General features: G+C 37.7%; 3 protein-coding genes and 1 non-coding gene across 4 annotated transcripts; 2 read left to right on the top strand and 2 right to left on the bottom strand.

Annotated features, from left to right (window-relative positions):
- Window positions 1-11,789: 11,789 nt before the first annotated feature.
- On the top strand, window positions 11,790-11,896 carry LOC141615584 (small nucleolar RNA R71). The gene has a single exon (XR_012529999.1). It is a non-coding gene; the product is annotated as a small nucleolar RNA R71 (small nucleolar RNA).
- A 15,151-nt stretch (window positions 11,897-27,047) lies between these two features.
- Window positions 27,048-30,348, top strand: LOC141611962 (putative adenylate kinase 6, chloroplastic). The gene is made up of 4 exons (XM_074430627.1): window positions 27,048-27,450; window positions 27,718-27,858; window positions 29,111-29,383; window positions 30,080-30,348. The coding sequence occupies exons 1-4, from the start codon at window positions 27,142-27,144 to the stop codon at window positions 30,221-30,223; spliced, it is 867 nt and encodes a 288-aa protein (XP_074286728.1). The 5' UTR covers window positions 27,048-27,141; the 3' UTR covers window positions 30,224-30,348.
- A 783-nt stretch (window positions 30,349-31,131) lies between these two features.
- Window positions 31,132-32,622, bottom strand: LOC141614140 (UDP-glycosyltransferase 708C2-like). Its single transcript, XM_074432897.1, has one exon. The coding sequence runs from the start codon at window positions 32,620-32,622 to the stop codon at window positions 31,132-31,134; it is 1,491 nt and encodes a 496-aa protein (XP_074288998.1).
- A 2,938-nt stretch (window positions 32,623-35,560) lies between these two features.
- LOC141611961 (uncharacterized) lies at window positions 35,561-51,095 on the bottom strand. Its single transcript, XM_074430626.1, has 18 exons — window positions 50,799-51,095; window positions 48,431-48,500; window positions 47,024-47,584; window positions 46,772-46,945; window positions 46,573-46,686; window positions 45,219-45,277; window positions 45,025-45,091; window positions 44,865-44,916; window positions 44,685-44,777; window positions 44,417-44,500; window positions 43,656-44,071; window positions 42,056-42,117; window positions 40,230-40,299; window positions 39,444-39,524; window positions 39,241-39,342; window positions 37,133-37,257; window positions 36,882-37,002; window positions 35,561-35,907 (listed from the first exon to the last, which is right to left on the bottom strand). The coding sequence occupies exons 1-18, from the start codon at window positions 50,858-50,860 to the stop codon at window positions 35,794-35,796; spliced, it is 2,427 nt and encodes an 808-aa protein (XP_074286727.1). The 5' UTR covers window positions 50,861-51,095; the 3' UTR covers window positions 35,561-35,793.
- Window positions 51,096-72,089: the final 20,994 nt, after the last annotated feature.

Below are 72,089 nucleotides of genomic sequence, written 5' to 3'. Positions count from 1 at the left end.
GGGATTTAAGTCGGATTTATGATGAATAAAACGTGTTAAAGAGGATAATTAATATACACGTGAATTATTATGCTATTATGACGAAGAATTAACAAGAAACAAATGAAACAAAACAAACAAGAATTTGACGAATTACAGAGGATGAAGGAAGAAGAAAGGAAGCAGGAACTGCGGCAGCCTCACGAAGAGGCGCAGACGGTGCTGCGCTCCTTCGAAGAGGCGCAGCAGTTGCTGCGTCCTTTCTCGACGGTTTGTCTTCTGAAAATCCGTAAAAGGGTTTTAAACAAGACTTTAGAAATCGGTTTTAATTGGTATTTTCGACGTAAACCTTACATTAGTGATACAAAAAGTAAATACAATAATAAAAGAGAGATTTACACCCTCAGACTTACATGTTTGACGGAACGAGAAGGACTAAGATATCGATTAGTGATGCTCGACGCGAATGTAACAAAAGTGCCCTCGTAAGAGGAAAACGATTAGATTAATTAAGTTGATTGATGTGGAGTTGGTCAAATTGGTCGGTCATGCAAAACGAGGCTGGTACTTAGAAGGATCCGAGCTTACGTGGTCGAAAGTTCAAGCACGTAGACGCCAAAAAGTAAGAACAAAGTTCTAGAATGCAAAGGGAGAAGAGAAGGGCGGACACTCGCATGAGAAATATGAGGAGCGAAGGCTCCTATTTATACTAATCACGTGGAGAAATTAGTGTTTCGGAGACTCTTTGGAAGTGAATCTCGGAAAGATATGAAAAAGATACGAGAAATACGCAGAAAAGGACCTGGGAAGAGGCGCAGCAGCCACTGCGTCTCTTGGAAGAGGCGCAGCACCTGCTGCGTCTGTTCCCAAGTGATTTCCTCCTGCGGAAGAAAGATTTCCGTGTTCAAGTTATGATAGGACGGAATAACTTGATTTTCCTTAATATTTTATGTGAATATTACGGGAAATTGTTTGCCAAAGATAAAGATTATGAAATATTTGTAAAATATGGAATAGAAACATCCGGAATATTCCAGAACATTCTGACTCGGGTTTTAACGGTTATCAGAAAATGAAGACGGTTTTAGGCCCGGACTCCAAATGTACTCTAATTACTGTCAAAACGACCGTATCGGCACGTAGATGACAACTAAGAGGTAGACATTAGTGTTTGAGCAATCACTTGACGATAAACTTACGAATTGTCACAAATCGTTCCGCGTAGCAAACATGCGGCCCAATCATCACCGGGTGGTTTGCGGGAGGTGCAGAAATGAGGTATCTACAGATACTAGTGAAGTCAGGCTCGGGAATGATCATCTTGGAATGCGTGAAGACAAAAGGAATCATTTTTAAGTGATGATTGACGCTGCTGTTCACCTAGAAAAGTCGATCGACTGGAAAAAGTGGTCGATCGACTGGAAATAGTGGTCGATCGACTGAAATTCTGGTTGATCGACTATTTTTCTTACCAGGCCGTGTTTGCTTAGTTTGTATTTCGGCCCATTAGTCGTTTAATTAATAATTAGCAGCTAATTCTATATAAACAAAGGCTGAGAACTTTATTAGGTTATCTTTACACTGCTAAAAACTAGTACTACGTTTCTTTGCTCTCTCAATTTCAGATCTAAACTTGTAATTCCTTTCCTTTCACTTTGGGTAATCTTATTGTTCTTTGTTCATCTGCTTTATTTTTATTATTGTTCTTTTACTATTCTTGTAAGTTCTGTTTTATGCCAATTGAATATTTATTTAATTCCTTCATGCAATCTTTAGTTTTCTTTTCTATTTTGATTGTTGTTCTTCATTTAATTATGAGTAGCTAATTCTCTTGTGCTAGGATTTAGGGGATCCGCTGTTCTATGACATAATATCTTAGGGTTTTAGGTCTAGCTATTTACTCTGTCTGAATTGTTAATCGTAGCATTTGATAGCGGTTTGATTAATTAAATGCACGTAATTAACTGACCATCTTGTTAAACCTTGACCTAGATCAAGATATTGGAAAAGGCGAAGACTTGCTATGAACAATAGGATACTCTAACTAGGGCGAGAGCTACATTAGAATTCTAGGGTGAACAGTGGACCGAGAGGACCTGTTCAGTACCCTTCGGACCGTTTATTGCTGACCGTCGACCTTACCTTAGATCGTTATAGACCGCTGTGAACCGACCATCCTAGCTGTTTCTCTCTTATTTGAAATCGTTTTATCATTTTATTTTCTTTTGTTTGCTACCTTAGTTATTAGACAAACCCAATTCAAACCCCTAATGTTGTGACTCAGACAGACTTGAATTGACATTTAGATTTGCAAACAGCCTCCCTGTGGATACGATCCCGACTTCCTTGCTACATTAGTTAGGGCCAGTTGGTTTATCTTTGATAGGTGTGCGATTTAGCCTGTCACAAACCATGCTCGTAGTTCAAATGTGTGCCTAAGCTATGTTGTTAGGACCTTAAAGTGCAGGGGTCACAAGGGTAATATTCCTTTGGTGACTCGAAGAATTGATTTGAGATAATTCCCTCTGATTATAGACCAAAGAGGTGTAATTAAGTTTGTAAAACTTTCCTTGTCCTGTGAGCACACTAGAAGTGGACCCTAAGGATGAATTGGGTATGTCCCGTTCTGGGTAGCAAAGTACTTGAAGACTCCGTGTCTGGGTCAAGGTGAAACTAGATTGGATATTTAGAATGTGGAGCTCGGACATAAGAGGCTTTGATGAACAAATCTCTGGAGCTTGATTTTGTGGAGTTAAGGCTTGATGGGATTATGGCTTGTAATATGGCTTGGAAATGAAGTCTCTTGGCTTGATATAGCCTGAGCACATAAAGGTAGGTTAAACTGACGTGGGATCAAGTTTCCATGTCTTGGCCCTAAAGGATGGGTATATTTGACAAGCTTTAGAGGATTCTCAAAATTTCTAACTATCTCTCTGTAACGGTCTCGGGAAGGACTTAGGGTGTGTGATGTGTGAAAGGCTAAGAGAGGGTGCTAGCTGACCATCTTTATCGACGTCTTCGATATTATATAGACTTCAACAGTATTCTATATTTGATTTCATACTCGTTCTTGATCTAGACTCAGATTCTTGGTCTAGAATATATCTCGACTTCTTGCTCAGATTCTTGATTCAGGTTTTGAAGACAACTTTGACTTTTGATATTGACATTGGCTTACTTGATTGAGCCTTGTTCTTTTGACTTTTTTGTCTTGGATATAGATTTTGTTCATTTCTCTTAATTGAGCCTTTGTCTTTGATCATGGCTCGTATCATCTTGGACTTACTTGTTACCATGGATTTGGGTCAGACTAGCACCTTTGGGTGTGAAATGGGTTGATCTTTAGTAACACGGGTTGTTTATTGTGGGGAATGGGCTTGCCTTCCGTCATCTGTCGTTAACAAGGGAGATGGTCTGGATTCGTCCTAGAATCTCTTGAGATAGGCTCGTCCTAAACTGAGGTTATAACAAGGTTTTTATTACCAAACATGGAATAGGTAAGAAAGAACACGGAGTTTCAGGTCCTTTACAACTTGGAATGGAACATCATTTAAGTGCACTCACATCGACTTGGAATGTGTGGTTGTTGTTCGTTTTAAAAAATGCCTTAAATCAATTCTTGTTGTCACAGGAAATGGTAAAGGAGATAATATGATAGAATACGTGGATTGAAAAGTGTGCTTTTATTGAAATGGATAATGAATGTACTCAACATAGACTCGAGAAGACATGTGACTCGTGGGACAGCCCCCAGGTTGTCACTAGGAATGGAAATGGACACAAAGAAAGATACTAGAAAAATTATGGGATAGAAAGCCTAAGACTCGGACTCGGACTCGGACTTTGATGCGATCTTAGATCCAGACTCGTAATCATCGGCCCAGGCTTGAATATTTACTATTCCAGCAACTGGCTTTGGCATCTGACTTTGAGCATTCATCCATTTGAGCACCTCATCCTCATCATTGGGAACACTGGAAGGATAACAATCAAGAAGAGTTTCTTGATAAGTGGTATATCCATGAGGATTGCTTAAGTTGCCTTGTGGAATAAAAGTTGAGAGGGACAACTTCCCGCTTTCGATCATATCCTGAATGACATGCTTGAGCTTATAGCACATATCAGTATTGTGTCCCCTTCTCCTGTGATATTGGCAATAAGCATTCTCATCCCAGAACCTAGACTTATTTTCTGGATATGGTGTAGGACCGGTAGGCTTCAATATTCGTCGCTCCATAAGTCTATGAAGGGCATCCGTGTACGTAATACCAATGTTGATAAATTTCCTAGGGGGTGTATCCTTCTTCTCGGAAGCCTTTGTGAGTGATCTTGGAGAGTTGTTAGGTTTCTTTGACGAAGGCTCCATGAGGTTGCCTTTGTTTATTTTGATTCTTGAATGAGAATAACTAGGAATGGATTGCCCACTCGTTGCGTTAGGACTACTAGGTTGAGGGTTTGTCTTGAAACTTTTCATCTTGAGAGGTTGGGCATCAAGCTTCTTACCTGTAGACACCTCGTTTCTGCACCCCTCGCAAACCACCCGGTGATGATTGGGCCGCATGTTTGATTCGCGGAACGATTAGTGACAGTTCGTAAGATTATCGTCAGGTGATTGCTCAAAAATTAATGTCAACCTCTTAGTTGTCATCTACGTGCCGATACGGTCGTTTTGGCAGTAATTAGAGTACATTCGGAGTCCGGGTCAAAAAACCGTCTCCATTTTTCGATAATCGTTAAATCCCGAGTCGAATGTTCTCGGAATGTTCCGGATATTTCTATTCCATATTTCTCAAATTTTATCTTTTGGCAAATAATATCCCGTAATATTCAAAAGATAATCGAATTAAATCCGTCCTACCATAACTTAAACACGGAAATCTTTCTTAAACAGGAGGAAACCTCCTGGGAATAGACGCAGCAGGTGCTGCGCCTCTTCCAAGAGACGCAGTGGCTCGCGCGCCTCTTCCCGTGCCCTTCTTTGCATGATTTACGTATCTTTTTTATATCTTTCCGAGATTCACTTCCAAAGAGTCTCCGAAACCCTATTCCTCCGCGTGATTAGTATAAATAGGAGCTTTCGTTCCTCATATTTCTCACGCGAGTGTCCGCCCTTCTCTTCTCCCTTTGCATTCTAGACTTCGTTCTTACTAATTGGCGCCTACGTGCTTGAACCTTCGACCACGTAAGCTCGGATCTTTCCGGGTACCAGCCTCTCCGTTGCATGACCGACCAATTTGACCACTACACTCAATCAATCTAATTAATCAATTTGTTAAATCGTTTTCCTCTTTCGAGGGCATTCTTTCCTTGCGTTCGCGTCGAGCAATCACTAATCGATTTTCTTAGTTCATCTCGTTCCGTCAACATGTAAGTCTGAGGGTGTAATAATCCTTATTTTATTTATTGTACTTTTATTTTATTGTAATCATCATTGTAAGATTCACGTCGAAAGCACCTCCTTAAAACCGATTTCTAAAACCGTCTTTTAAACCTTTTTTGCGGATTTCCAGTAGACAGACGAAGAGAAAAGACGCAGCAACTGCTGCGCCTCTTCGAAGGAGCGCGGCACCTGCTGCGCCTCTTCGTGAGGCTGCCGCAGTTCCTGCTTCTTTTCTTCTTCCTCCGTCCTCTGTAATTCGTATCAAAATTGTTTCTTTTGTTTTGTTCGTCTGTTAATTCGTTCGTATAATTATTCATCATTAATAATTCATATGTATATTATTCATTCATCATTCACATGTTTAGTTCATTATCATTCCGACTTAAATCCCTTATAATCAATATTTATGGGTTTTCGTCATTAATATTCAATTCGAGTTTTAGGGATTCAATTCGTTCATATTGAGTTTCTGGAATTTACCTTTGATATATTTTCATATTTTTGTCATATATTCGCCATATTCATCATGTTTAGTTAATTTGTTTAGTTAGTTTTATTAATCATTCATTAACATCGACCCTTCACATAATTAATCCGTCTTTAATCCGTCTTATCCATGTTTTACTGCTTTTATGACTCCTTCATATGTAAATAATTCATTAAATCACTTTCATCCGAGTAATTATTATCAATCAATCCTTAAAATTACCAATTAACATTAACGGTTTGCGATTCGGCCATTACGGCAGAACTCACCCTTGGGAAGACGCAAAGAATCGCCGCGCCTCTTCCAAAGGGCGCGAGTTCTTCGCGCGCTGTTCGGGTGATTTGTCTCGAACTCCTCTTCTGCTTTGACCTTAGTTATTTAGTTTACGTATTAATCAACTAATAATTGTATTATCACCTTCTGATCTGTCGTGTTTTTATTCTTTTATTCCTTTTTATCAAATTATCCGTTTTAAAGGTATTTTCGACATAAATCGCCTTATCCTTTGTAATTATTTTCTATTATTGCAATTCATCGTTATTATATTTCTTTTATTATGCTTTCACATGTAAATCAATATTAAATCCAACTTCGACCCAATTGTGTGCTAACTAATTGTCAACCGACTTAGTCTAATTCTCACATGTTAGGATTAATCTAATGGATGTTGCATTGCATGCATATAACCGACGATATATCAAGTACGAATAAACTCCCTAATCATTAGTAGAGGCCGCTATCGAGGCGGGCGGGATTAGGTGTTCGATCAAAAGAGCTTCCTAATACGTACCCTCACCCCTTACTCCAGATCTCCGTGAGCACCCGTGTTCATTGGCATCCACGAGAGTCATTCTAGACATAGAATGCTAAGGGTAACGATTGCTTAGTGTTCATGTCACTACTTTGTGTCTTGACATGACACGAGGTATTCGAACGGTTCCAATTTCCCATAAAAATTGGTGGCGACTCCTTACAAAATGCAAACGCTTGTTGTTTTCGAGCCCCTTCGCCAAGCTCCCCTAACCCTTAGACTAGGAAATTTAGCTACTCATGTTAAGGTATAAATTGCAAACTAAATTATAAGAAATGTTAAACATGGTTATATGATTTATATAAATTAGATGATATAACATGTGGAAAGAACAATGCTAATGTAAAATAAAATGCTTGATTATAATAACTATGTGGTAACTAAAATAATAATGTAAATTGCAAACTTGAAATTAGAAATACCTTATAAAGGAGAACTTGTATGGAAGAACAAATAACAAATAACCAAAAGCTTGAATATCAAATGCTTGAGAATATCTTGAAGTACAAAATGTTGAAAGATTAACTATGGAATGCTTAACTAATTGTAAACTAAAATGAGAAAACTAATGAGAGAAATTATAATGCTTGAGGCTATTGTAAGTATACTTGGACGTAAAAATTGGATGCCTAAAACCTTGTAATACCTCTCCTATTTATAGGAGAGGAGAAAGAAACGTAAACTTGCAAGATGCATGTGGCCCCGATCGGGGTCGTGTGTTTCCGGATATTTTCTCTTAATTCCTCACTTAATTGCTTGAGGAATCCTAAGAGCGTGATTAATGACCCTTAATGCACCCGGGTAAATGCTCCATCTATCATATTTAGAGCTCCCAAAAAGCATCCTAAGCATATTGGAATCTTATGCTTTCTACCTTGACTTGGACTTGAACATTGGGCTTTGACTTTGATTGTTGGCAACATTTGCATTACACATATTAATCCATCAATTTCTCCATGCAAAACCCAATCCAATGCTCCATGCTTAGTCCAACACTTGGTCTTGATTAGCTTAGTGAACTTGGTGTATAAATGATAGGAAAAAGCCTCTAAATGCTTAGATTCCTATAAAACCGTAACAAACACAACAATACACCTAGAACACAAGATTAGCTCACAATATACTAATTTAAAGTATGATAGACAATAGAAACCGAGCTAAAATGAGGGATAGAAGTATATATAAAATGAACATATCAAACTCCCCCAAGCTAAACCCTTGCTTGTCCCCAAGCAAGAAATCAAATCCCATCAATTGCTATATCCCAAACAAGCTAAGCATAATGATTTAAAAACCCGAAACACATGGGCAAGGAATAAAGCAAAACATGGATGAGATTTACACGACGGCGTAGCATGGAAAACTTTGAATGAACCTTTAAGCTCTTGCATAATCTTTCGACTTATGGACTTTCACGGTGCACTCAAACTCTTTTTTTTATGTGAAAGGACAATTATGTGAATGATCAATCAACTATCCTCGACTTATAACAATGTGCCCGCAATCTAATATGGTAAACATGTCAAAACTAGCAAGCAAAAACAATCAAATGTAAGCATGATAATGAAGCCAAATGGGTAGGAAGAAGGCAAATAAACATCGGTAAGAAAGGGAACAAATGAGTTATGGTAATGTGGAGCTAAGTCAAGCTAGCAACTACCAAAATGCAAGGATGCTCAATCCCAATTTTAACCCAATTTTGCAATTCAAACCATAAGAAGATTCTCCAAAATAATATAAATAATGCTTGAGAATTTCTAATATCTTTTCTTCTTCTTCTCTTTATTTTCTTTCTCAATTCATACTTCTTTTTTTCATGTTTTTTCTCATTCATTCATTTTTTCTTTTCTTCATTTTTTTCATTTTTTTTTCATTCTCATTTTTCAACTTTTTTTTTCATTTTCTCAACTTTTTTTTCTTGAGCATTAAGACCAAGCTCACATGACTTCAAATAATGAAACATATCCCAATGAGCACCCAAACACTATCCAACTAAGCTACTAGCTCAACAAGGGTAGGCAATTTCAATGATGTAGCTAGGGATAAAGTTTTGTGAAGGGGTCAAAAAGGCTAAAAAAGAGGCTCTACCTTACCAATTTTGTAGCTTGCCAAAAGTCAAGATCAAGACTATTCGGTTCATTCTCCATCTCCCACCTACTATGTCAAGACATCCCCATGTAGCTAATATCCCATCATTAAAAAATAAATCATTAGCAACAAGCTATTATTAGGATAAGCAAAGAGGAAAGTAGGCTACAAGCAAGCACAAAGCAAAAATTCCTCTCAAAATTTTTCAAATTTTCTGCACTACATGCAAACTACACTATATGCAAATGCAATATCTCCCCCCAAGCTAAACATCACATTGTCCTCAATGTGCCAACAATTCATAATACCCAATCAAACCATAAAAATGGCTCAAAGCACAAAACAAGAAGCACTAGAGGTTATGTTTAATGAGATGCAAGATCTAAACTAAATGCAAAGCAATTAAAAACTTACTCGACTTGTTAACCTCCCCCAAGCTAGCATGAATTCGGGGGAACTAGATGTTTCCTTGTGATCTTTAGTGAAGAAATGTGAAGAAACGAGAGAGAAAGGAGGAAATGAGTACCGTCGGGTATGCTTAAATGATAGAAAGAAATCTCTCTCTTTTTTTTTTTTACCCGTATAAAGCAAAGGCCAGGAAGTCACAGAACCACGGCCCCAATCGGGGCTGGCAACCCCGATCGGGGTTGACCTCCTCTTCGGGTTTTGACTCTTTTCCGCATTTGATTTTCATTCCTTCTCGTTTCTCGAAAACCACGTCCCCGAACGGGGTTCTTGTATGGGGAAGCGTGCCAAATTTACTTCTAATTCTTCTCCCTTTATTTTCACCTAAAAATCACAAAAAGAAACATCGTCAAGTCGAGCATTTTATTTCTAATCTACAAAAAAAAACAATAAATTGCAGAAAATAAATAAAAACAAATAAAAAGCTTGGGTTGCCTCCCAAGAAGCGTTGGTTTAACGTCCCGCACGATGTAAGAAGCTATTTGATTCAAGTTTTGTTCTTGAGCTTGCCACCAACCAAGCTCCATGTCATAGTTCCTTTAGCATTCCGCAACCATTTGAAATTTTTCAAATAAAATTTCCCTTTCTTCTTTTTGGCACTCTTAGCAATAGTGCCCTTAGCATCGTCACCTACAAAGCAAACAACACCCATATCGCCCTCCAACAGATCCATTAGTAAGGATTCAAGCGTAGTAGAGACATAAGAAGAGTCCACAGTGCTAAATAAATAACAAGACTCTTGTAACATTGGGCTTCTAATGGTGTTGTTTTTGCTAAAGGAAACCCGGTCATCACCCACTTCCAATGTCAACCTCCCATTTTTCACATTAATTAGCGCACCCGCGGTGCGTAAAAATGGCCTACCCAATATAATTGGGGTTTGCGAGTCCTCGGCCATATCAAGTATGAGGAAATCAACGGGTATGAAAAACTTGCCAACTTTGACGGGTACATCTTCTAAGACACCTAAAGGTCGCTTTAAAGAACGGTCCGCCATTTGCAATGTTGTACTTGTGCATTTTAAAGCACCCATGTTAAGTTTTTCATAAAGGGAATAGGGCATGACACTTACACTAGCACCTAGGTCGCAAAGGGCCTTATCAATAGTACATATGCCTATAGTGCAAGGAATAGAATAGCTACCGGGGTCCTTAAGTTTCGGGGGAGACTTATTTTGTAAGAGTGCACTACACTCTTCGGTGAAAGAAATGGTCTCAACCTCATTGAAGGATCGCTTCTTTGAGAGGATCTCCTTCATAAACTTTGCATAAGAAGGGACTTGGGTAAGCAAGTCCATAAATGGGACGGTGACTTGTAAATTTTTACACATTTCCATGAACTTACCGAACTTACCTTCTTCCTTGTGTCGTGCTAGACGATGGGGAAATGGTATTTGAACAACTTCTTTTGGAGGAGCATCCTCCACATCTTCTGTCTTCTCTTCCTCATTGGGAACACTCACCTTTGTTGGAATAGCATCACTCTCCTTGGCATTAGGAGAGACTTCTTCAACAACCACCTCATCACTTGCTTTGGGCATAGGAGACCCAACATCTTTGGCATCAAGCTTGCTCTTCCTCTTAAGCATCAATAATCGATGAGGAAATGGCACACGATCCTTAACAAGAGGCTCTTCACTAGCCTTCTTTTTATCATTTCCCCCAAGCTTGGCCTTTTTAACAACCACCTCATCATCTAAAGTCATGGATGGCCCATCATAGCTTGAACCACTTCTCAAGGAGATAGAATTGACGGTCTCGTGCGATTGCTCACCTTGGGGAGGAAGTTGACCGTTCTTCCTTTGAGAGTTAGAAGTGGCCAATTGAGCCACTTGTTGTTCCAACATCTTGACCGCGGCACTATGAGCTTGATCATTCTTTTGAATTTGAGCCAATAATTCCCTTTACATTTGGACTATCATGCCCTCGAGCTTACCAACTCCTTGATTGTTTTGTTAGCCATTTTGTGGTGGATTTTGTTGGTAATTGTTTTGTGGGGGCCTTTGTTGATTTTGATAACCCGGTGGAGGGATATACTTTTGTTGTTGAGGGACATAGGCATTTTGTTGTGGTGGGGGTTGAGGGTTAAGCACATTGTTGCTGGTGTAAGACAAGTTCGGATGGAATTTTGTATTCGGGTTATAAGTGTTGGAAAATGTACCCGGTGTATATGAACTTTGTCTTAGAGCTTGAAAAGCATTTACCTCTTCAATGGGGGCTCGGCAATGAGCGGCATAATGACCCGCACCTCCACAACCGTCACAAACGATGATTTGACTTGTTAAAGACACGACATTGAGTTGTTGAAGGGAATCTTTAGCATCTCTTTCCGCCAATTGTTGTTGGAGCAAGGCAATTTGAGCTAGCAAAAGGGATTTGTTGGAGGATTCTTCTTTACCTTTGGATGGCACAACTCGGGAATTGACATATTGGGCATCATGGACCGCCATAGATTCGATCGTGGCATGAGCAAGGTCGGTGTCAATTTGATTAAAACACCCATTGTTGGCGGAATCAAGAATCCTTCGGGACTCGGCACAACATCCATTGTAGAATGTTATTGCTAGAAACCAATCATCTAGCCCATGATGTGGGCATTGTCTTTGAAGCTCTTTGTACCTCTCCCAAGCCTCATATAAGCTCTCAAGAGCTTGTTGACGGAATCCGGTAATTTGGCTCCTCAAAGTTTGAGTTTTCTCCGGTGGAAAAAACTTTTGATAGAAAGCAAGAGCCAAAGTCTCCCAATTGGTGATTCCCATGGCGGTGCGGTCAAGGCTATTGATCCAAATCTTGGCCTTGTCCTTCAAAGAAAAAGGGAAAAGTATTTCCCTTATTTGGGCTTGGGTAACACCCGTTTGACGGATCATGGAGCAATAGTCACAAAAGTTTTGCACATGCAAATTGGGATCCTCCAAGGGACTTCCCCCAAATTGCTTCCTCTCCACAAGGCTAATGAAAGCCGGCTTGATCTCGAATTCCGGTGCGGTGATTTGAGTGGTTGTGATTCCGGCCGGAAGCATGGCCGCGGTGGGCTTTGAGTGATCGGAAAGTATCACCATCTTTTTGGTAGTAGATGGTGATGGTGGTGGGGATGATAAACTTAAAACCTCCTCCTCTTCAAGGGCCTCTAGATCGTCCAAGTAAGACTTTCTAGCACATTCGGCTTGTACGGGAGAAGAGGCTTATTTCACTTCCTTCCAAAACTGTCGTCTTCTCCTAAATGTTTTCTCGGGATCGGAATCCGGTGAAAGCAATTCTCCACTACGAGAGGACCTGGGCATAAGACAACAATTTCTAGAGAAGTGATAAGTAACGGTCTCAAGGAACAAGTGTTCCCCAAGACAAAGGAAAACAAGATAAAAATCGACAATTCAAAAAGGAATAAAACTGTTTCCCCGGCAACGGCGCCAAAATTTGATAGGCTTATCGCGTACCTATGCAAAAATAAATTCCCTAAACACAAGTAAATGTAGTAATAGGGGTCGAACCACAAGGAAACGGGAATTGCGTCGTGAATTGCTATGGGTAGATTTTTATCAAGGTCGACTTCGATTTGGGTTTTGTTTGTTGGTTGATGATTAATAAAAACTATGATGTAAGCTATATAATTAAAAGGAGAGTCTAAGGGGTTCGGGTCACACATGCAAGGGTAAAAATACGATCATGATAAATTCGGAAATAACATTGTCAATTGCTTAGGCTTAGAGACACCCATCTTACGATATTAGTGTCAACCATAGACCGGGTCCTAGAGAAACTCTCGTCCATGACTAGGTCGTCCTACTATACATGCTTAGTCTAATTCAATTATGTGCCTCTCGACTTATAGAACGAATGAACAAACTTAATCAATTGAATAAGGCCTTAAACAAAGATTAAACGTTATGGCACAAGCATGTGATAGAAGTAATTTGAACAATATTATTATTAACCTATTTTATCATGTTATGTACTTGATTTTGCATGGCTCCCCTAACCCTTAGACTAGGAAATTTAGCTACTCATGTTAAGGTATAAATTGCAAACTAAATTATAAGAAATGTTAAACATGGTTATATGATTTATATAAATTAGATGATATAACATGTGGAAAGAACAATGCTAATGTAAAATAAAATGCTTGATTATAATAACTATGTGGTAACTAAAATAATAATGTAAATTGCAAACTTGAAATTAGAAATACCTTATAAAGGAGAACTTGTATGGAAGAACAAATAACAAATAACCAAAAGCTTGAATATCAAATGCTTGAGAATATCTTGAAGTACAAAATGTTGAAAGATTAACTATGGAATGCTTAACTAATTGTAAACTAAAAGGAGAAAACTAATGAGAGAAATTATAATGCTTGAGGCTATTGTAAGTATACTTGGACGTAAAAATTGGATGCCTAAAACCTTGTAATACCTCTCCTATTTATAGGAGAGGAGAAAGAAACGTAAACTTGCAAGATGCATGTGGCCCCGATCGGGTCGTGTGTTTCCGGGTATTTTCTCTTAATTCCTCACTTAATTGCTTGAGGAATCCTAAGAGCGTGATTAATGACCCTTAATGCACCCGGGTAAATGCTCCATCTATCATCTTTAGAGCTCCCAAAAAGCATCCTAAGCATGTTGGAATCTTATGCTTTTCACCTTGACTTGGACTTGAACATTGGGCTTTGACTTTGATTGTTGGCAACATTTGCATTATACATATTAATCCATCAATTTCTCCATGCAAAACCCAATCCAATGCTCCATGCTTAGTCCAACACTTGGTCTTGATTAGCTTAGTGAACTTGGTGTATAAAATGATAGGAAAAAGCCTCTAAATGCTTAGATTCCTACAAAACCGTAACAAACACAACAATACACCTAGAACACATGATTAGCTCACAATATACTAATTTAAAGTATGATAGACAATAGAAACCGAGCTAAAATGAGGGATAGAAGTATATATAAAATGAACATATCACCTTGGTGATATAAGCAGTATTTGTTGCCCTTCCAGAGGTTCACCTGTTTCTCTAATGGTGGATCCGGAGTCGGCTCTATTGGATGTAGCTTGCCTTGGGCAGAAAGTCTCTTCAAAGCATCGGCATAAGACATGCCTAAATCGGTAAGCACCCTTTGATGCCTCCCAGGTTTCCTTTCAACTGTTTTTGGCTTTCTAGGATGATGGTTATTGCAAGAGGTAAGCTTTGGACGACCTAGACTAGAGGTTTCTCCAGGTGGTGTGTTCTTTTCCACCATCCCATTTTCAAGGGTGAGGACGTGAATGCTCAAATTTTCCACTGTAACTTGAACTCGTAGGACCATGACATAAACATCTTGGAGAGACACAGTGATTGTGGCTTGAACTGCTTCGTGACTTTGTTGACTGACGGAACTTCCTGGATTCCTACTCGATAGAAATGACGCGCATTACAACTCGATTCGACATGGGATCACGCATACTAAGGCAACAAATAAAGGAAGGGACAAGTAATAACGTGGATCAGACGACAGATCTAGGCCTGACTTGTGAATTCGTGAAATGTCGTGAATGACTTCTCGTGTTTTGAATTCACGGTGCTTGACTTTAAATTTAGACTCGAGTGTTGACTTTAACAGAGTGACATTTATGTGGTTGACTGGATTGATGGGATTAACGACACATGTTGGTTCTAGACTCGAGATTTGCTTATAGGTGTTAAGAAGACTGCTGTAGTTTAGACTCAAATATGAGGCCCATTGAGACTCGTGTGTTGAGCCTCGGAACGTGTGACTCGAGGTGTCGGAAATGTTTGGATCCTAACTGAATTGGGGTAGGGGTCCATAATGACGGCGTGACGCCTTAGGACTTGACTTGAATTTGAAAAGACCCAAAATGTAAAGGAAGACGGGTTCATGACTCGACGGAGTTCCGACTAGGACATAGTCGGTTTGAATTTTGACTCTAACTTAGCCCAATTAAATTTACATATTTACATTTACATGGTTTGAAAATATTTTGGTTTAATTTTTTTTCTTTTTTTTCGGACTTTTTATTTTTCGGTTTTTTATTGGACTTTTTTTTACGTTTTTTTTGTGTTTTTTTTGGATTTTTTTTTACTTTGTTTGTTTTTTGTATTGGTTTTGAAATGGGTTTGAGGCCCGAAGTTTGACTCGACATTTGGACAGAGTTTTGGTTTTGTTTTGTGCTGTTTTGAAAGTGTTTACATTTTGAGAAGGATTTTATTTTACAAAAGTTTGTCATGGCTTCGTTTACAAAATGGTGATCACATATGATATAAGCATTTATACAGGCATTATAACGGTATGCTGAGTGCATTTAAAAGGGTTTTGGTTTAAAGGGTGGGTTGCCATACCGAACAATCAAACCCGGGGTCTGTGGAGAGGCTCGTACCAAACAGGAGTAAGGCCGATTCCTAGTCCATTCCCTCGAGTAGTGAAAGCCCTTGATACAAACAGGAGTAAGCATCATGTTATGGTTGATGTCAATCGTTATCCATCCTTAGGCCCAAATAAGAATTTGGACCGTGTAGATGGGACGATTGGTCGAATGGGTTGGGTTGGGCCTAGGAAGGCCGAATAAAACGGTCTTGGAAGACCGAGTTATGAAAATCGACAACTGTCTTGTACAAACTATTCCCTAACCTTTTTCAAGTTTCACCCTTGGCAACACGTAAGTGTATTAATCCCAGCAGAGTCGTCAAACTGTGGAAGCGGGCCCACGGGGGCGAAAAGCGAAGCAAGCTTTTCTTTTGTTGCATTTGTGGACTCGCCACCAATTTATTGTGGAAAATTGGAAATCGTTCGAATACTTCGCGTCATGTCAAGACACAAAGTAGTGACATAGACACCAAGAACTCGTTACCCTTAGCATTCTATGTCTAGAATGACTCTCGTCGATGCCAATGAACACGGATGTTCACAGAGATCTGGAGTAAGGGGTGAAGGTACGTATTAAGAAGCTCTTTTGATCGAACACCTAATCCCGCCCGCCTCGATAGCGGCCTCTACTAATGATTAGGGAAATTGTCTATACTCGATATGTTATCGATTACATGCATGCAATGCAACATCCAATAAATTAATCCTAGCATGTGAGAATTAACTAAGTCGGTGAACACGTAATTTAACATGCAATTGAGTCGAAGTAGGGATTTAATGTTGATTACATGTGAGAGCATACAAACAATAATAAAGAGATACAATAATAATACAATAAAGGAAAATTACAATAATTACATTGGATTAATTGATTTATGTCGAAAATACATTTAAAACGGATGGTTTGAGAAAAGAAAAGGAAAATAAATTAGGTTAGAAAATAAACAGATTAGTAGGTGATAATACGATTAATAGTAAATTAATACGTATGCTAATAAACTAGGTCAAGGCAGAAACGGGAGTTCAGAGACAGAAATAAACTCGGAACAGGCGCAGCAGAGCTGCGTCCCTTGGAAGAGGCGCAGCAGTCGCTGCGTCTATTCCTGACCTGAATTCTGGCTGTGAAGCCGAAATTGCAAATCGTTAATGTTCATTGGTGATTTTAATGCTTGATTATATTATTTGACTCGGATGGAAGTGATTTAATATATTAATCTAAATTATTGATCAATGGAAGAACAATATCACCATTTTTGTTCAATAAGATACCAAAGTGGATGATTGACTCATTCGTCTTTGACGGATAGGCCTATATTGAAATTGAAGGGTACTCATTTAAACTAGAAGTCAAATTAACCGAAGACTTACATATGAATTGGTCATGAAAACAGTAAAACATGGATGGAATTAATTAGGATGAATTATTTACAAGATTAATAAGTTAATGACGGATTAAACAAATTAAGACTAATTAACTAGGTTATTAATGACGAACTAATGATGGCAATGACGATGAACAACAGATGAAAATATATCAATGATGAATTCCAGAGACTCAATATTAACGAATCGAATCCCTAAAAACCGAATTGATTTTAATGACGAAAACCCGCAAATATGAATTATAAGGGATTTAAGTCAGGAATTTAAAAGATGAATTAGATACTAATAATGAATTACATGTTAGAATTATCATATTAGAATTATCGTGTTAAAAAGAACAATGAACAATTGAAGACGAAACAAAACAAATAGACATACAAAAGACGAAGGAAGAAGAAAGGAAGCAGGAACTGCGGCAGCCTCAGGAAGAGGCGCAACAGGTGTTGCGTCCCTTCGAAGAGGCGCAGCAGTTGCTGCGTCCTTTCTAGACGTTTGTCTCCTGTAAATCCGTAAAATGGGTTTAAAACAATGTTTTACAAATCGGTTTTTTTAAACGTATTTTCGACGTAAATCTTACATTAATGATTACAAAAATAAATAACAATAATAAAATAAGGATTATACACTCTCAGACTTACATGTTTGACGAAACGATATGAACTAAGTTAACGTTTAGTGATGCTCGACTCTAATGTACGACGAAAGTGCCCTCTAGGAGGAAAACGAATAAGATTGATTAAAGTTGATTGATTGTGGAGTTGGTCAAATTGGTCGGTCATGCAAAACGAGGCTGGTACTCAGAAAGATCCGAGCTTACGTGGTCGAAAGTTCAAGCACGTAGACGCCAAAAAGTAAGAACGTGGGCTTAGAATGCAAAGGGAGAAGAGAAGGGCGGACACTCGCGTGAGAAATATGTGAGACCGAAGGTCTCTATTTATACTAATCACGGAATTAGGGTTTAGGAAAGGAGAGAAAGATCCGGAAATAACCGACTTAGGTTAAACATGGAAACTTGGATAAAAAGAAAACCTAGAGGAAAAGGCGCAGCAGGTGCTGCGTCCCTTGGAAGAGGCGCAGCACTTGCTGCGTCCTTTCCTTAGCGGGTTCCTCCTGCGCAAGAAAGCGCGTTTGACAGCCTGTCGTATTTTAGGCATAACTTTCTCTAAAAGACTCGGAATAAGGTGATTTCGGTGGCGTTGGAAAGACAAAAGAAAGATCCAGAACTTTCTATGAAATAAGACTGATCCAAAAAAGTCGTTATCACCTCGTAAAACGGGCCTAAAGTTCGGATTGTCATTTTAGCTAAATGAATTACACATTTTGTAATGTAAACTTTAAGTTTAGACCAAAGAAGTGACATGTGACTCAAAATGAGATATACCCGTAACATTTTATGACATCCTAACCATAGGTAGACAAGCACATTGCTTTGACTCGGGATTTGACGGTTTTAGGAAATGAAGACGGTTTTTGACCCGGACTCCAAATGTACTCTAATTACCGCCAAAACGACCGTAATGACACCTAGATGACGACCATGAGGTAGACACAAGTATTTGAGCTATCACTTGGCGATAAACTTACAAACTGTCATAAATCGTTCCGTGTACCAAACATGCGGCCCAATCATCACCGGGTAGCTTGCGGGAAGTGCAGAAATGAGGTATCTACTGTTTGATAGCCGATGGCTTCAACTTACCTCCTTCATTCGAAAGGATGAGATAGGTTGGTCCTACACTAGAGGATCAACCTAGTTTTCTTACCTAATCAAAAAAAAAAAAAAAAAAAAAACTAATTTGACAAAAATTGTATTTGTATACACGTGTCTAATAAAAGCAAATTGTGTCAAGGGTGATGTAAGTACAACAATTTCAACCATTCACTGCATGTCAGAAGGGCATTGAGGTAAGCGTCAAAGACTTAGTGCTATAATCAATAGACAATGCAAAACGAACTTTCCGCGGCATCTATCATTGTTAGTGTCATCCAACAAACCCTAATTTATTTAATTAAATTTAATTAATTCAATAAAACTCAACAAAAAATATTACTATTTGATAAACAAATAAATTACTTCATTAATTGAAAAATTAGGATCCATTGTTCACTTCCTTAGAGCGATTAGATTAGGTTTTAGGAAAAACTAGGTTGAAAGCCCGTGCGTTGCAACGGGTTAATTAACTTGGTTATAATGAAAAAAATGTTCTAAAACTTTAATGTTTACATGATAATCATTTGTTTACATATTATTAAAATATCTCTTTCAAAGAAAATAAATTATAAATACATACATGTCTACCGTTTATTGATTATGCGAGAAAAATTAATAATAAATAAATTTTTTTATTAAAGAGATAATAATAGAAACTCTAATAAGAGATCTCTAATAAGACAATACTTAAGAGACTCAAAAAAATTTTGGTTGATATTTAAGTGCCAAAGATGACTCCTATTTATAATCATAGGTTCACCCTACCTTATAGTAATTTTCCGATGTGGGACAATTCGACTATTTATACATTATATATTAACACCACCTATATTGTTTTTCAATATGGAACAAATAACATTGTCAGAAATACACTATGTTTTTCGCATCCAGTTCGACATCCAACCCGATTAATAATGAGAAAATAATATGCTATGTTCGTATGATTTTTCTATACTTATATATATGATATGATGTTTTTTCTAAGTATATTATTTGCCCCACATTGAAAAATAATGTAGGTGTGGTGAATATTACATATAAATAGTTGAATTGTCCCACCTGAGACGATTATCAAGGTGGAGTTTCCTAAAAATTAATGTAGAATCTTTTAATTATTATAATTTAATATTTATTATATTATATTATATTTAAGTGATATTTCTAATTTTTATATAAAAAATTATACATTTCATTTGATATGTGGTAACAAATGCTATCATTAGAGTATCGATTTCATATAATTTGTTAATATAAAAAATTGTGTACTTTTTAATGTTCCACATTAAAAATGAGATATACCCGTAACATTTTATGACATCCTAACCATAGGTAGACAAGCACATTGCTTTGACTCGGGATTTGACGGTTTTAGGAAATGAAGACGGTTTTTGACCCGGACTCCAAATGTACTCTAATTACCGCCAAAACGACCGTAATGACACCTAGATGACGACCATGAGGTAGACACAAGTATTTGAGCTATCACTTGGCGATAAACTTACAAACTGTCATAAATCGTTCCGTGTACCAAACATGCAGCCCAATCATCACCGGGTAGCTTGCGGGAAGTGCAGAAATGAGGTATCTATAGTTTGATAGCCGATGGCTTCAACTTACCTCCTTCATTCGAAAGGATGAGATAGATTGGTCCTACCCTAGAGGATCAACCTAGTTTTCTTACCTAATCAAAAAAAAAAAAAAAAAAAAAAAACAAACAAACTAATTTGACAAAAATTGTATTTGTATACACGAGTCTAATAAAAGCAAATTGTGTCAAGGGTGATGTAAGTACAACAATTTCAACCATTCACTGCATGTCAGAAGGGCATTGAGGTAAGCGTCAAAGACTTAGTGCTATAATCAATAGACAATGCAAAACGAACTTTCCGCGGCATCCATCATTGTTAGTGTCATCCAACAAACCCTAATTTATTTAATTAAATTTAATTAATTCAATAAAATTCAACAAAAAATATTACTATTTGATAAACAAATAAATTACTTCATTAATTGAAAAATTAGGATCCATTGTTCACTTCCTTAGAGCGATTAGATTAGGTTTTAGGAAAAACTAGGATGAAAGCCCGTGCGTTGCAACGGGTTAATTAACTTGGTTATAATGAAAAAAATATTCTAAAACTTTAATGTTTACATGATAATCATTTGCTTACATATTATTAAAATATCTCTTTCAAAGAAAATAAATTATAAATACATACATGTCTACCGTTTATTGATTATGCGAGAAAAATTAATAATAAATAAATTTTTTTATTAAAGAGATAATAATAGAAACTCTAATAAGAGATCTCTAATAAGACAATACTTAAGAGACTCAAAAAAAAATTTGGTTGATATTTAAGTGCCAAATTTATAATCATAGGTTCACCCTACCTTATAGTAATTTTCCGATGTGGGACAATTCGACTATTTATACATTATATATTAACACCACCTATATTGTTTTTCAATATGGAACAAATAACATTGTCAGAAATACACTATGTTTTTCGCATCCAGTTCGACATCCAACCCGATTAATAATGAGAAAATAATATGCTATGTTCGTACGATTTTTCTATACTTATATATATGATATGATGTTTTTTCTAAGTATATTATTTGTCCCACATTGAAAAATAATGTAGGTGTGGTGAATATTACATATAAATAGTTGAATTGTCCCACCTGAGACGATTATCAAGGTGGAGTTTCCTAAAAATTAATGTAGAATCTTTTAATTATTATAATTTAATATTTATTATATTATATTATATTTAAGTGATATTTCTAATTTTTATATAAAAAATTATACATTTCATTTGATATGTGGTAACAAATGCTATCATTAGAGTATCGATTTCATATAATTTGTTAATATAAAAAATTGTGTACTTCTTAGTATGTTATATGTTCCACATTAAAACATAATCTAGTGTGATGAATATACTGCATATATAAATAATAAAATTGTCCCACATCGAAAGATTAACATAAGAGGGGGTGATCCCATGATTATAAATAGGAGCCATCCTGGAAAAGAGATTATATATAATGTATAAATATACGTGTAAATGATAATAAATCTATACTCTAATGGTAACAATTTTTTTTACCACGAATCTAATAATATAATTTTCATAGTTTTTTTAAAGATACTTTTTGGTCAAATGAAATGAAAAAGCTTTTATATAAAAATTATAAACTATCACTTGAGTATAACATAGGAAATACGTGCGTGTTATAATAATTAAAACATTCTCCACATTATTTTTAATATCATATTATGGAGATAATGATATAAACTCCTAAGAACTCTCTAAGATAATATTTGAGAGAATCAAAAGATTTTGGATTGATATCTAAGTTCAAAGGATGCCTTCTATTTATAATCATAAGTCCACCCACCTTTTGTTAATCCTTCGATATGGGACAATCCTATTATTTATATGTTCAATGTGGGGCATATAACATACTTATGGTTGCATGGTTGGCTAATATGGAATGGATTGAATCAATTCAAATGTTTGGTTGGGTGATTTTGGAGGAGTTGGATACTCAATAGATTCTAACTCCATCTCAACCCCTTGAAAACTCACATCCACCTTCCCCCCTTTAATAAACTTCATTCTTCCCTTTACTTATTTAGATTGAATCAAATAACTTTGAGATGAAATGAAGTTGGAATCTCATACATCTATGATATCATACTCCGTTCCATTTCATTCCTTCATCTCGAACCAAACGACTCCTAAGAAATATATCATCTTTAATATATGCAAATAATATGAAATCCATACTCCAATAATAACAATTTTTTTTTACCATGAATCTAATTATATTATTTTCATAATTTTTTTTTACCATATCATATGATCACCCCATCTTATAGTAATTTCCGATGTAGGAAAATTTTACTCTTTATACATTATATATTAACAACACCTAAATTATTAATGTGGACAAATAACGCACTAAGAAGTAAGAAGTACACCATCTTTTTTCGGACCTAGTTTAACATCCAACCCGATTAATACTATACTATGTTCATATTTTTTTTCTTTTTTTTATCAATTAAAATATGTGCAGATGGTAAGAAATCTTTACTCTAATGATAGCATTTTTTTTATCACAAATCTAATTATATAATTTTCATAATTTTTTAACGATACTTTTGCAAATGAAATGTAAAAAATATAAAAAATATATATTATAATAATTAAAATATCCTCCACATTATTTTTTTATATCATAATATGGAGATAATAATACAAAATCTTAAATCTTAATAACTCTCTAAGACAATACTTGAGAGACTCAAAGATTTTGGGTTGATATCTGAGTTCCAATGATGTCTTCTATTTATAATCATAGGATCAGCTCACCTTGTGTTAATCTTTCGATGTGGGAAAATTATAATATTTATACATTCAAGGTAGAACATATAACATATTAAGAAATACAACATCCTAAATATGTGCAAATTATATGAAATCTATACTCTAATGATAGCATTTCTTACTACGAATCTAATTATATTATTTTCATAATTTTTTTACCGACATTATTTTGCCAAATGAAATGTAAAACTTTTTATATGAAAATTAGAAAGATCGCTTGACTATAAAATAGGAAATATATATTATTATAGTAACTAAAAGATTTACCACTTTATTTTTTACATCAAAAATATTATTTATACAACTTTCCTAAATTAATTTGTGATGATGTGGACAGTCTAGAATCGCTCGAAAAAACTCTTATATATATATATATATATATATATATATATATATATATATATATATATATATATATATATATATATATATATATATATAGAGATGAGTTCTTATAAGTCCACAAATTTGGTTGAGTCCCTAAGTTCTAATCTTAGCCACTCATTTTTTAGATGTAACTTCAGTACTTTATGAGTGTAACTTTAATCATTTAAGGCTATTTTTTATATAAAATTTGAATTTATGGCTATTTTTATACAAAATTTTGAATTTATGGCTAACTTTTTAATATTTTTAATATATAAATTTGAATTTATGTAATTTTAACGATTTATGTAATTTCAACATTTTATGAGTGTAACTTTACTGTTTTTTATGTAATTTCAACACTTTTGAGTGTAACTTTTTACATTTTACAAGTGTAACTTTCTTTTGTTTTAAGAGTGTAACTTTAGTATTTTAAGAGTCATTTTTAATGTTAAAATTGAAATTTATGTAATTTTTATTATAGGTTGAATTTATATAATTTTAACACTAAGTTTAATGTAATCCTTGAGTCCATTTTGATTGTAACTTCAGTTCATTAAGAGTGTAACTTCAGTTGGTTACGAGTGTAATTTCAGTCTGTTAAGAGTGTAATTTCAGCTGTTAATTAAGAGTGTAACTTCAGTCTGTTAGGAGTGTAATTTCAATCTGTTAGGAGTGTAATTTCAGCCGTTAAGAGTGTAATTTCGGTCATTTAGAGTGTTCGTTTAGAGCGTAACTCTAGTATGTCAAGAGTGTAACCCTAGTCTGTCAAGGGTGTAACTTTAGTCAACCACCGACAATACCACCACCATCATCCATCCCGTCACCACAACAACCACCACCAACCTAACAACCCCTACCAACCCATTAAAATCAGATCTAAAACGAAAAAAATCAGATCTAAAAACGAAAAAAAAAAATCAACAATAAAAATAGATCTGAAAAAAACCGACAATGAAAATGAGACTAAAAAAACGAGATCAGAAAAAAAAAAAAAAAAAAAAAAGGTGCGGCTAAAAAAACGAGATCTGAAAAAAAAAAAAAGAAGGTGTGGCGGTTGTTGCAACGACACACCACCACAAGACTAGCCCAACGAACACCAACCAAAAAACATCTAAAAAAAGATGAAAACGAGATCTAAAAAAACGAGATCTGAAAAAAAAAAAAAAATGGTGCGGCTAAAAAAACGAGATCTGAAGAAAAAAAAAAAAAAAAAGGTGTGGCGGCTATTGTTGTTGTGGCGGCGGTCATTTGGGGCGGCGGGTCACATTGCATGGCTGTGGCGGTGCGGTGGGTGTTGTTATTGTTGGTGGTGGTGTTGACAAGGAGGATGTTGTAGTTGGTTGTGTAGTAGGTGATGGTGGAGCTAGAGAGAGATGAGAGGAAGAGAGAGAAGTGGGAGATTTGTGTTGTGAGGAAATGAAATGAGATGGATGTGAGAGATTAGGGTTTTGGACTATTTATATCACATTTCTTTATTTTGGTCTAATCTCAGCCATCCATTTATTAGATCCAAGGGCTTAAATGAGGACTGAAGGACTCACCTAAATAAGGTGGACTTATAGAGCCCTTTTCTATATATATATATATATATATATATATATATATATATATATATATATATATATATATATATATATATATATAGATGTTGACATAAGAGTTAAGTTGCTTAGGTTTAGGTAAGAAGGGTAGTAGATGGAAAGTTAATGAAGAAGTGTATGTGAAAAAGTCAAATCCGTATGTGAAAAAAGTAATTTCGATATCTAATTAGATATAGCAAATAAGGGTGAAGAAAGATAAGGGAAAGAGATTTGGAGAGATCTTTTTTCCCTATCCAAAAGATTTGGAGGGAAACTTTATCCAAATTTACATGACCCATTTTCCCTCATATTCTCTTTTTCAATAAGTGTCCCTTGACGGTCATAAGCTTGTGACGTCTCACAAACTTTCTCTCACTTGCTTTTCCACTTACTCTCCTACTTACATTATATCTAAGGTTACAAGCTTGTGATGAAAAGTGTTCATTATTATTATTACTAGTTTGAATGCATGTGCGTTGCAATGAGATAATTAACTTATTTATAATGCAAAAAAAAAACGTTATAAGGGTTTAATATTTACATTCTATGTCTAATGATTTGTTTACATATTATTAAAATATCTCTTTCAAAAAAAAAAATTAATATATACATGGGTTAACTCTTATTTATAATCATATAATCACCCTACCTTATACTAATCTTTCGATGTGGGATAATTCAACTATTTATAAGTAATATATTCTACCATTTTATCGCTCTTTCTCCCACCCTAAAAATGTTACAACTTTAAAAATTTAACATTTAATTCAAGATTATGTTTAAAGTCTCTTATATAATAAGTATACTTTGAGAGATTCAATATATTTGGGGTGATACCTAAGTTTCAAGGATAAATCCTATTTATAATCATGGGATCATCCCACCTTATGATAATCTTCTGATGTGTGGGACAATTCAATTATTTTTACGTAGTATATCACACTTACATTATTTTTCAATGTGAGACGAATAACATATTTAAAAGTACACCATATTTTTTGAACCTAATTCGACATCCAACCCGATTTAATAATAATCAAATATTATATTATCTATTAATATCTACGTTTGTTTTCTATTTTTTTTTATCATAATTAAAATATGTGCAAATGATATGAACCTATACCCTAATGATAGAATTTTTTTTGACACAATTCTAATTATATTATTTAAACGTAGTATATTTACCATACCTACAGTATTTTTCAATGTGGAATATATAAAATCTACAGGTAGAAAATATAATGATATAAACTTTTAAGAGCTTTCCAAGACAATATTTAAGAGACTCAAAAGATTTTGGGTTGATGCCTAAGTTCCAAGGATGTCTCATATTTATAATTATAGAATCACCCACCTTATGCTATATTTCGATGTAGGGAAATTCTATTTTTTATATGTAGTATATTTGTCACACCTATATTATTTTTCACTGTGCGACATATAATATACTATGAAATACACCATCTTTAATATGTGCAAATTATATGAAATCTATATATTCTCTAATGATATCATTTCTTACCATGAATCTAATAATATTATTTTCATAATTTTTTTACTGACATTATTTTGCCAAATGAAATGTAAAACTTTTTATATAAAAATTAGAAATATTACTTGAATATAAAATAAGAAATACAAAGTATATATTATAATAACTAAAAGATTTTCCAAAGATTAATTTAGGTTAGAAATCATTATTGTAGAGACAGTAATACAAACTCTTTTAAGAGCTCTCATAAATTCCAAATATGTCTCCTATTTATAATCATAGGATCACATCACCTTATACTAATCTTTCGATGTGGGACAATTCTACTATTTATATGTAATATATTCACCACACCTACGTTATTTTCCAATGTGGGACAAAACATACTAAAAATTATACAATTTTATATACTAAGAAGTTTTAATATGTGCAAATAATATGAAATTTATACTCTAATATTCCAATACTTAAATCCTTAATGTTTATTTTTTTTAGACAGAAGCTGAGGTATGCAGATCTGTGTATTTTGAAAGTGTCGGAACTTGGAATGTTACTTTCCAATTCCAGGGACAAATAGTTGACCAACATTCCCAAAACCCATTCCCTCTCACAAACTCGTCTCTCCTCGAGTGATGGCAGTAATGAGCAGATTAATAAGATCTCCAACTTCTAATCCATCCCTACTATTCTCAACCATCCGTAACCTCACCACTCTGACTTCTGAAACTACCCTCAACACACCTCCCTCAATCCTCTCTAACTCCAAATTTCAAAATACACAAATCAAGGGTAGAGATGTCCATTGGGTGTTTCTAGGTTGTCCTGGTGTTGGAAAAGGCACTTACGCCACCCGCCTTTCTAAGCTTCTCGCTGTCCCTCATATCGCCACCGGTGATCTCGTTCGCCTTGAACTATCCTCCTCTGGCCCTCTTGCTCCTCAGGTTTTTTTCTTTTTTTTTTTTCATTCATACACACACCATAGTAGTCATTTCAATTCCGTCATTATCCAATTTCCTATCGTACAATTGTTAATACTTGTTCCCACCTCGAACCAGCCCCGTCCCGCCCAATTCCAATTGCGATTCCATGGGTTTTCCAAATATCATTGAAAATTAGAAATTTGGAATTGAATTTGCTAATTATATAGGCTCCTTTGTTATGATTTTATTCTTGGTTTTGTGGTGTATTCACACATTAAATACTCTTAGCTTGCAGAGATCGTTAATCAGGGAAAATTGGTTTCCGACGAGATTATAGTTCATTTGTTGTCCAAGCGTCTTGAAGCTGGAGAAGCACTTGGTGAATCTGGATTTATTCTTGATGGCTTTCCACGTACAGTGAGACAGGCGGTATGGATATGTTGCATCTATAACTGTATAGACTCTTGCATATGAATGTGCTTTTGCTTGAATCCATGCCAATGCTGGAGGGGTGAATGAGAAATGCCGAGTGGTTTCTTGTTGATAAAAAGTACTCCGTATGTCAAAATAAAAACAAGAGTTCAATCAAAGGACTAGGAATGATAAGTGATCTATTGCTACTTTACTATTGAAACGTTCTCTACTCATAATGTGTCCTCATTAACTGAAATGGGATATTCATGTTTTTCTACTTTAAACAAGTTTGTGGTTTACTTTATATGGGATCGACCACTGCATTGCCTCATTTTGAGCTGGTATCAGCTGCATTGGTGGTGCAATGACTGATATTAGGCCATACAGTGGATCCCAGGATCAAGATTGAAGCTTATTTATAATACCATGGCGTGTGCGAATCCTTGTTATATTATTGTTGTGTTATAACTACATGTGCCATTCAACTTTAGGAACATAGAGCTTTAGCATCAAAGAAACTATCTCAATCTGTAGGTGCGGCTTTATGCTTTTGCATTGTTCTCTTAAATCAAGAAATTTGGGCATCTGATGAAATGATCAATAATAAGCTTTCAACGTCTTATTTTGCAAACATGAACTATTCAGTTATACTTGCACTGATGCTCAAATTATCATTTTGTTATTTCTGTCTGTTATTTTGGTGCTTAAGGGAACACTTCTTCAATGTAATTCTCGAAGCATTTTTCATTTTGGGTCATTCGGTTGTAACTTGTAATGCAATAGAACTTGAACCAATGTTCGTTTCTTAAGAGTTATTTTGTCATTCAATCCATTATAAAGGAAATACAAGTTACACTTCCATACTATGTAGTGGCGCTAGCAAGTAGCAAGTCATACATCCAAGTCCCTTCTGTTGGTTAATTCTGTAACTGTAGTTTGCCCTAGCATGTCTCCACATCCAACTCCCTTCAGTTGGGGAATTCACTCTCCGTGGGCTGACTGAGCTAGTGAGTGCTTTACTCTGGATATGAACATGTGTCTCCCCGGTACTTGGGCAGTTTGAGATTCAAAACTACTTGTTTTACTACTGTTATTAGACGGGCCAAATATTCAATATTGTCAATTGAAGTATTACAGACTATATATTGGCTCATGAAACCTGCTGCATTTCTCAAGTTGATGGCTCCACAGTGATGTTCCTTTGGTCATGTTTTTGTTGTAGTTCTTATGCGCAAAATTTGTGGATAATGTTCTAATGTGGTGACAGGAAATTTTGGAGGGAGTTATTGACATTGATTTGGTCATCAATCTCAAGCTCCAGGAGGAAGCGTTAATTGCAAAGTGCCTTGGCAGGAGGATTTGCAGTGAATGTGGTGGAAACTACAACGTCGCATGCATTGACATAAAGGGTGACAATGAAACCCCTGGACTTTACATGGCTCCCCTTCCTCCACCTCCTGAATGTGCATCAAAGCTTATCAGTCGTCCAGATGATAAGGAAGAAGTTGTGAAGGAGAGGCTTCGAATATACAATGAAATGGTATTTTTCACCATTTCCATTAGGATAAAGATCATTCAATTTTCAATTCTACTCGTTGGAGTCCATTGCTCCCCCCATCCATCTCATTTCTATTGTTTTTTCCCCCATTTGACTGACATTTTTTTCTCAGTATACCTTAGATGCTACTCTCTTCCCACATTTCGTTAAAGGCCATGTTTAGTTTTAGTGATGAACTGTCATTATTAACCCTTGACTTGTAAAAGTTTAAGGGTAGAAATTTCACAAAATCCCTTGCTTTATGTTATTGACTATGGGTGGACTTTTCTATTTCACAATAATAGAAATGATTAAATAATTTTGGGATGAAACAACAAGAAAATGAGAGAGATATGATTGAGATGGAGGGTTTCCATTTCTCATTTTAAGGTATACTGAGAAATCATGAAATGAAATCCATTCCGGATTTCCAAACACTACCTAGTATGATTTTTTTTAGTTTTGCTATCTCTATTGAAACATATTTAGATTTATATTACATTTTATCTCTTCATATATTGGTGAAATTAATGTTCTCAGTTGATATATGCTGCTCTTCGCCAAAGTGAAATTGAGAACAATATTATCAGTGTGGATGGGCATGCTAACATTGAGGGTGTACTCAATAGATGAATGTACTTTTACAAATGTCTCTGGACACTGGCAGTTTAACACTTTCGGAATGAATTCAAATTGCAGAGTCGACCCGTTGAGGAGTTCTATCGTAAACGGGGGAAATTATTGCAGTTCGATCTTCCTGGCGGAATTCCTGAATCCTGGCCAAAGTTGCTGCAGGTTCTGAATCTTGATGGCCATGAGGACGGTCACTCTGCTGCTGCTTGAATCCTTCAGCAATTGTATGTATTATATTTTGTAGGTTAGCAATCATTTTTCCAATAGTATATAGTAATTGAAATGTAAATTTGAAACGGAGTTGTAGTAAAATAAAGAAGCCAGTTACTATAAGATGTGCAATTTTACTGGTATTAGAAGAAAAATAGTTTTTTTTTTTTTTTTTTTTTTTTTTTTCCGCATAATCGATGGGGGTGGCAAATATTGTTCTGCATATGTTTCGAAAGCTAGCTCTCATGTAATTTGTGATTTGTGATATCATTTAAATGACTAACTGCTAAATAATTTCTCTCTTGAAGCTTGATAGGCGTATCAAGCATATTTAAGGTGCTCCGGCACGGATGACTGTTACCCTGAGTAAAACATGAGCTCAGTGACACAGGTGAAGTACATACAAACTACTATCTCGTACTTGGCAGTTGGTACTCTTAAGAGTAATTCCGGCCTTCTTATCTTGTAACCCTAGCCATATATGTACCTCCTGTGTCCGAGCCAGAGTAACTAAGAAGGTGATAGGGCCTTGGAAAATCTTGTCAGAGTAACTAAGAAGGTGATAGGGCCAAATCTTGACGTTTCCATTGAATGCATTCAGCTCCTTGACTATAGTCTATAGTCTATAGTCAACCAGCTATGCATATTCAAGTGATAACTAGCAGTGGCTGTTTACGTTATTGTTTCATGCGTTTCTGATAGTGAATTAGAGGTCTAATATTTCACGATATAAAATTGAATACACAAGTCTCTATCATTTCCTGGGAAATGCTTCCCAGCCAGAGTTGTGATTTGCATCAGAACAGTTCAGATGTGATAACTGATAAACCATATTTCAGATTAATAATACATGGATGCATCGATCCTAAATTAAGAGAACCATAGATAGTCCTACAAATTAATGGAACTTAAAATTCTGTTAAAACATTCTTAGACGACATGTGTTGGATAAGCTTAGACATCATCAAACGAGAGGTACCATTATCATCCTCCCATGCTTTAGAAGCTTCTTCCCCAACTCTCTTAGCACTCTCCCTTAACTCCTTATTCATCATCACTTCCTTAATCTTGTTTGAAATCTCTTCCTTGTTCACTAACCTCTCTCTAATCCACCCCCATCCTCTTGCCCAAACACCTAACCCCGCCGTCTCCACCACCTCAGCATTCACCCTTTGGTCCCCATGCAAAGGCCATCCAAGAACTGGAAGCCCGCATTTAGCAGTCTCTGTTATCGAGTTCCATCCACAATGAGTCATAAACCCTCCTACAGCTGGGTGGACTAGTATGCGATCCTGCTCCACCCATTGCTTAAGCACTAGGCCTTTTCCAAGCTTTGTGATTTTCTCAAGAAAATCTTCTCCTAATAAATCTTTCAACTTTTCTTTCTCTTGGTTGTCGACTACGGTGGTCTTGATCACCCATAAGAATGTCATCCCACTCATATCAAGCCCATCTCCAAGCTCCCTAATCTGCTCTTTTGTCATTGCAGTTCGGCTTCCAAAGTTGACGTACAAAACCGATTTAGATGGGTGATCATCCAACCATGCCAAATAGGTAGGGTTGTCACACCCATCACTGCCCATGGTAGTTTTTGTATCATATAGCGGCTTCAACGGCCCTATTGTGAAAATAGGAGGAAGATAACTTAAGGCATCCCCTTTTCGCAAAGCTGACAAAGTTTCCTTCTCAAGGTAATCAAAGCTATATGAGACAATTCCCTTACATTTATGAAGCCAAGAAGAGTTGGAAACAATTAATTTGGTGAATATGTGGTTAGGGTTAAAGAATGGAGGCGGTATACTAGATTTGGTTACCGGAGCCATACTAGACGCTATCACCAACTCTGTATCATCAACATTGTTGATGGGTGTGTCAAGATGAGAAAAGAAAGTGGCAAAGGCGAAAAAGCGAGAAGAAGTGATAGGGAGGACATAAATTGGAATTCCAAGATGGCCTAAGGCTAAGTGAAACCCTGAAACAAACATAATATCACACAGAATTGCAGTAGGAGGAGGAGAAAGGTCAATAAGGTGGCGGGCCAAAAGATGAGCGGAGTTAGAAATGGCTACGTAGCGAAGGAAGAAAGGATCCGGACTAGCGGTTGGATGGGTGGTTGTGCTTGCATTGACAACATTGTGGTCAGGCATTGGATTTTCCAAGCAAGGAAGTTGGGTGTCAAGGGCAGTAATGTGAGGGTTCTCGGCTAAGAAAGAAGAGACTTGGTGGGTTTCGGCGGTGGAAAGAGTAGGGCGAATAGTCATCAGAGTGACCTTACAGTTGAAGGAAGAAAGCATGGAAGATACTCTTAGGAAAGGGAGTAAGTGAGCCATTCCTGCACTTGGACATACTGCAATATGTGGGACGAGATTATCTTCAATAGTATTGGACAACTTTCCCATTTTTTATCTTTTTTGTTATTATTTGAGATTATTATGTGGAAATTAAAGAGTAATTTGTTGGGGCTTAATGGCTTAATGCATGGGTATATTGATAAGTATATATAGGATGAATTGGTGGTATGTTATGCACAAGTAGTTTGATTGACAAACGCCAAAATGCAATGCATGGACATGCATTGGATAATAGTTTAATGGAACATGCATTGGATAACAGTTTAATTGTGTCTAACCAAGCATGCATTTTGACTGACTCTACCCGTAAAAATGTGTGGTTGTTTTGACTTAACTACTGCACTTATTAACTTACCAAACCAGTTATACTATCAACTTACTTATTTAATTTGGAATGTTTTTAATAGGCAATTTGATCTTCCGTACTTAGTTTGGTTCATTTTGTCAATTAACCCCTTCTATTTCCTTATCTTTGTGTCGATACCAAAGGTAAACAAATGACCACGACAGACAAAGTATAATTTCAAATTCTTGTCTTCCATGGGTTTTTTAGCCTTTGTAGAAAGAATTACAAACCCCAGATAATAAATACAAGAGGGAAAATTCGAATATACAACCTATAATAAATAAGACTTCTGTAGCAGGAGCCAATAACTAGGCCAGTGATGATTCAGAAGCAGGCCACAACCTGAGCAACAACAACAAAGTCCTGATCTCAGCCATTGTTAGTCCAGTTATGGGAGGTCATAAGTACTAGTTCAAGCCCAACTCTCAGCTACTACCTTGGCCAGCTGAGGCCTTATTCAACTAGGCACGAAAAGATCCTAATGAGCCAGGCCAAAATGTCAATGCATTCCACAGAAAACCAAGCTGAAAATCAAGTTGCAGTAAAAGACATATTACATAAAGTAACTTTTCATTTCTGATTAAACAAGGAAGGAGCTGCTAGCAAGGACCATTTGCCTTGTTTCAACACTTTCAGATACAACCTAGAGCCTCAGTCAAGACCTGGACCAGAGCCAAAAGTCCTTGCATTTCCAGCCAAAGATAAACAACAACCAAGGAGCAACCTGTCACTATCAAGCCTGCACCTCTTTTGTTTTCATTTCAGCTTGCATTAATTAATTTGAGAACGTTTGTAATATATTTTTAAGACTCTTGTCTGTATGTCAGAACAATGTTGGCCCCTTAGATGAGATCTCTAGGGTTTTATTTGTACTGAAACAATTATAAGAGGCTTATATAAGGACCCCTTCTCCATACTTGTGCAATTTGTTGTAGTTGTAAGTTAGGCTTGGTGACATCCTGTGCTTGCTTGGGTGTTGATTAAGTACCTGGTAGCAAAGCTTGAACAAACCTATGCTTGTTTGGCTTGTCTGAGTCTTGCTGTTTACTTAACTGAATTTATCTGTGCTTGCTTGATTAATTTCAGTTTAAGTTGCTTAAATTATTAGCCTGGTTTCTTGTGCTTGCTTTGAAACTAAGTTGATAATTATATCCCAGTCCTTAACTTCAATTTACAGGAAACAGTCTCACAAATCACCAGTCACAGGCTTCCAGATAGTCTGTCCTAGGTGAATTTTTAAAAAAATACTTCTGATCATTTAAAAATCCTCAAATTTTACCAGTATTCAGTTCAAATATCAAAGACAATTATCACCAAATTTCATGATTTTAGGAGCCCATTTGCTATTTTCCCCTAAGCTTTGAAGTCCATTGAAATCCTAAGAGCTTGTAGTTGGTCAATTTCTGTGAAGTGTCTGGATTTACAATACAACTTCTGTCGTGTAACTTCTGTCTCAAACACGACGGTATAATTTGTTTAATTAAAATTGAGGTTTTGACTTTCACTTTGCCACTAGCTAACTCATTGCAGGCGTAATTTACTTCACAAATTCTTGTTTGTGACGGCACATATCCGTCACTCTTGAGTGACGGATACCATTTTACCTCACAAAGTACCCACTTTTTCTCTCTCTGCAACACTATTCATGTGGTCCTCTTTCTCCACTAACCCATTTTGTTACCATTTTAACTCACAAAATATCCGCCACAAATGGTAACCCGTCACAAGGGAGACCAATTGAATTTACTTTAACACCACATATTTCTTATTGAACTTAATATGAAGTCGATTGGCAAAAAAAAAATACTACCTCCTATTTCATATGTTGTTCCACTTTTTCTAATATATGTGAGTAATATTTTATTGAAAGGGGAACAACATATGAAATAGGAGGGAGTATATAATAAGCTTCAGCACTCGAGTCTAGAAGCAAAGTAAATAAATTCTACATTGTAGGCTATTACAGCACAGGTCGATAGTTCTCTGCCTTAACGAACATACAACTCATCACGGATTATTTCGGCGACGGGTTCTATGTTCAAAGTATTGAAAGTAAGATAGTTAGATAGCACAGGGCACATAAAAGCAGCAGAGAGAAAATGGAGAGCACAGAATATATAGTCTCACTAGTACAATCAACCTATTAATCATATAAGAACACAAGAATTAGGATTTGGTCTTACTGGTGAGACGGTCTCATACTAAACTCCCTGGCAAGAACAAGAGAAATGTTATTTAACAGAACTCAACTGTTGCTTAAATATGAAAATTAAACTTAACTTCAATATAGTCACCGGGTTTCACTCTCAAGATCGCAGAAAGAAGCAGTTAAGTCATCGGGCAATTTCTGGAATTTGGCAACAAGACTACAAGAGCATCCTCTCCTTCAGCGGGATGCTCACATTGACGGCATGTACATCGAATTTGGGCTGTATCATCGCAATCCAGTTGGTAATCCAAATCTTAATGTTACTACCCTTTCCAACTTCACTCCTATAATACCAAGTGGGCTATAACTGGACGCTTGTGACAATATCTGCAGAACAATTATGGTACCAAAAGATACACGGAAGCAATACCAAAAGATACACCGAAGCAATACCATGAACGGGAATGACTGTTCTTATGGGAGACTCAAACTGATCAAAAATCAATTTCACAATTATTTCATTCTAATTCTGTATAATAATAGTATTATTACTTACTCCTATATTTTAAGTTTTTAACAAACAGAAATAGAATTCTATACACTGAACACAGAAAAGGTACAAATAATCAAATTACAAACCAAGACTCCACTATGGGAAAATAAGCATTGGAAATTCTTGCAATGCAACGGATATTCTGCACATTATCGTATAAATAGCCGATATTTACTGTTTGTCGGAAGGCTGACTGTCATTGCTTTCTGTCTCCTGGACAACTGGGCTTGGTACTTCCTCAGACGGCTTCCCATTGCTTAATTCTTCAGTAACAGGTGGCTTTCCCTGCACAAGCAAAACATCAAAATGACATCATAACTCTTAGGTAGTTGTTTATGGCGACAATGGCTAGAAGCCTAGAACTTTGAGGCCTTCATAACAATACAAACTGATCAAGCTGCATCGAGGTTTATATACAACATAACACCACGTCTTTTAGAGTTCGAAATGGTCAGTAAATATAAAGGTTCTTCAGGCAACTCCACAAGCTTAGGGATGACACAATTCATCTCGTCCACCATACGTCAAACCGATCCAGTTTCTTATCAGATCACTGATCCAATTTCTTATCGGGTCACCAATCTAAATCCAAAACCAAAAACAATCCAAACCCAAAACATCACTGCCCGATTCAAACATTTTTATGTAATCCAGTTTCTTATCAGATCATTGTATTATTTTTAAACTAGCTTTTAACTCCCGATTTTAGTTTAAAACTGTGTGTATCATAATAAAAAGTCGTACTACCAAGTCAATTAGAATATAAGAGAACAATTATTTATTCATAGTAAAAAAAAAAAAAAAAAAAAAAAAAATAGAGATACATGGTAAAGATAGAAAAGAGAGAAGATAAATTAACATCCGAAAAAGTAAATTAAGAAGATTATTAAGGGATAACTCAAACGGAAAGTGAGAAGATTATAGTAGCATGGAAGGAGTATTAATTTTCTACGACCAAAATGGAAAATGCAGAAGTCAAACAAATCCTAAAATCAAGAAATCTTGTATTGGGCTGTATTCCAGCATGAAATGGATTCTTAATAAATTTGATTCATGTCTTAATAATAGATTTGCGGTTAGAGAAAGGAGAATGCAAAATTTTGAAAACTCAATTATTGTGATGTATTATATGTATACCACAGTAGGGTATGGAAACCAATTAATCGTTTTTTCATTTGATACTGCAAAACCAGCTGGACCTTAGTACTACCACGTAATAAACTCAAATTTAGATGCAAAAGCATATCATACACAGCTACCTTGTTCTTGTCACGCCATCCAAGTCCAAATGGTCTAGTCAGCAAACTAATTTTTCTCGCGGGAACCTCCATTGAAGATTCTGTAGTACTTTGTACAGGTGATGAATCATTATTTACAGACCTGTCCAGAAAAATCAGATTACCAATACCACAGTAATGTTATACAACACGGATAAGTGCAGCATGCTTTCTAACAAAAAAGTCCGATAAAAGATGTGAAACTAGTTCCAAATTTCTATTCGTCTGCATACCTTGGAGAAGGTTGGACTTTCACTTGGCCAGACTGGTATTGCAGTGTAGCTTCCAGCATTGACTCCGCCATAACTACCCTTTTCTCCATCTCAGCAAGCGAAGCGGCAACCTTGTCATATTTCTCCTATGGGGAAAGAAATGCCAAGAGTGTCATCCAAAAACTCTACCATAGAGAATTATGGAGAATGTACTTGTATGCTAAAACTAAAGATGAATTTTATAGAGCCGCTGAATTAATTTCCAGTAGACAAAAGGGTTCTCCACGCTAAAAATCAATAATATCAGCCAACAAAGTTAATAAAAGATCGGCAATACGAAAAATTATAAAAACTAAAAGGGGCAAAGAAGTAAATAAGACCTACGGATATACAACCTTTTTCTAGAAAAGAAATTAAGTCAAATACATCATCAGGGCACGTTATTAAAAAAATAAAAGAAAACCACGAATTACACTTGGCGTATTTCCCCATAACACAAAGCACTCTGGCTTTAGAATATAATAAATTAAAGCAAAATGTTTCACTGAACACTCCGTGCATCTGGTGTCGAGTAAGTAGAATGTAGAAGAGGGATGACCAAAACCGGTTAAGCGAACCTTGTTTTTCGCAAACCGGTTAAGCGAACCTTGTTTTTCGCAAACCGGTTAACTGGTTTTTTTTGGACTAAAATATACTCCCTCCGTCCCGGTCATTTGTTTACCTTTGGTTTTGGCACAAGGTCCAAGGAAAGGGGAGGGGACCATTTGTGATGGTTGTTAGTGGATGACAAGTGGAGCTTAATAGAAGTGTATGATCAAATTACTCCTAAAAAACCTTCTTAATATAGAAAGGTAAACAACTGAATGAGACACGTTAAAATGGAATAGGTAAACAAATGACCGGGACGGAGGGATATTTATTAATGAAAGAGTCTACAACATGATTAATAATCAAAACTAACAAATACAATACAATTTTGATCAAATGAAATCTAAGATGACAACACCAAGATCATTGTAGATGAATACTGCGTACCCTCTTTTACATCGTTGTATGATACAACCTTCCGCAACTGGAACCAAATATAGTTAACCAATACCGGAATTTAAACATGATTTAATCTTTCTTTTCCAGCATACAGCCAACCTATACAGCCTACCTGCCTACCTGCTTCTTTTTTGTACATCCACTATTTTTAAAACTAAAAATTCACAATCTTGATTCAAATATCACAATTTTGATCCAAAGTTTTACATACAAACATTGAAGATAGTAGATGAGTTAAGTCGTCAACTTAAGTACATAATGGGGATAATAAATCAAACAAAAACGAAACCATGTAAAAAAATCGAAATCATGTAAGAAAAATTATGAAAACGAACTATAAAGTGGTAGATTAAAGTATAAAATACCTGGAAAAATAATAATAACGAATTGTCGTCTTTACTCTTTAGGCAAATGATAGATTATTAGATTGTAAGAGGAGAGAGTAATCGCTGATTAGGGATGACTAAATTAGGGTTTCAAGAAGGGGTAAAATGTTGGTTTGGGATTCAAGAGGGAGTTGAGCACATGAAATACTGGGTTTGGTTTTGTTCATTTATTTATTTATTTTTTTGTTTTTTTAGTAATCCGGATTGAAATCGATTAAACGATTTCGTTATTTATACGTCGGTTTCGTATGATGAGTCATGTTGGCCAACCGCAAATCATTTTGCGACTAAGGCTCTGATGTTGTTGTAGTAAATAAACTGGATTTCCCCTTTAAAAACCGGTTCAGTTAACCGAACCGGAAAATAACCGAATTTTCGGGTTCTCAATTTCGGTTCCCCCTTTCATTTTTGCTCACCCCTCAGATGGCTAGATGTAGTTCACAGGTTATACTTCTGGCACTGGAGAAACACCTTCGTGGTATAATCAAGATATAGCATATATGTGGGAGCGTTTGAGCCAATGAGGTAATTTTGCTGCTGCTGTTGTTGGACTAGCAACCATCCCTTTATTATATAATATTATTACTAGACTATAAACCAATCTGTCACAAAAATGGGGAAGGGGGAAAGGCCAAAAAAATGAGAGAGAAAGGGGAAGGAAAAAGGATTCAGCAAAGAGCCAAAGATCTATAATACCTGAAGAGCTTCGGCTGCATATCTCTGGGCTGCTGCATCTTGTTCAGCAAATCTGCGTGCATCTTCTGTTACTTTCTGCTCTTGCTCTACCCGCATCAGGACCTAAAAAGTGCATGAATAATAGGTTTAATAATTACCTCACAACAATTTTTGAGAAACATGAAGCTCCAAATGAGGAATGTATTGGTACAAGCAAAACAAACCTGAAGCATGGCATGTTCTTGCTCTTGCTTATCAGCTAGCATACGCTGGAGCTCTGAAACCTCCTGTTCTAATTGCTCGACCTGAAATCATAGGAAGATTATCAAGTTTTTTTTATCATCATTAAGAAATCAAGGAAAGAAAATCAGATGCACGCCAGGCATGATTGGTCACAACATGGTTACCGAATTCGCTATGAATACGTCCTTACCAATTCGCGATTCGCTCCTATAGAATGTGTGTTATATGTATTTTTAGTAAGCAACATGATAGAATTCGCTTTTAGCAATTCGCGATTCGCAGGGCACCGAGCGAATTCGGTAATGTTTATTAACCAAAACTAGGAAACCCTTTCAAGGATATGGATGCCTTAGCCCATCAAACCACCATCACATGAAGTATGCAAGCAATGCGAAAATATAAAGTATCAACTATTGAGTTTGATTCCAATCCTGAATCATCTCGACATCACATGCTTTAACTCTGTGATCCCTAGTTCCCTACTAAGCAAATGAAAAAGTAATCTCTCCGTCCCGGTCAATTGTTGTCCTTTGGTTTTGGCACAAAGACCAAGGAAAGAGTAAGGGGCCAATTACTAATGACAAGTGGAACAATTGAGTGTGAATGATCAAATTGCTCATGAAGTTCTTTCTTAAAATAGAAAAGACAACAATTGACTGACACACCCCAATATGGACAAGGACAACAAATGACCGAAACAGAGGGAGTATATATAAATAAATAAACAATAGCTGAACTGAAAAATGAACGATCCATCGTGAACATACCTTTGCACTTAACTGGCGACGGTTGTCTTGCTTAACCATCTCCATTAGGGCAGTCTCCAGTTCCTCAGCCCTGGTGCCATGTTATATTCCACATATCATGAAGTGAGACTTCATAGGTAAAGATGAATCTAATTTAGGAAGAGGCCATAAAAACCTAGGAGGCATTAGAAACTATACTTGAAGAATGAGTTCCACTGTTATTTCTGAAATAATGAAGATTCACATCAATCGATTTATGATGCAATTAAACCAAATGCACAAGAGGTCCAACACATTAACTTAGTTAAAGCATGTTCCCATACAATAGTTGACTGAAAATTAACCAGGTTATCCAGTGGATAATATTTGTAGCATGCTGTTGAAAACGAGTATTACATGATCACAATAATGACAAGAAGAAACAGTGGTTGAGATACAACGCACCCAAGGGTTATATGTATCTGACATTCGTACATATTAGCTCCACATAATAGGGAAACAAAATACATTGAATTTGTTTAGAATGGAGGAAGGATCAATCACCATTGATGGGAAAAATGTTGAAGGTTATCCAAAAGGATGGGGAATGGGATAGAGAATTAGAGATGTGGCTCATAAAATCAAAGCAGGTTGGTTGAAGTAGAATAGTGTCACGGTTATTTGATCCTTGCATGCCTCATCGATTAAGAAGAAAATTTTGTAAGGCCAAATAATTTAACAAGCACTGTTAAATTAGTTATATACAGCACAAGAGTTGGTCCGTCAAACAAAGTGTTACTGTCACATTTAAAGTGAGTGGCATGAGCTATGGCGGATGTGCATACTATACATAAAAAAAAAAAAAAAAAGAAAAAAGAAAAAAAAAAGACCAGTTGATGAATGAGATAATCTGGGAGAAAAATAGAAGTTGCATGTATTGAAAATAAGATGGATTAGAATTCTTTTAAGATTATCCGGCCATGTCAAAGACCAAAGTAAAATCCCACGTAGGAGTAAACATGGTTTAAAATAATGGTATCGGTAGCGATCGCGGTAACGGTGTTGCGGAATCATCCTCCACTCAGCCGTCACGCTCGAAATCGCGGTTATTGCGGTGATACTTTTTTTCTCAAGTTTTTGTGATGTTTTATCATCTTGGCTATTCCAAGTAAAGTTAAGGATGGAATGTCTAATGTTTTTTTTTTTCCCGGAGAACTTATTGGATTGTCTCAAGCAGAACGAACGGAGCGCGCTTTGGACGTAACCAATCATGTTGATTGCCTATAGCCCAGATGGAGATAGAATGTGAGGAAATTGAATTTTCTCTACCCCTCCTTTCATTCGTATTTTATACAATTTAAGAGCTTTTCATTACAAAGTTTGGCCGGTACAAGTGGTATCGTTCATCTCAGATTCATCGTGGGCCGTATCGAACCGAGTTGGCCAATACACGTTATAAATCGGTTGTCTCGGCCGATACTGTCCTATTTTTAATTTACCCAATGCATCTATGGATATCTCATATCGGCTGCTTCCGATACCAATACATATCTGGCAATGCGATACATATTGGCCGAGATTTTAAACCATGGGAGACATTGGGAGCAACTCCTTGGTTTATAAGTAGTAACCTCATTTCTCATTTTGTCAAGGTGGGACACCCACATAAGAATTTTGAAACTCTAATGGGTTAGGAGACAATTCTTAGGGAGCATGCGCGCGCACACACACAGATTCACATGTGAAGTTCCTTAGAAAGGCACAGACTTGACTAAAAAAAGCCTCATCGGCTGGCAAATAAAGGCCCGGTGCTGATAGATTGCTGTTAATATTTTAGTAAACAACAAAAGACACAGCAAAAGTTCTACCTTAGCTCTGCAGATCGTTTCTCCTCCAGTAATTTGCATAACTCGACTTTCAACCATATGACCTGAGGAAAAGAGGTCATCAATATACATTCATCCTCTTCATTCAGAATCAGCACAAAGCGAATCATCTGGTTGTTCAGCCAATAGATATGGTTTAACCTCTATTTTTGTTCTAGCTAACTAGAAATAATCTATCCGACATGTAACGTAAAACAGATTATGAAATTTACAGGTCAACCATAGATAGAAAAAACTCATCCATTTCCATGACTTCAATCTGATTGTTAAGTCTTGCAATATGGTTTGCGATCATCATTTGTTTCTTTTCCAGCATCACAGCACTTAGTAGTATTCCAGAAACTTATAATTAAAAGGCAGGATAACAACTGGGGAAAAAGACAAAATGGGGGAAATCCTACGGCGTACCCTTGAGTGTTTGGATTTTGTAAATTGTACAACAACAACAACATCAGAGCCTTAATCCCAAAATGATTTGGGTTTTGTAAATTGTACCCTGCGTTTTTACAAATGTACGGTGTACCCTTGAACTCCATATCTAGTAGCTACTGTAACCTCCTTCAACCCCCCGTCAACTCTTTCCCTCTCCCAACAACCCTCCTTCAACCTACATTCTCACACAATACCATCATCTAACCTTCCTTTATGAAAGTATCACAAACTACCTTTAACAACCACAAACTACCAGTAATACCTCCTCCATGAAGAATGATGTGATCATCTAAAGTGGGTTGATGGATTATTGGGTAAGTTCATAAATTGTTGGGTCGGTTCATAGGTGAGTTAATTGGTCAGCCGTATAGGTGGGTTGATGGGTAATTGGTTGGGTTAACAGGTGGATAAAAAAATCGACTATCGGATCAAGTTAACGGAGGTGATCAATAAAGTCATGGTACAAACTATGTATGAGTTTAGGCATACACCATAAAATTTCAAAAAGGCAGGGGTACCACGCACAAAACCGAAAACATAGGGGTACGCCATAGAATATCTCGAAAAACTCCCTTTCTTAAGTCTTGTTCATGCACAAACAACAAACAGTATTTACAATCTACCTCAGTGCTCTTTTTTGCTTCATACAACCTCACGTTCTCACCAACCTCAACTCCATTGCCACCAAAACTAACGTAAACTACACAGTTCTCTATCTCTCTCGTACCTTGACCTACACAATGCCACCCTCAGATGTAATAGAAAAGACTCGTGAATTATATGTTTGAGAGACTGAACCATCTCTGACGTCACTGTGCTCCATGAAATGCATGTCAATGCAGAAAGGCAGCAACAGATACATTTTTAGAATTTCAATGCCTGATACTATTTTCTGGAGCCGATTAAGATATATTTAATCAACAAAAGTTCAAGGAAAAAGTTAAAGCTGATATCAGGGCTAAAAGCTACTCGTACTGAAAATGGACACAGTTCTCAGCCACTTAATAAACAAAGCTACACCCTCACAAAAAGAAATACTCCATAATAAACAAAACTACACAGTAACAACTTCCCTAATGAGCATTCCAACTGAACTAATAGCACAAAACATCTCATGAAAGAAAGAAAGAAAGAAAGAACGCAAAATTACCTGGTCTTGAAGATCCAAGCCAGGCTCGATATCCACGGACCCTGGTGCGCCAATAAAGTAATCATCCGGAGTAGTGGAACCAGATTCCAAGTGGGTTGTATCACCATTCATGTGTTCATCAGCAACTTTTGATTTATTTGTCAGAATCGAACCAGTATCGTGATTGAAACTATACAGTTTAGAAGCAAGACCCTGTGAATTTTTCAGAGCCTGAAGGCCCTTGGTTCTCTCTTCAATCGCGGCTATCACAGATGGTCTATGTTTATCTCTCAACTCCTGTAGCCTGGCTTCATGCACATTTTGGAATCCCATGCAAGCTGTCAAGACTAGTTGACTACTGTCGAATGTTGACCCTGCCAGTGATTGCAGTAGAGTGACTGCATCTCCAGCATCTTTTGTCGTCACCAAGGCAGGACCTTTAAATATGAATGTGGCAATTGGAGAATGTCATTACTAAGAGTTGGCAGGGTAGATGACATTTGAGATATTAAGTTGAAGAGCGTATAGAAAAAGAGACATCAATTTATTATTTGAGTGCTCATTAATTCCTTGAATATTAAGTACCAAGTACATAAAACAAAAAAGGTGTAGCTAATTTGAAAAATCTTTCACGCCTTTCTATTACTCAAGAAATGTATTCCTTCTCTCTTCATTGTACAAGTAGCCAAATTTGAACAGCTCAAAGCTGCAGTTCAATTTAAAAAACAAAACTGAATAATAACACACAAATAAGCTTAGGGTGTCACTTATTAGATTATTACCATATAGTTCCATCAGAGCCAGTGCTGTCTGAAACAGCATAACACGATTTCCCTCAAAGAGAAGCACATCCCAAACTCGAAGAACTGTGTCACAAGAAAACATAATTTGCATTTATAACTAGCTGATACGTCAAATTTTAGAGTCATAAGAAACTAAAGGCAAAAACGCAGCTGAATCACATGAAAGTAAGTGAGGAACACACAATTCACGCCCATCATCCACCACAGAAAAGAAATGAAATATGTACAAGTTTATGCAGAACCTGACCACTTTCCCATGGGAGCATATTCATGAATATAGAGAGGAACCACGGTCCCGTAACCCATGCCACTTGAACTCCCAGATAATCCAGATGGTTGACTGCAGAAAAATTATGATATCATTGAGGACATTGTAGAATAATGCAGGCCATAAGATCACAAGTAACAGTACTAGGAAGCTACGAACCCAGTTTTGGGAATCTCTCACGTACCAACTCCTCAAAAACTTGTTGGTCTACCTGGAAAAACACAGCAGTGAGCATAAAATGTCAAAAACAGGTTCAAGACAAATCTAATCACACAAATAAGGTACTCTAGTCAAGCAAAAGACAAGAGATTGTGACCACCTGACACTCGATCATCTCTTCTGCATAATACCCATCAAAGTAGTCATCCATAATACCCATAAGGGTCCTGTAGATGTAGCAATTTACCAATCGTGTATATGGGTCCATCAGGTTGCATTGTTCATGAAATAGGAAAGGCGGAAGAATATATTGACAAATTAGAACTGGATAAATGAGAGGGTTTTAGGACCTACCAAAAAGCATTTTCCTCTGGCATTAGAAGCAGCAATAAACCAGCAAAAAAGTTCATAGCCTAAAGTAAATTAAAATAAGACGAAACCCATCAATCTCCTTTTTGCCCTTGACATTTCACACCAAAAAAAAAGGGTGTTCTCCATTTTAAAGATTTAGGAAAATACGTGCAGCTTATTACAAAACACAACACTCAATGAGAATCCAACCAATAAAATCCATTGACCTCCATAAAAAGACACAAGGAAGAATCACCAATTACTGAATGACCATTTTTCAAGTTCGGGAGATTTGTAGAATATAGACCCAGTTATTCTTACTACGAAATGAGATCGCTTATATCTTGGCAATCAACATATAGACTTAATGGCTTATTGGATAGAGGGAAATGCATTAAAGGGGGTAGAGGGGATTGGGGGAGGGAGATGTAGAGGAAATGGTGGGTGGTGTAGAGAGGAGGACGAGGAAGATGGAGGACATAATAGTTTACTGTTTCCCACTTGGGAGGTAATAGTCACTAACATTCACTCTAGGACAGCCGAATTGCCCCCAAAATATAGTAATTGTTCTTCCATCAGCCTATTCCTCCTCTTTTACCACCAACATCTCCTCCCTCCTTCCCTTTATTTGACATATATTACCCATTAATATATTACCCTTGGTCCATGCAATTCTTGTGAGGGGAATTTTGAACAATGGGGTTTTTGAGTGAAATAGAAGTAGTATTAAATAACCAATGCCTTAATCCCAAAAAAATTAATATGGCACGACATTATCTGTCATAAGGAATTGTAATGAAGAAAAAAGTCATGTCAAAATGAGCAACAAGTTCCCATGCTAGCTAGGTAGCAAGCCATTTCAAGAAAATCTGTAGTATCCTGGAGTTACTCTTAGGTGCTAAATCACCAGATTGAGACACTTAACAGACAAGAAAAGGGCTAATCCATAATCACTCTTCTCTTTTCTTTCTTTCAACAAGTCTCTCATAAGAACTTAAGGAGAATTAACAAGTGACCACCAAGAGGGAGCCGCATCCCAGCGTTAACATTGGCCCCACAGACCCAGGTCTCAAATCTGGAAAATACCCCACCACAAGCAGGAAAAACTTTATGTCACATCACCTTCATACAAGAGCCTGAGTTAAACACTGACTTGTCTTATTCAGGCTTCTCATACAAAATATTTTAAAAAAAATCCATGCTTTAGAAACCTACTTAAGAGAGTTCTCAATTAAGGCAACAAACCTCAAAATAGTACAGAAACACTCGAGATGCTAAAACACATGCAATTCATTGTCCTTTGCCAGTCTAAACAAACTTGTCAAATTTGCAGAGCATTATTTTTCACATCAGTTACCTGGCAGTAGCCTACTGAGGGGTTATGCCGAGCATATGCTATAAGTAAACGTCTTAAAGCGTTTCTACCGCCTTCATCAAGAGCAGGGTGGCCTGGAAACGTACGGGGCAAATCCTGTGTTCACATAGTTCAGTGTTTCATTTGACGGCCCAGTGATAACAACGAAATAGTGAGGGGGATAGTTGATACATCAACTGACCTTTTCAATCTGACCTGTCCATTTCTCAGACTGTCCCACACTTTCTTCATTTGAGTCCTTAACATCCATTTCTTCTTCCTTTATGCTGTCACCGTGATTACTCTTCTGAGACAACAAGTCCTGGTAGTAGTTCTCTATTCGCCGAGCCTTCACACCAACAAAGGCTTGCCATAACTGCAATTAAAGTGTTAACAATAAGCAACCACAATTAAATACCAAGAACTGATAAGTAAGCTGTATAAGACATCATACTTCTCCCCTAAGGGCCATAGGTACACCGCCTCGAACAAGAACCTCCAACTCCTCTTTCCACAGAGAATCTGAATCCAAGTTGGTCCCTTCAGCACTACTAGATATGATGGGTGCAGAAGCAGTATCAACAGATGGGGCGTCTTGAACAGGATCTGATCTCTCCACGTCATAGAATTCTTCTTCTGAATCGTCTTCTGTTGCTCCCTTAGAGAATTTAGCCTCTTCAATGGGCTGAAGAGTCTTTTTTGGATCTGTATCCTGTCCTTTTCTTGATGAATTGGCTTTCTTTTTAACTCTAGCACTCATCATATCCTCTATTTCATGTAGAGATGGTCTAATATGGGACCATATTTGAATTTTATGTGATTTTTTATTCTTGACTGATGGGGTCTCACACTCCTGAGCACCATTTTCAATGGACGCTTCAGAAACAAGCTTACATGTGCTATGACCTTCTTCACTGATTGTATCAACAGATAACTCGTCAACAGGCGACTGTACACACTCTGATACCCGTTCTAAAAAGATTTTCCATCTATCAGATCTTTCTTCTTCCTCCTCCTGAAATACAATAATGGTATAACTATTACATGAATTCTTGGTTATTAACTGTCAGAAATGCAGGAAAAAAGAACTAGACAAAAGCGCAACACTTCCATAAATGCTAACCAACCAACTTGCAGATATAATGCACAGACTAGCCACAATTCAAATCTATAACCCAAATTCATTTGCGAGAATTGCAAACTAATAGAGGCATCTCCCAGCTTACATGTGCAGAGTGCAGTACTGCAGTAGTGCTACACAGCACAAAACGCACAACGGTAAAGGGACTACCAAAATTACATTAAAGGTAAATACAATAACATTACCACTAGCCCCTCGAAGGATTCACCCCATTTTAGAGTACAGGGATCTCATGCTCGCAGTCTTACCCTTGTGGCCTTGTTTTCAAACACGTAAAGGCTGATTCTAGATGGCCTTTTGACTTATCCGAGCATTACATTAATTGACGGCTATTTAATGAATAAGAAAAACAACCGGTTGAACAAACCATTTTTTTAACCCATCTATTCAGTATTTAGCTCCTTTGAGATCTGAATACATAAATGATAGAATGTGGCTTATAATTTATATTTCCCAAAGTAACCCCATGTCATAGGACTCAAAAACATAAGAGGAACTTTTTACTTTTTAGCTACTGCAACAAAACGGAGCTGCAATTTTACGGCGATGAGGTGAAAAAATGACTGAACAGCAACTAATTCACATCCTACTCAGGAGCAGAATTAGTCATTATGTCTCGACAAGGTGATGATGCTCTTCACTTAGCAATCATACAACATATAAATTATCTAAATAAATACTTGTAAAAAGATTTAAGTTTAGATAACCTGGCTCATGTACCTTGTAAATGTTGGCATACTCTCTATATCGTTGTACATGTTGAGGCCTGACCGCAAATCCATAAGCATCCCTGCAATAATTATTCCGACCTCAACAACTGTCAATATTAGCATCAAAAATAACGACTGCTGCGGTAGACTTACTTGTAATTTTGTATTAGTGGAAGAGTTTCAAGTGGTAGTAGACATCATAGTAAGGGGACAAATGAGGAAGTGATGGCAGTGAACAGAGAGGATGGAGGTGGCGGAAACTGTTTTCCAGTTGCTGATATGCATTACCTTAGGGAGTAGATAACTGTAACTCTCTCTCGTTGGGTTAACTATTCTCCCTTACTCCCCTGTTTTTGTCTAATTCCACCACTAGCTCATTCCTTCCATCGTTTTCTCTAAGGGTGTGTTTGGATAGGAAAAAAGGAGGGAAAGGGAGGGGAGGGGGAAGGAAGGGAAAGAAAGGGGAGGGGGAATGGAGTGTGGGTGTTTGGATACAATTTCCCTCCAAATCTTGCCTATTGTGGAGAGATTTTGATTAGGCTTGGAGGAGGGAAATTGAATCCCTCCAAATCTCTCCCCCTCCATTTCCCTCCACCCTCATTTGCTATCCAAACAAGGGATTTTAAATCCCCTACTCTCCCTCCCTTTCTTTTCCCTCCAAATCACTCAATCCAAACACACCTTGTGTTTGGATTGAGTGATTTGGAGGGAAAAGAAAGGGAGGGAGAGTAGGGGATTTAAAATCCCTTGTTTGGATAGCAAATGAGGGTGGAGGGAAATGGAGGGGGAGAGATTTGGAGGGATCCATTTTCCCTCCTCCAAGGCAAATCAAAATCTCTCCACAATAGGCAAGATTTGGAAGGAAATTGTATTCAAACACCCACATCCCATGTGCCCTCCCCTTCCCCTACCTCCCTTTCTCTTCCCTCCTTCCCCCTCCCCTCCCTTTCCCTCCACTTTTGCTATCCAAACACACCCTAATTCCACCACTAGGTCATTCCTTCCATCGTTTTTCCTCTATTACCCCTCAATAATTACGCTCAATTGAAGCAAACTTTTATTTAAAAATAATAATCATACATTTCGATTACTTCGATCAAACACTAATAATTTGGTCTCAGTAAGTCTTGTATAGAAATGTTTTTTAAGTGTGAGACTAACTCAACCATTCATGACTAACTGAATGTAATCAGTCAGCCCCGTTCTGTTGGACTGGAATTATGTAAACTAAACTGAACTGACATGACCCGATATGAACTGAACTTGACTTATAGGACCTCGACTGAAGTGAATTTAACTTATAGGACATGAACTAAATTGAACATATATGACCTAACCTGAAATTAAGTCGAAGTGATACGGTAAACAGTTTGGCCTTAAGTTAAGACGGTCTTATACATCAAGTTGTGATCGACTTTGCCAACTAATCATTCCTTCTAAAAAATGACCGGTTTCCGACATTTAATAGTATGCCTATATGTATCTTTTGAAATTAGCTTGAAACAATTATATCCGTGCACTCTAAAGAAAATATCATAATTGTTAAAAAAGCGTCATGGTTTGACTAGAAAAGTGGATGAGTCGAATAGTGGGAGAAGCTACATTGTACGAGAAAAAGGAACATACATCGAATGTACTACCTCCAACTTTTTTTTTTTTTTTTGAGCATATTTTTTTTTTGAGCTTATTACCTCAAACTTTATTTGTTTTTGAGCATATATGTGTATTTTTTTGAGCATATATGTGTATTTTTTTTAGCATATTAAAGTTTATAAGTTAGATTTTAATATTTTTTCCGTCAAAACTCAAATTTAACTAAACTTTTAGTAATATTTTTGAGTTTTATTATAATTTTTTAGAGTTTAATGTTCAAGTGAATAAACTCATAAACTTCATAGTAAAACTCAGAAACTTTAAAATAAAACTCAAAAACTTTATTAGAATGCTCATAAACTATAGAATCGGAGGTAGTACATTAGATGTATAATCCTCTTAGTGACATTGTACCTAAAATGAACCTACATCAAAGTTGCTATTTTAACAAAATATACAAAGTTATACTCCGTAGTAATCAAAAATAATCAAACAACATAGAAAATCTTTAATTACAATTCTGTAGACTTGGTATAAAAATGCATCATAATTCACAACCAGCCCTACATTGTAATCAACTTAAACACCGACAAAGTTAACCAATTTATTTTCATAATCTCACTTTAAACAAAGTAAAATTAGTCAGATAAAGCAAACTAATGAATCCGGTAATTCAAACACGGAGATCACAATTAAGCAAGCAACAAATGATCAGTAGAATAAAAAAATCAATTAAAAGTTGCATAATTACAAAAAAAGGGCAGAAAAGATAGAAATGTGATCACCTTTTATGGTCGAGAGTGATAACAGGATTGTTAATAGTTGGTTTATGATGCTTCATCTTCATTAAAATCGAAAAAGATGAAGATCTAGGGAGTATTTAATTTAATGTTGTGGGATTGAGAGGAATTAGTTTGAAGTAAAATTGGGGAGAAGTGTAGAGTTGGTTACAGTAGGGTGCTTGCTAGTTGATGAGCATAGATGAGAGAGACAAAGGGGTTTGATTGAGGAGGAGAAAAGGGAGGGCGTAAAAGGTGATTTTGAGAGATTTAAGGGGGGACATCCGCAATTCCACATGTACTATACTAATACTACTAGTAGTAGCACTGAATTAAGGAAATCGCATGATTGATCAAACTTTGTACGCCATGGGACTACATCTACATGTGCGTCTTTCTTAGCACGGAATTCTACAAATAGCAGGCCACCAAACCGAGTATTGAATTAAGGAAGGGGATTCATCATTGATCAAGGTTTGGCTTCATTTTTTCGTACGCCATGGACTCACTACATGTGCGTAGAGCAGGCATTTCGGGCCGAACCAAGGCAAGCGGCACGAATCCAGCACGGCACGGTGAAGAAAACGAGGTGGCCTGGATCTGGCACTATTGGGTAAGAGGTAGGCAGGGGCGGCCGGAAGAAGTTGGAGGCCCTATTCCAAATTTCATTTTGAGGCCCTAAGTATCATATTTACGATTTAAAAAAAAAATCATTTACATTTGGTTTTCGTCCCAATAATTAGTTTTCGTTTGCTTTATTTCCCTTCACAAAATAGAGTACACACAAATTATTAATTAAGACAGAGGGAGTATTATATGTTATTAGGATATTAGGCCCATTAGGGCCGACTATCATTAGGGTTAGGTTACGACGGCTACCGTCTAGGGTTTAAAGTATCGCCGTCTATTATATATATCGTCCATGTATTCTCATGAGATGATAACTCAATATACAAGATTCATGAAATACTCTCCCCCTCTATAATCTTAACATGGTATCAGTGTCTCGTTCTTGAGGTCTCTAAATAAATACGCTCTCTTTGGGTGGGCAATTATCTATTGTGCCCACCGGTGGGAGGTAATCAAAGAAAAAATTACCCTAAGAAATCACTGCCTATCAAAAAAAAAAGTGTGTAATTTAATATGCCTATCTCGTTACATCTAAGAGATTCAACCATTGAAATGATATGTTTGACGGTGACATGTTTTGTCCATGAATGATCTGTGATCATAGTATCATCCTAAGATGGTAATGATTTGGCAGTTTTTTTGATTTTTTTTTTTTTCCTTTTAGTTTCCCAATTTTTAGCACAAATAAAATGTCCTTAAACCCAAAAGGAAAGATTAGTCCGTACTTCCAAACTTCAAGACTTCTTCATTTAATCAAGGTGGTATCCAAAATTGACTGGCGAGTTATGCACTGAAAAAAGAACTGGCGAGTTACGCACTGAAAAAAGAACTGGCGAGTTACGCATTGAAAAAAAACTGGCGAGTTACGCAACCAAAAATTACTAGCGAGTTACGCAAAAGAATTTGTCTGGCGAGTCCTATACGCATACAAAAAAAAGAAGAAGAAATTGTCTGGCGAGTCCTATACGCACCCCTTACCACCTTGTGAAGATGTGAAGTTTTATGAAGAATGAAGAAAGATCGAGATGATGACGTGTCTTTTTTTTATTGCTTATGATTTTATTGTAATTCTCCAATCGTAAAGTTCGTATTATGTACTACCTTTACGATTGCGGGAGGGTATTAGGATATTAGGCCCATTAGGGCCGACTATCATTAGGGTTAGGTTACGACGGCTACCGTCTAGGGTTTAGAGTATCGCCGTCTATTATATATATCGTCCATGTATTCTCATGAGATGATAACTCAATATACAAGATTCATGAAATACTCTCCCCCTCTATAATCTTAACATATGTACTTCATTCATTCCATTTTTATTGTCTTTTCTTCATGGGTAATTTACAAAAAGCGTAAAAATAACAATTTTACCCTTTGACTTAAGGAGAATAAGGAATAAATTAATTCTTATGGAGGGATATATTTAGAGAAAAAAGAGGACAATAAAAAGTGAGATAAAAGGAGTATCTATTTACATGGTTTGAGTAAAATAATCATTTTCTCTTAATATAATGTGAGAATGCGTGAAATTTTAAATTTGACAAAGAGAAAGTACATGATTGGGGAAAAGAAGAGCAGCAACATGTTAGAAGATAAATAGCGTAAATATATTAGACAATGGCCCACTTAAACAATAAGTTTGTCAGGCCCACAAACAAACTAAGTGGTAAAAAAAAATGTCTTCTCCAAGATTCGAGCGCGCGACTCTCATGCTTGGTGATAGAAACTCTACCACTGAGTCATATGTTACATCTGAATAATAGTTTCATATTTAATTAAAGACTTAATAAATGAGGCCCTTCTCTCTGTTGGGCCCCGGTTCTAGGAACCGAATTGAACACCCAATAGGCCGCCCCTGGAGGCAGGCCGCGACGCCAAAATTCCCAAAAAAACTCGTGTCTAGGCACCACCCGGCACGAGGCATGACGGACACGACGGTTTTAAGGGTAAATAATTTAGAAAAACCATTAAAAATACCGAAACACGACAGCCGGCACAACTTTGCCCGGGCCACGGTGGGGGAGTGGGAAAAGCGAATCGGCACGGCACGGCCCGAAAGCACGATTGTCCGTGCCTGGGCCGGATGACAAGGGTAAAGTCGTGTCCCCTAAATCAAAGTAATCCTAACTAATAGCCAGCGATAAGTAAGAGTATCGTATCCACAGGGAGGCGGTAATAGTCTAGTTTGCTAATTCTTTAGTCCGTCTTAGAGTAACAATTTTCTTGAATGTTGGTTGGTTGATTTCTATAACTAATTGCAAAGTAAATAAAGGTGAATTCAATAATATTAAAAGGTATAGGGATCGGGTTCACTAGGTGTGTTATCCGGGGGTGTGATTTAACTAATTAAAAGATAATACAATAAAAGAAATTACAAGGAAGGAGAGTACCAGGTGCGAGCATAGAAGCTCCCCCCAAGCCAGCTGCAACAATATGGGAAAAAGTGACCATATACTGCACATCTCCATAATCATTAACACGATCATTAAGACCAAAAATCCAGACTACTCGATCGAGTCAGCCAACACTCGATCGAGTGTCTATAAGACGAACAGTTCTATAGCAAATCAACACTCCATAACGGCATAATCAAGGTAACTAAGCGCCCTCAAGAGTAGATCAAAAATTTGCGCATGTGCTACACAAAGGTATAAGTAGCACCAATAGATAATGCAAGCATAGAAAATTAACACTAAATAGTGTTTGGGCTCATCAAACTCAAAATCTAGAATAAAAGGTAGATATGATCGTTCACTACCTTCCACCTTGGCATCTATGTAAAAAGAATGTACTACCACACCTACAAAAGGAGTATTCACATCATCATGTTCCTCATGGACGAGTTCGTCTTTAAATATCTCAGCCTCTAGGGCATCTAATTCAGCTTCCAAGTCAACACTTTCACCAAAGCTGTAAACTGTCTCAAGATGAGGCTCATCTCCATAGATCAATAGTTCTATCTCATCCACTTCCTTACTCCATGGTATTGATGCAACAGCAAGGGCGTCGGACTGATTCCTGTCCAAACACAAAGCAAGGCATTCATGAATAATATGGTCAATAGCATGAATCATATGACCAGAACCTTCTAAGTCAGGAGGGCGCGATGCTTTGTCAAGACTAAAAGTGATAGTGTCACCCCCAATATTGAATGTAAAACCCCCATGCCTAACATCTATGACCACCCCAACTGTGTGCAGGAATGGTCGCCCTAGAATAATAGGAACTCGAAAATCTTCAGCCATATCTATCACTACAAAGTCAACTGGAATAAAAAAATTCTCGACTCTTACTAGCACATCTTCTAAGACACCCATAGGGCACTTAACAGATATGTCAGCCATTTTTAGGGTCATATTAGTATATTTAAGCTTAGTCATGTTAAGTTGTTTGCATATTTTATAAGGCATAACACTAACACTTGCTCCTAAGTCACATAAGGCATTATCAATAGCTAGAGGGTCATTATTACAAGGAATAGAGAAACTCCCTGGATCCTTGAGCTTAGGTGGAGATCGAGATTGTAGCACATCACTGCATTCTTCAGTAAATGCAACTGTCTCCACTTCATTGAAAGGCCTCTTCTTTGTTAATATCTCTTTCAGGAACTTTGCATAGGCCGACACTTCAGTGACCAATTCAGTAATGGTACACTTACTTGCAGATTCTTCACCACCTCTATAAACCTCCCAAACTATTGATCTAGCTTGGTTTTGTACTGTCTTTGCGGAAAAGGTAGTGCAATTTTAAAGGGTTCGGCCTCTTTCTTCTTTTTCTCAACGTTTGAGTCAACGACATCAGGTACAAGGGACACTCGATTGAGTGCTGGAGTACTCGATCGAGTGTTTTTCTGACATCGTTCAATTTGCTCTCGGGTTTGAATTTTGGCCTTTACATCAGTGGTCACTCGATCGAGGTTTAGCTCTACTCGGCGAGTGACTTATTAACAACACCAGAATTCTCATGAACAGTAGCAGAATCACATCAGGTATGGACACTCGATCAAGTGTTGGGGAACTCGATCGGGTGTCTTGCGGTTTAGCTACTGTTTCATTTTTCTTCATACCGCCGAACTCATACTCATTGACACCATTGTTCTTATTACCTTCATCAACGGTCATCACCGGTCCTTGATAAGAAGTACCGCTCCTCAATGAAATAACGTTAACCTTTTCACGTGCTTGTTTACCTTGAGGAGGAAGAACGTCGGGTTGCCTACTCAAATTTTGGCTTGAAAGTTGAGCAATTTGAGTATCCAAAATTTTGTTATGAGCCAATAACTGAGTAATTAGAGCTTCTTGCTTCTATGAAGCCATCATCTGTTGTTGGAGCATTGTCTTAATTTCAGATATATCATTACTCGGAGCTTGAGGAGGAGGTTGCATTTGTTGGAAATTTTGACCTCCTTGGTTCTGCCTAACAAAGTTGTCCGGCTGATTTCCTCTATTATGAGGAATTACATATGCGTTGTTCACATTCTGGCTTCTTCAGGGAAGAAATTAGAATAAGGAGTACCTTGCCTGAAAGACTGAAAGGCATGAAATTGCTCAATTGTACTCATACACCGTGCTGCAGTATGACCATCAAACCCACATCTTTCACAACACTCCTCCTGTTGAACCATAGCATGAACCACCTTCTTATTACCCAAAGATTGGGTTATCTTCATCTTAGCAATTTGGGCAGTTCATGCTTTCAACTGTGCCGCAATGACATTATCTGATCCATCCCCTCTTGTACTACCTCTAGGGTTACCATACTTAGCAGTATGGGTAGCTATCTGATCGATCAACTTCCATGCATTATCGTCATTTTTATTATCCTGGAATCTCCCATTGGCTGAAGAATCAAGTAGAGCTCGATGATCATCATACAACCCATTGTAAAAACTGGTTTCAAAGAAACCACTTCTGAAAACCATAATGGGGTACTAAACGGACTAGTCTCTTGAAGCGAACCCGTATTCAAATCTTCAGTGGGACTTTGTTTGAAGCCAGTGATTTGACTTCTTAAGGTATTCGTCTTCTGCGGCGTAAAGTATCTCTTGTAGAATGCAAGAGCTAAAGTATTCTAGTCAGTAACCCCATGATCCTCCATATCTAAATCCCTGAGCCATTCGGCCGCCCCATCTCGCAAGGAAAGAAGAAAGAGAACCTGTTTCACTTGATCTTGAGTTACTCCAGCAGTCAGTGGAATGGAGTAACAATAATCAGTAAATTTCTCCATATGCTTGGCAGGATCCTCATTGGCTCCTCCTCCAAACAAGTTTCGCTCCATCAAGTTGATGTAGGATGGGAGAATCTTAAAAGTGCCTTTATTTGTAGTAGGAAACTTGAATCCCTTGGGGATAGAAGCCAAAATAGGCTCGAAATGGCTTTCTAAAGTAGGCATCTTTATTGGATTGGTGGAAGAAAATTGGCTTGTCCTCTTCTAAGGACTGATCTTCTGCGAATGTAAAAAGCTCGTAATAGGCGTCAAGTGTACTCAAGTCTTCCACTGACTAATTTCTTTTTGAAAATTCCGTCTGTACCGAAAAATCGTCTCTGGTTCGAGATCAGAAGGTATAATCTCCGACCTGTTAGACTTGGGCATACACAGAAGTAACAAGAAACATATCAAACGGTCTCAAGGAACAGAAGTTCTCTGAGATAAAAGACAAACTAAACAAAAATAAACAGAAAATTGTTGATGTAACACCCATGAGGTCTTGTGCTTTTGGGCTTAAGTAAGGACAAATAATGGGCCCAAAGGTACACATCTCATCTTATTGGGGTTGTGTTACGACGGTGGCGGGTCGAGTTGTTATAAATGGTATCAGAGCAACCCTGCGACCGTGTGGTGAGTCTGTGGTCATGAGTACTCGGATCACCCACCTAGCGGGGGAGGATTCTGGGCATGGCAGCAGTCAGGTATAAGGCACAACGAGGACGTTGTGTTCTTTAAGTAGGGGAGTTTGTAACACCCATGAGGCTGTGAGAGGATATTTGTCCCACATGGGAAAAATTATGGAGTTTGTGATATGTTTATAAGGGATTCCACCCATCACTTAGTAACAAAGGCTTGTGCTTTTGGGTTTAAGTGAGGATAAATAATGGGCCCAAAGGTACACTTCCCATCTTATTGGGGTTGTGTTACGACGGTGGTGGGTCAGGTTGTTATAGTTGCCTCCCCAGCAACGGCGCCAAATTTGACAAGGGTAAAGTCGTGTCCCCTAAATCAAAGTAATACTAACTCGATACTAACTAATAGTCAGTGATAAGTAAGGGTATCATATCCACAGGGAGGCGATAATAGTCTAGTTTTCTAATTCTTTAGTCCGTCTTAAAATAACAATTTTCTTGAAGGTTGGTTGATTGATTTCTATAACTAATTACAAAATAAATAAAGGTGAATTCAATAATATTAAAAGGTCTTGGGATCGGGTTCACTAGGTGTGTTATACGGGGGTGTGATTTTGTAATACTACGGTTTTCTAAGTCTGTTACTCGGCCGAATATGGCTTACTCGGCCGAGTAAGGGTGTCGTTTTTTTCTGGACAGTTTACTGCCCAGGAATACTCGACCGAGTAGAGGATACTCGGCCGAGTATACTCTATACTCGACTGTGTATCCATTCTGACGGGTATTATTTTCGCAGTTTAATTTAGAGATGATTAGAGTTATATAATCGTGGGTTAACAGTTTCTAATCATTTTTCACAAAACCTAAACATTTCAACGTAACTCTAATCCTCTCCAAATCTCTCTCAAGTGTGTGTGGATTTTTAGCGAGTCTTCTTCATCATTTATTGCATCGTTCGCGTTGGTAAGCTTTTGATTTCATTAATTCCATTGTATTATCTTTTAGGGCTTTGCCCTAATTTGTGATTTGGGGAAAAAGGGTTTGTGCATATAGTAATTGGAATTATATGATTGTTGTTAGGTGAGGACTTCATTGAGGAGCCGTTCTAGATTGCTTTACTTGTGTATCTCATTGCAGTTGTGCTAAGGTAGGGTTTTCCTACTCGGTTTACTGTGTAATTGTTATAAGATTTTGTGGTAATTGTTATACTATTGATTATCTGTTGATCGTTGTTGGTGTATCGAAGTTGGTGTTGATGTGGTGATGGTTGATGATGATGTTCGTGAGGTATGTCCTCGGCTGAGTGGAGTCACTTGCGGGAGTGGCTTCACGCCCTAGTTTTGCCCTCTGTGGAACCCGCCACAGAAGGGGATGTGCACATTAATGAACAGGGTTATCGCTCGTTGATCAGCGGGGGCTTAGGCGGGGATTTGTCGCTGTCCCCCCACTGGCGGTGAGGATTATCTGTTACGATAGGTAATCTGGCAGGGCTACACACTTTGGTGTGTAGTCAGTTACGATGTGTGATTGGGAGTTAGGAGGTGGATGATGATCAGCAGTTTGTCTTTTGCACTTGTCTTATTTTGATTATACTTTAACTAACCCCGTTGTTTTATAAAATCTGTGGTGATCCATTCGGGGATGTTGAGCAGATTGTGACAGGTGATGATGTTCACTAGCTATGGGGCCATCATGGAGAGTCATCACTCGAGTCTAGCTTCCGCTGTCAAGAGTTTTAGCCTTCAGTTTTAGTTGTTGAACACTAGTCACATGAACTTTGGTTTTTGGAATTTGGAACATGTAACCATTAATCTTTTATAGTTTAATAATCGTGTTTTGGATTGATAACTTTGATATAATAACCTCCGGCAACCGAGATGGTGACCGTCTCTCATGCTAGGGTGGTCCTGGTAAGGCACCTTGGTATGTGGGGTGTCACAAAGTGGTATCATAGAGACGATTCTGGAACCTAAAACAAATGAACCTAATGAATATAGGGAGTCTAAATAAAATGAACCCGGGGAGAGTTGTTTGGAGCTACCGCAAAGACTTGGGAGACGTCCTGAAGTCGCATTGAGGCCCTTACGATCTCAAGCCGGTCACATGGGGAAGTCTTAGGAACTGTTGTATGTTTGAGTCATGTGTGTGTGATATCTATAACTTGAATCTTGTGAAGTTGTTGGATGAATGGTGAAAGTGTTGGAACATGGTAATATATGAAGGGTGAATTATGAATTTATTTATGTTAGATCTTGAGCATGTTAAATGTTTACTATGTGTCTTTCAAAGGGGTAGTTGTGCATATGTATCTATCTCGATAGAAAGGCATGTTTACATATGATAGTGATAGCTCAAAGCTCGTTTTTGGCATAACTCGGCCGAGCAGGGCGAGTACTCGACCGAGTAGGGGGTACTCGGCCGAGTAACAAGGCACTCCACCGAGTGTTGTTTGTTGTATAAGTGGCAGTAGCTACGGGTTGTGATCACTCGACCGAGTATTAGAGCATACTCGACCGAGTGAGGCATACTCGACCGAGTATCATCCATACTCGACCGAGTATGTTTTCTGTGTTTTTGACGTTGGCTACTGGAGTGGAACACTCGACCGAGTATTAGTAATAATCGACCGAGTAGTTCATACTCGACCGAGTATCTCACCATACTCGGCCGAGTACTTATTTGGCGGAGGGTCATGTTTATTTTGAGTCGTAGGCTATGTGCTTACGTTTTCTTGCTTTTATCAGCTCAAAATGCCGCCAAAGAGGTCAGCCGCGTATATCCAAGCATCTGAGATGACCACAGATGAGGTAGCCCGTATGATCGAGCAGCAGGAAGCACTCCTAGAGGCTCTTAAGAATATGAGTAAAGGGGCTGAGAACCGATGGATGCAACTCACCTGAGCACTATCATTGCCCGCTTCAACCCATCTACTTATGAGGGCACCGGAGAACCTAAGCTGCTTGATAACTTGCACCGTGAGATGGAGAGTCTCCTTGAAGTTGTGAAGTGTCCGCCGGAGTTAGCTGTTGAACATGTAGTGTACTACCTGAGGGGTGAGGCTGCAGTATGGTGGCAAAACGTGAAGGAAGATGCCAGGGCATACTATAGGGATGAGGGGCTCGGTGCTATACCATGTTCAGGTCTGAAGAGCGCTATGAGGGAGCAATTCGTGCCAGAACACATCCGTCACAAGTTGAGATCCGAGTTTGATTTTTTCACCATCACTAACGACATGACGATTACGGAGTACTATCACCGGTTCCTTGAGTTGTCGCGTTATGCAGAAGACATGCAGCTGGGGCAGTGGGGTTTGGCTCTTCGTTTCGAGAGGGGGTTGGCACCCAAGATCATGAATAGGTTACCAGCCGGGGTTATCACCGATCTGAAGGATGTGTACTTGAGGGATGGGCAAGCTGAGAGGTTGGTGGATTTATCCAAAGAGGCTACGAAGAGAACCACCACTGAAAAGAGGAAAGCAGAGAGTGAGAGTGGCAATCAGTCGGGCCACAAGGAGGGCAGCTATGGTCAGTCTAGGGCTTTTTCAGGAGAATCTGGGTTTTCTGGGGGATCTCGAGCATGGGGAAGGGGTGGTGGTCGGAGTGTTAGTGACAACTCCAATCTTACTTGCTTCAACTGTGGGGGAGTGGGTCACAAGAGGTACGACTGTACCAGTGCCAGAATTGGAGGAGTCTCAGGAGCTTATCAGGGGAGTTTTTCTCAGGCTCCGAGCCAGAGCTTTGCTAGCAACAAGCCATCTGGGTCTTGGGGCAACCGTGGAGGACAGAACAACAACAATGGCGGCTTCAACCGCAACAATGGAGGATCCTATCAGCGCCCGAACAACACTGTGACTCAGAACTCGGCAGCTAAGCCGACTACTTCTAACACCTCGGTCAAGGGTGGAGGCCAGAAAAGCAGCGAGAAGCTCTTTATGATGGGTAAACAGGAAGCTGAGAACGATGCTCAAATAGTTACCGGTACCTTTCTTGTTCATCATACACCGTCTTTTGTTTTATTTGACTCAGGGGCAACACACTCTTTTGTGTCTAGAGGCCATGCTTTGTCTATGGGTTTGGGGGAGTTTGAACTTGTAAAAGATAATGTGTTTATACCTTCCGGGGAGTCGGTGTCTTGTGTCAAGTTGTATAGAGATGTGTCCATGTTGGTTGGAGGGGTAGACTTATCGGTCAACTTGTTAGAGTTTCCTATGGATGGGTTTGAGGTCATCGTCGGGATGGATTGGTTGGGTAAGTATGATGCTAAGATAGACTGCCAACAAAAAAAAGTGTCTTTAAAGGGTCCCAAGGGTGTTAGAGTGTCATACAAGGGGTTTGTTATGAGACCAAGTGTAAGTTCATCGCGATAATGACCTTAAAGTCATGTTTAAGGAAGAAGTGTCCCTTGATTCTTTGCCAAGTGAGAGATCGGCGCGCGGAACAGCTGACAGCATCTGATATACATGTGGTTGGAGAGTTTAGTGATGTCTTTCCAGATGAGATTCTCCGGGATTACCACCTAAGAGAGATATCGACTTCAATGTGGAGCTTAAATCGGGAATAGGTCCTATATATAAAGCATCATACCGTATGGCACCTAAAGAACTAGAAGAGTTAAAGAAACAGTTATATGATATGTTAGACAAGGGTTATATCCGGCCTAGTATGTCACCATGGGGAGCACCAGTGTTGTTTGTGAAAAAGAAAGATGGGAGCATGAGCCTATGCATCGACTATAGGGAGCTGAATCGCGTAACGGTGAAGAACAAATATCCTTTACCAAGGATTAATGATCTTTTTGACCAGCTGAGTAGCGCATGGGTGTTCTCTAAGATTGATTTGAGGTCAGGTTATCACCAGTTGAGGATAGCAGATGAGGATATTCCTAAGACAACTTTCCGGTCTCGTTATGGTCACTATGAGTATGTAGTGATGCCTTTTGGTTTGACGAATGCACCAGCAGCTTTTATGGATCTTATGAACCGAGTTTTTAGCCGTTCTTGGACAAGTTCATGGTCGTCTTCATTGATGACATCTTAGTCTACTCTAAGACTAAGGAGGAGCATGAGGAGCACCTGAGATTAGTTTTGCAGACTTTGCGAGACAATCAGCTATATGCAAAGTTATCCAAGTGCGAGTTTGTGGGGTAATATCCGTATACTACCCTTTAATTATAGGATTATAACGCAAAATTTACATGTGATTATAGTCATAAAACGAAAAACATAATGAAACGATTAAGATGTAGAAATAACCTTCGGTCCTAGTGCAAAAGGCAATGAGAGATCAAAGTAGACCTCCTCCTAAATGATGCACCCAAGATGGTCCGAGAAATGCCCTTGTGCTAGAGAGAATCCCCTAATTGCCTTGCAATATTGAGGGGATTGTTTTTGTGAGTTTGTGTTGGATGAGAGATCCGAGTTTCGAGAGGCACAATTCCCAAAACCCTAGAAAAATTACAAATGAATGATTAGGTTAGAAGGGAGGAGAAACCCTCCCTTTTGTGCTCTCTCACTCGGCAAAACCGAAGCCCACAAGGGGAAGTGGGCTTCCACTTCCTCTTGGTTTTAACTCGTGGTCCGGTTCGTTAAATTCTAAATGTATATGACGCGGTTTCATTATAAACTGTCATCGGTTATCGGATATTAAAGCATCAACTAATAATACGGATTAGTTGAATTATTAATACATGTCCGACAAAGACAATATTGTATAATTAGATTCAATATACATTTAATTAAATATAAAACGCTTATATTCAATTTACGAATTAATCGCTTAATTCGCCTTAGCCATTATTATTTAATCCGTATTAAATAAAATATCTCAACATCACATTTTTGACTAATTATTAGTCAAATAACCTTCAACTAACTGGTTAGTCAAAATTGGCATCTACATGATTGTATTTTCATACCGTCACATCTCTCAAACGTATCCTATAGGTGTGACTTTTAGGGACCAGTTGATCACCGCCATCCGTATGACAATAACGTCAAACTTATCTAGCAAGCCAACCGTTATTGATAAACGTGGATCAAGTGATAATAATACCAAAAGTATGCCCTTTGATCCTTTTAGAGATTTATAAGTCCTTGCACTAATTGTTAAGGACACCAACCCCAACAAGCTCCCACTTGTCCGTACAAGTGTATGTGCAATGACGTTATCCGCACTAACTGGAGGACACAAGCTCCAACAAACTCCCACTTGTCCGTACAAGTGTATGTGCGATAACCGATTCTCATATTCATTTAAAATTTCTCCCACTCAATGTAAAACAATTTGCAGATCTGGATCCACAAAGGTCGTATTTTACAATCGATCTGTATCTAGAGTGGTTTCCCCGACTAGAGAGTAACTTAACTGATAAAACGAATCCGTATCCGAGCATGGCCATGCATTTCGATTCTGACTCCTCGAGTGGCCCCGAGAAATATCTAGTACACGATAAAGGCTGAATATTTCCTTCAACTCGACTCCTTCCGATCTAAGCACAACATGAAATGACCAGAAAAAAATCTACTTGGCCCTGTTACGGATGACCGTGAGAAAGAAACCAAAGTCACCCAAATTCTGCCTTAGTCTCAAGAGACAGTCGATAGTCAAAAGAATCGACTCTTAGGATCACCATGGGTCCTATCCACGACCGGGCAGCGAATGTTATAAAACATTTAGGACTCCATGTCAGTGTCACAATGGTGTCCTACGAAATATCCGTATAAATCGCCCTCGTGATTGGTGGTCTACCGGTTGACTTATGGCTCGTTGAACCCACCATCAACCAACGTCACAAAATAATTGCCAGAGTTATCAGCTCATGTGGGCAATTAAGGACTGAAAAATATAATGTTCGTTCAGTTCACTTTGTGGTGTTCAAAATTTGTCGTACAAATCCACATGAAAAACAAAATATATATAAAATATCAAAACGATGATGTTGTATAGAGTACAAAAGCGAATGAATCTAATCCATAAAAGAGTACTACAACTTAGGAACACGTTTAATTCCCATGGAATTAACGTGCCCTTCATGCTTATCTTGTCGTAATGCTTTAGTGAGAGGATCTGCTATGTTATCATCTGTAGCAATCTTTTCTATCACTACTTCCTTTTGCTCCACGTAATCTCGGATTAGATGAGCTTTCCGTTGTACATGTCTAGACTTGTTGCTAGACTTTGGCTCCTTAGCTTGGAAGATGGCACCACTATTATCGCAATAGATGGTGATCGGGTCATTCGAACTAGGCACTACAGATAGCCCATGTAAGAATTGACGCATCCATATCGCTTCCTTTGTAGCTTCAGACGCGGCATAGTACTCGGACTCAGTCGTAGAATCTCTTGTAATGATTTGTTTGAACTCTTCAAGTGATGATCAGTAGCGCCATTAAGAGTAAAAACGAATCCATCGAGATTTCGAGTCATCTCGATCCGTTTGGAAGCTAGCATCTGCAGAATCGGTTGCGCATAGCTTTTGAGAGCCTCCATAAGTCAATGCCCAATCTTTAGTCCTCCGGAGGTACTTAAGAATGTTCTTGACAGCCAGCCAATGTGATTCACCCGGATCTTTGTTGGAATCGACTTGTCATACTCAATGCATATGCCACGTCCAGACGTGTGCATATCATGGCATACATGATTGATCCTATTGCCGAGGCATAAGGAATCCGTGCCATGCGCTCTTTCTCTTCCGGTGTCTCTGGTGCCTGAGACTTGCTCAAATGCACCCCGGAGATATAGGAAGGAACCCTTCTTGGAGTTAGTCATCTTTGAATCTCTCTAGGACTTTGTCTATGTAAGACTCTGATCGAGAGATAACATCCGTCGTGATCTATCTCGATAGATACGGATGCCTAGAATTCTTTGTGCCTCTCCCGGATCTTTCATCTGGAAATGGTTTTTCAACCATACTTTCACCGAAGTTAAGAGAGGTATGTCATTCCCAATCAGGAGTATGTCGTCAACATACAGTATTAGGAAGACAATCTTGCTCCCACTCGACTTGATATATAGACATGGTTCCTCGACCGATCGAGTAAATCCATTCTCTTTTATCACTTGGTCGAAGCGATGATTCCAACTCCTTGATGCTTGCTTAAGTCCATAAATGGAACGCTTAAGCTTGCACACTTTCTTAGGATGTACTGGATCGATGAAACCTTCGGGTTGTACCATGTACAACTCTTCCTCCAAAAAGCCGTTTAAGAAGGCGGTTTTCACGTCCATTTGCCAAATTTCATAGTCATGAAAAGCGGCAATCGCTAAGATAATCCGAATGGAACGCAGCATGACTACGGGTGCAAAAATCTCATCGTAGTGCAAACCTGGCACTTGGGTGAAATCTTTAGCAACTAGTCGTGCTTTGTAGATATCTTGTTGACCTTCCACAGAATGCTTTATCTTGTAAAGCCATTTGCATTGAAGGGGACGAACCTTAGCAGGTAAGTCAACAAGATCCCACACGTTGTTCTCATACATAGAGTCCATCTCGGATTGCATGGCCTCAAGCCATAGCTTTGAGTCGAATCGGTCATGGCACCTTTATAGGTTGCGGGTTCACTACTCGTTAAGAGTAGAATGTCATCTATGTCATGTTCCTCGACCGTACCAATGTATCTGTCCGGAGGAATAGAGACTCTTCCCGACCTCCTAGGTTCCTCAGGAATGTTAACCGCAGCCGGGATTGAAGGAATAGGTTCCTCCAATAGTTGCTCGGTACTTGGTTCTGGAATCTCCGACAGTTCGAAGGTTCTATCACTCTTTGCATTCTCGAGAAATTCCTTCTCTAAGAATGTCGCACTAGCCGCAACAAAAACACGTTGTTCGGTTGGCGAATAAAAGTAATGACCAAGCGTTCCTTTAGGATAACCTATAAAGTATGTCTTGACCGATCGCGGGCCGAGCTTATCCTCGTGTCTCCACTTGACATAAGCCTCGCAGCCCCAAACCCGTATAAAGGACAAGTTAGGGACCGTTCCCTTCCATAGTTCATATGGAGTCTTGTCATGAGCTTTAGACGGACTTCGGTTAAGTATTAGAGCGGCCGACAAAAGAGCATAACCCCATAATGAATCGGGTAAAACCGTGTGACTCATCATGGATCGAACCATATCAAGTAGTGTTCGATTTCTCCGTTCGGACACACCATTCACCGAGGTGTTCCGGTGGAGTTAAGCGTAGGGCAATCCCACAGTCCTTTAGGTGTTGATCAAACTCGTGAGAAAGATACTCGCCACCACGATCCGAACGCAGTGTTTTAATCTTTCTACCCAATAGGTTCAGTACCCTATTCGGTATTCTTTGAATTTCTCAAAGGATTCACTTTTGTGCTTCATTAAGTAGACATAGCCATATCTACTTAAATCGTCCGTGAAAGTGATGAAATACCTATAGCCTTCTCGTGCGGTGATTGACATAGGGCCACATACATCCGTGTGTATGAGTCCTAATAGGTCGCCAGCCGCGCATTCCAACACCTTTGAAGGAAATCCGAGTCATCTTACCGATGAGACATGATTCACACGTGCCAAATGATTGAAAATCAAAGGCCGAGATAGCTCCATTTTTTATGAGTTGTTTTACGCGTTTCTCATTAATGTGTCCCATACGCAGCGATTGCCATAGATACGTTTGATCTTTGTCACCAACCTTTAACTTTTTATTCATTACGTGTAATATTTCCGTGGTCTGATCTAAAACATAAATTCCGTTCATGGAGATCGCCTTGTCAGTAAATCATATCGTGTAATGAGAAAATGCAAGTATTATTTTCTATTACAAATGAAAAACCAAGTTTATCAAGTGCGTAAACCGAAATAATGTTTTTCGAAAGACTAGGTACATAATAGCAGTCATATAATGACAACTAAAATCCGCTAGGAAGCTGGATCACATATGTCCCCTTTGAGATGGCAGCCACTCTTGCTCCATTCCCAACACGCAGGTCCACCTCACCCTTTACGAGGGGTTCGATGTTTCGGAGCCCCTGCACATGATTACACAGATGAGAACCACAACCAGTATCAAGTACCCAAGTTCCGTAACTTGCGTGGTTAATCTCAATCATATGAATAAAAGTAGAAGAGAGAGAAGACATACCAACAGGTTTAACACGACCTGCCTTTAAGTCCTCATGATAAACAGGAAATGTACGCCTCCAATGCCCAGTCTTGTGGCAATGATGGCACTCCATGTTTTCATTCTTGCTCTTTGTCGTGCCTGATGAGGTGCTCGACTCACCAGGCCCACTCTTACCTGGACCCGACTTCTTGAACTTTGGTTTACCTACTGCTAGGTTTGCCTGAGCTTTGCCCTTACCTTTCCCTTTGTTTGACACAACGAGGACATCTTGTTTCAAGCTCCCACTGAACTTCATGTCCTTCTCGGTCTGTACGAGAAGGGAGTGCAGTTCGTGTGGGGTTTTCTTCAAGTCATTCATATAGTAATTCGCTCTAAATTGCGAAAAACCATCGTGGAGTGAATGAAGCATGCGGTCGATAACAATGTTCTCGCTGATGTTACAATTAAAGGTCTCGACTTCTCGACATTCTCAATCATCCGAGAATATGTGGGCTAACTGGTTGGCCCTTCTGGAGTCTCGCATCAAAGAAGCGAGTGGTATGCTCATAGGTCACGATTCTCGGTGCTTTCGAGAATTCCTTAGTGAGCGTGGTGAAAATCTTGTTTGCACCATGGGCTATTAAGCGTTTCTGCAAATTGGATTCCATTGCAAAAATGAGTACGTTTTTAATCGCACCCGCTTCCATACAGAAATCATTAAACTTGGTGATTTCAGCAGCTCTAGCCGTGGGACCTGGGTTTGCCAGGAGGGGCTCTAATAGATATTTGAGCTTCCCGTCATTTTGCGGCAGCATTCCGTAATGCCGCCTCCCGTCTCCAAAGTTTGATCCATCATTCTTGTCTAGTGGTGATTCATCCGATTCATGAAGATCCGAAGCCGGACTCACGGTCCAATGTGGCACTTGGCATTGGGTTATCAGTAGAACCAGACCATTTGTTATTTAGTTTAAAAGTTCGTGATCTACACTGAAAAAGAAAGAAAAACAAAACGAAATAAGCAACTCATCGAGGTGATTTAAGTCTATTTAAAATTCATTTTAACATGTAGACTCAATGCACTTGCACAATTGATCTACCTCAAGAATGATACAAGTGATCCCAAGACTCAATTTCTGTAAATTGATAAGCCAACTGTTTAGCTAATTCTTCCGGAAGAACTCTTGGTCGATAGATTTCCGTAAATCCTATCTATAGTCCACCATAGTCACAGGATCGTACGAGTGACCATAGTGTTGAGATAAAATAGGTCAATCGGTTCCAACTTACCCGACGTAGAAGGGGTCATATTATGCCTACCGACGAAGAAGGGACTCATTGGAGTTTGACCTATAAAGACCGTTCTCAATTTTTGTTTATACGAGGAAGATCCCATCAACTAAATTATAATTCATATTAAGTGAACGAATAACTAGCGTCTGCGTGAATGAATTAATTCGGATGATGGCTTAAAATCGTGTGACATGAGAATGTCAATGAAAACTAACTCGTGACCTCTATATGTGTCAGTTTTCATGCAATAATTAGGTGGTTTGGTTTTTAGGCGGAATATGATGCATATTATCGTTACGAAAAATAAATAAAAGAATGCAATACGTAAAAAAAAAATTCCTAGTGTGGCCTATCCTAATAAAAAGAACATAAAACAACTTTGGAATCCACCGTTGGACCCGAGAAGCTTGTCTTGATGTTCCATCTTGATCCAAGTAGCGGGAGTGAGCATCCGGTCTCCATCTTTGGTCTTCTCAAAAATTACAATTTTAAATTTACAAATATAAACCTATTTACATTCTAAATAAAAACTGTAATTAAAAGAAATAAAAATGGAGATACGAGATCTCAAAATACAACCAAGACCGTGTTCCATCATTACGGTAACACGTTCTACTAAGGCCACACTAAGTTACAACCGTTTGCAAAATAAAATAAATACGTAATTATAAGCATTCAAATGAAACAAGAACGATAAATTAAAATGCATCAACTAAAAATTAAATTTATTCGTGACATAATTCCGTAATTATGTTAAATTTTTATCCAAACCACCAAAGATAATTAAAATTACATGACAAAACCGCTTTAGTCAAGTTAATTTTAATCCGTTACAATAAATCGTTTTAAAGTAACTTTATTTTACGTGGGTGAACCGTTTCACTAACAAGCGAGAGCATAAAAACGTTTTATGCAATAAAAGGGCCGAAAAAAAAAACAGAATTTTTTTTTTTTTTCTTCTGTACTGCTGTACGTGAACAGTACCAGTGGCCAATTTTTTTTTTTTTTTTTTTTTTTTTTTTTTTTTTTTTTTTTAAAAATCGGCTGAAATGCCGAGAGCCTCTAAAGGCCAAAAAAAAAATTAATCGGCTAAAACGAGATCAAACAAGTGATCAAACAACAAAACGATTTGTAAAAACTCAATTGCAATTTAATCTAATCCGGATTAAAACAAAATTACAATTGACATGATCTTCACATATTGTTGTGATTATCGTTTAAAACAACAATTCGCAAAGAACAAATCGAAAACAAAACAGAAAATCGTCATCAAAGCAACCATGTAAGCTGGACACGATTCCCAATGAACAAAACAGGCCGTAAAAAAAAAATTAAACCAGCCGAGACAAAAAAAATGATGATGCCTCACGAAATTTTATGCAAAATTTTGATACATCTTTAACATATTGAAATGAATATCGATTACAAAACAATATGCAAAGATCAAAATTAAAACAAAACAAACCAACCATCACCGTGTAAACAAGACACGGATCCTAAGGCACAAAATCAACAAAAAAAACGCAGCAAGAAAAATTAAAATGCCGAGCCAAAAAATTGTGCCGTGAGAAAAATTTTGCAGCCGTGACAAAATTTTCACCATAAATTATCGATTCAAAAATCGTTTGATGAAAAACACATATAAAAATTTACGTGGCCTGGCTCTGATACCACTTGTGGGGTAATATCCGTATACTACCCTTTAATTATAGGATTATAACGCAAAATTTACATGTGATTATAGTCATAAAACGAAAAACATATTGAAACGATTAAGATGTAGAAATAACCTTCGGTCCTAGTGCAAAAGGCAATGAGAGATCAAAGTAGACCTCCTCCTAAATGATGCACCCAAGATGGTCCGAGAAATGCCCTTGTGCTAGAGAGAATCCCCTAATTGCCTTGCAATATTGAGGGGATTGTTTTTGTGAGTTTGTGTTGGATGAGAGATCCGAGTTTCGAGAGGCACAATTCCCAAAACCCTAGAAAAATTACAAATGAATGATTAGGTTAGAAGGGAGGAGAAACCCTCCCTTTTGTGCTCTCTCACTCGGCAAAACCGAAGCCCACAAGGGGAAGTGGGCTTCCACTTCCTCTTGGTTTTAACTCGTGGTCCGGTTCGTTAAATTCTAAATGTATATGACGCGGTTTCATTATAAACTGTCATCGGTTATCGGATATTAAAGCATCAACTAATAATACGGATTAGTTGAATTATTAATACATGTCCGACAAAGACAATATTGTATAATTAGATTCAATATACATTTAATTAAATATAAAACGCTTATATTCAATTTACGAATTAACTGCTTAATTCGCCTTAGCCATTATTATTTAATCCGTATTAAATAAAATATCTCAACATCACATTTTTGACTAATTATTAGTCAAATAACTCAGACTAACTGGTTAGTCAAAATTGGCATCTACATGACTGTATTTTCATACCGTCACATCTCTCAAACGTATCCTATAGGTGTGACTTTTAGGGACCAGTTGATCACCGCCATCTGTATGACAATAACGTCAAACTTATCTAGCAAGCCAACCGTTATTGATAAACGTGGATCAACTGATAATAATACCAAAAGTATGCCCTTTGATCCTTTTAGAGATTTATAAGTCCTTGCACTAACTGTTAAGGACACCAACCCCAACAGAGTTTTGGTTAGAGGAAGTGGCTTTTCTGGGTCATGTGATATCTAAAAAGGGTGTGTCGGTGGATCTTAGCAAAATTGAGGTAGTGACCAAGTGGAAATCACCGAAGAATGTTGTTGAGATTCAGAGTTTCTTGGGTTTAGCTGGTTACTACAGGAGGTTCGTGAAAGACTTTTCTACGATAGCACGACCTATGACAGCTTTGATGAGGAAAGAGACCAGTTTTCGGTGGGATGAGAGTTGTGAGACGGCATTCCAGAACTTAAAGGAGCGTTTGACCACATCTCCTATCCTAGCTTTACCTGAGGGTTGTGAGAACTTTGAAGTATACACCGATGCTTCAAAGAATGTGATGCAGGAGTACTAGGAGATAATGATTTATTGATAAGTGGAAATATTTCAAAAATGATTAAAGGATTTAAGATTGATTCAAGACAAGCAACCGTGGTAATTTGGGAAGAAATCAGTCAGAACCGAAGACATATCAATGAACACACACGCGGACTGTTCAATACGCTCCATCATTGTTCACATGTTTACTTGACGCCCAAGGAAGAGACGTCGAGACTTCTTACCAAAAGGAGTCATATCCTAGTTTTATTATATTTAGGTAATAAGTATTTTGTGTTCAAATAGGATTATATTATTTTCCTAAGTTGAGTTGGTGGAATACTTTCCTAATTTATTTAGGAAAGTTTAGTTTCCTAATTCTAGAAAGAGTAGTTGTTATTTCCTAATTAGTTTAGGAAAGTTTATTATTATTTTTTTAGGAGTCTCTATGTCGGTCTATATTAGTATAAATAGGAGTCTTTGTATTC

Source organism: Silene latifolia, chromosome 11 (genome assembly GCF_048544455.1).
Source record: "Silene latifolia isolate original U9 population chromosome 11, ASM4854445v1, whole genome shotgun sequence".
NCBI classification, from domain to species: domain Eukaryota; kingdom Viridiplantae; phylum Streptophyta; class Magnoliopsida; order Caryophyllales; family Caryophyllaceae; genus Silene; species Silene latifolia.
The sequence above is the reverse complement of the archived record's forward strand: the minus strand, read 5'-3'. Positions and strand labels throughout refer to the sequence as shown.

Coding starts and splice junctions, on each gene's coding strand:
- LOC141611961 (XM_074430626.1), bottom strand. CDS start 50,860: ATGAAGATGAAGCATCATAAACCAACTATTAACAATCCTGTTATCACT. Junction 45,278..46,572: donor CCTCAGTAGGCTACTGCCAG/GTAACTGATGTG, acceptor AATTTACTTTAG/GCTATGAACTTTTTTGCTGG. Junction 44,917..45,024: donor AAGAGATGATCGAGTGTCAG/GTGGTCACAATC, acceptor GTGTTTTTCCAG/GTAGACCAACAAGTTTTTGA.
- LOC141611962 (XM_074430627.1), top strand. CDS start 27,142: ATGGCAGTAATGAGCAGATTAATAAGATCTCCAACTTCTAATCCATCC. Junction 27,451..27,717: donor CTGGCCCTCTTGCTCCTCAG/GTTTTTTTCTTT, acceptor AAATACTCTTAG/CTTGCAGAGATCGTTAATCA. Junction 27,859..29,110: donor CACGTACAGTGAGACAGGCG/GTATGGATATGT, acceptor ATGTGGTGACAG/GAAATTTTGGAGGGAGTTAT.
- LOC141614140 (XM_074432897.1), bottom strand. CDS start 32,622: ATGGGAAAGTTGTCCAATACTATTGAAGATAATCTCGTCCCACATATT.